Raw genomic sequence first — 72,089 nt, 5'->3', positions numbered from 1 at the left:
GGCTGGATATAAAATTAACCCAAAGAAATCAGTACTATTCCTATACTCAAAGGATAAACATTCTGAGAAAGAAATTAGTGAAACAAAAACCTTCACAATAGTCAAAAACAATATAAAATATATTGATTTGATTCTAACCAAACAAGTGAACGGACTGTATGACAAGAACTTCAAGTCTCTGAAAATAGAAATCAAAGAAGACCTCAAAGATGGAAATATCTCCCATGCTCATGGATTGGCAGGATTAATATAGTAAAAATGGCCATCTTGCCAAAAGCAATCTGAATATTCAATGCAATCCCTATTAAAATTCCAACTCAGTTCTTCATAGAGTTAGAAAGAGCAATTTTCAAATTCATTTGGAATAAAAAAAAGCAGGACAGCAAAAACGATTCTCAACAATAAAAGAACTTCTGGGGGAATCAACATCCTTGTCTCAATATACTTTAGAGCATGGATGTTAAAAAATTCATGGTATTGGTACAGTGACAGGCATTAAAATCAATGGAATAGAATTGAAAACCCAGAAATGAACCCACACATCTATGGTCACTTGATCTCTGACAAAAGAGCTAAAACTGTCAGGTGGAAAAAAAGACAGCATTTTCAACAAATGGTGCTGCTTCAACTGGCTGTCAACATGTAGAAGAACGCAAATTAATTCATTCTTATCTCCCTGTGCAAAGCTGTAGTCCAAGTGGATTAAGGTCCTTAAAAAAACCAGAGACAGTGAGTCTAACAGAAGAGAAAGTGGGGAAAAGTCTCAAACAAATAGACCCAGGGGAAAAGTTCCTGATCAAAACAACAATGGCTTATGATCTAAGATCAAGAATTGACAAATGGGACCTGATAAAATTGCAGTTTCTGTAAGGCAAAAGACACTGTCAATAGGACAAAAAGGCAACCAAAAGATTAGGAAAGGATTTTTACCAATCCTACATCTGATAGAGGGCTAATACCCAATAAATAAAAAAAAAACTCAAGGAGATAGACTCAGGAGAACCAAATTACCCTACTAAAAATGGGGATCAGTGCTTAACAGAGAATTCTCAACTAAGGAAATACAAAGGGCTAGTAAACACCTAAAGAAATGTTCAGCATCCTTAATCATCAGGGAAATGCAAATCAAAAGATCTTGAGATTCCATCTCACACTAGTCAGAATGGCTAAGATAAAAAACAAGTGACAGCAGATGCTGTTGAGTATGTGGAGAAAGAGGATCACTCCTCCATTGCTGGTGGGATTGTAATCAAGTACAACCACTGTGGAAATCAGTTTGACAGTTCCTGAGAAAACTGGACATAGTACTACCTAAGGACAAGCTATAATACTCCTGGGTATATACCTAGAAGATGCCTCAACATGTAATAAGGACACATGCTCCACTATGTTCATAGCAGCCATATTTATAATAACCAGAATCTGGAAACAGTTCAGATCTTCCTCAACAGAGGAATGGATACAGAAAATGTGGTACACTACTCAGATATTAAAAACAATGGCTTCGTGAAATTCTTAGGCAAATGGATGGAACTTGAGAATATTATCCTGAGTGAGGTGACTCAGTCACAAAGGAACAAACACAGTGTGTACTCACTAATAGATAAGTGGTTATTAGCCCAGGAGTTTGGAAATCCCAAGATTCAATTCACAGACTATATGAATAAAGCCTAAGAAGAAGGAAGATCAAAATATGGATGCTTCAGTGCTTTTTAAAAAGGTGAACAAATTACTCACAGAAGGAAATATGGAGACAAAGTGTGAAACAGAGACTGAAGGAAAAGCCAATCAGAGACTGCCCCTCCTGGGGATCCATCACATATACAGCCACCAAACCTGCACATTATTGTGGATGCCTGGAAGTGCTTGCTGGTGGAAGGTTGATATGGCTGTCTCTTGAGAAGCTCTGCCAGAGCAATCAAATAATACACATGGAGCGACCCATGCTGCTGGCCACATATGGGGTACTGGATGGCCTTGTTGCACATCAGTGGGAGGAGAAGCCCTTGGAGGAGCCTTCAATGCTCCATATAGGGTAATGCCATGGAGGGGGGATGGGAGTGGGTGAGTGGGTGAGCACCCTCATTGAGGCAGGGGTAGTGGGGAGTGGATAGGGGGTCTCCAAAGGGGAGCCCTGGAAAGGGGAAAACATTTGAAATGTAAATGAAGACATAGAAGAGAAAAGAAAAGAAAAGAAAAGAAAAGAAAAGAAAAGAAAAGAAGAGAAAAGAGTAAAATAAGAAAGTTTCAAAGCCATATAGTAGTGGAATATGCTCCTCAAAACTGTGTGTGAAAGTGTGAATCACCAATGTGACCCTATCATGATGTGATATAGTTATTTATAACAGGACAGGCAGCATGTTCTCTGGACATTACAAATGACACTCAATGTTGGGTCACATGTATGTCAACATGGGCCACAGCCTCCATAACTATAAATTAATTGCCTCATGCATTCTTTACAATCAGGTGAAGTATTTATAGGTCATAGACAAATATGTCATGCTAGTTTGGGTGACATATCTCTTTGGCACTATGTATATGAGTCAGGTAAGTTCTAATATTATAGAATTCACTAGTATTTGAGATCCTACAAACTCTTGGGCATGTTCAACCAATGTGCAGTTTAATATTGAAAATTTTCAAGTATAAGTCAAAGAATCAAAGAAATAGGGATTGTCTGCAACCAGAATTTCTATGTGACCGCATCCAAAGCACAGGGAACGTTAGAGAAAAAAAAAATGTAGCACTGAAGGAGTGCCCAGGGTTAACTGCACTGTAAAAATGTCATGGCCATTGTAGTCATGAAGAGCTATATCAGTGTGACTGCCTATATGAGTTCTGAAAAAAAAAAAAAAAGGAGAGAAAAGAACAAAGGAGGGAAGGAAGGAAGGAAGGAAGGAAGGAAGGAAGGAAGGAAGGAAGGAAGGAAGGAAAGAAGGAAGGAAGGGAGAGAGAGAAAAGAAGAAGGAAAGAAAAAGAGAAAGGAAAAGAAAAGTAAGGAAAGGAAGGAAAGGAAATGAAACTAAAGAAAGGAAGAAAAGAAGGAAATAAGGGAGGAAGGGAAGAAAGAAGAAAGGGAGGGAGGGAGACAGGGAGGGAGGGAGGGAGGGATAAAAGGAACATGAAAGTAGGTGGGGACTAGTTAGGAAGAAGATTGAGGCAGGTGCAGTGTGAACAGGAGGAGAATAGGAGATGATGAAAGGGCATTGAGAGGTGAATGTGATCATGGTATATTGCAAGCAATACATTGTTAATCTTAAAAATTAATGTATGCATCAATTAAATGAAATTGAAAATGAAAAATTAATTGATAGTTACTTTCTTATTTTTAACTATGGAAGTTTGTTTTTTAAACAAAACCCCAACTTTTTTTTTAAAGATACTTTCTTTATTTACATTTCAAATGTTATTATCCCCTTTCTTGGTTTCCTCTTTGAAAGCCCCCTATCCCCTCCCCCTTCGCCCTGCTCACCAACCCACCTACTACTTCTTCCTGGCCTTGGCATTCCCCTACACTGGAGCATAGAACTTTCACAGGACCAAGGGCCTCTCCTCCCACTGATGACCTACTAGGCCATCCTCTGCTAAATATGCAGCTGTAGCCATGAGTCTTACCCTGTGTACTCTTTGGTTGGTGGTTTAGTCCCTGGGAGCTTCGAGGATACTGGTTAGTCCATATTGTTGTTCCTCCTACGGCGCTGCAAACCCCTTCATCCTTGGGTCCTTTCTCTAGATCCTTCATTAGGGACCCTGTGCTCAGTCCAATGGATAGCTGTGAGCATCTACTTCCAACTTTTTATGTTGGACTTCCTTAATATTCTACCCATACCAGAAAGCTGTTCACCATTCCTTTCAGGAAGATAAGATGGATTCTACAGATATAAGGTCAGGGATGTTTCTGGCACTTTCTGCTGCAGACAGAAATCAAAACTCACCATGTTAAATGCCCTGGAATTATATGACATACCTCTATTGTTATCAATGCATACCTACAGGCACAGTTTTGGGTGATAGACCTTAAGATAAATGAGTTTAGCTGAACTTACATTCTGGGTTTTCATATATGGGTAAAATTGTTTTATAGAGAAAAACATACAGTAAAGGGAACTCTTTTATTACATACTGTGAGTCATAGGCAGCAAAGCAGGTGAAGCTTCAGACACTTAAGGGAAAAGCTCTTAAAGTGTTTCCTATAATTACACTCACAGGAAACGTAACTATTTTAATGCCAGTAAATATAAAAAGTCAGTCATTCAATAATCAAAAAAGTGAGTCTTAAAATAATTTTTGAAAATCTTCCCAGACTTACATACTTAACCACAAATATTGAGGTCTAAGGCCAAAATTTCATCAAAATATGTATAAATACAATATCAAACTATGAGCAAAATGCTAAAGTATGAATTGTGATCATTTAGAAATGATGATTATGCCAAATAAACCTAGTGAATGTGAAGACAACTATATCAGTCCCAAAATAAATGTGCTAGACAATCAGGTAATGCTTCAGGAAGAAGTATTTGTGAAAAAGCATTCTTGATCGGGGATCCTTAGTGGGTGACTGCCACAGTAGAGGATATTAGTCAGAACTTTTCTCGTATGCTATCAGAGAAAATTTGGCCAGAGCCTAGGTTTCTACAATGTGAAATCTGAACTTGGAGTATGTAATTCAAACATGTGTGCTGAAGATCAGATATGGTCAGTATGGTGCAATCAATGCAAGCTCTACAGAGAACTGCAAGCAAAAGGAAATAGCAACGGAATAAGCATTGGAAAATGTCATTTATTTTCTAGGGCGGAATGGGACAGATGACAGACTCCAGTGTTTAGAACATGTACAGTCCACATTGTGCTCTTTAAACCAGTCCACAATGATTATTTTCTCTAAAACAAATATAGTGTGTGATTTACACTAATCTTGTAATAAACTAGTGTTAACTAAGAGATTAAGAAAACTACCTAAAATGAGAGCCAGACAACCAACCATTGCTTCTTCCAACCAAGTGCTCAGGGAAATGTAAGACAAATTTGCATATTTTTGCATTGTATAAACATGTATATGTACAAGTTTATGTATTCATATATATGTATATATGTATATATACATAGTATGAATATATATATACACACATAGTGTGTGTGCTTGTGTATGTGTGTGTGTGTGAATGTATGCAGGTATACTTAATGGGTGTTTATCCATATGTGTCCCAGCACTACATCTTCTCTGCCCCACTTAATTCTGCTCACATCCCCAGCATACTGCTTTCCTACTACATGTTCGGCTATCTATAGCAAGCTACTTTCACTTTATTTGTAGGAAGTACACTGCAAAAGATATTGCTAAAACAGCAGGTGTCTAAACTTTATTATATCAATTATCACTTTATTATAGACTCCTTTCTTTCAATTCCTACTTACATTTTGGAATTGTACATTGCGATTTAGTTCCAGACAATCTAGGTTTGAATTATGCATATAGTAGAATGTATGCATTTAAATAAGACATTGATTTGTACCATTAAGAATGTATTTCATCAACTTAGCTAATAATAGAGAAATGAATTTAATTTTATTTCCTACAATTTTGTAAAAGGAATTTCATTGGCATGGAAACTCCATAAATTCTCTGTCATGCCTGAAAATTATCATTCATTGGCATGATGGATTTAACTGAATATGAAATATTGTTAAATTAGAAACTGAAAATAATTATCTAATTATCCTATCACATATCCTATTAGAATACTCTCAAAACTGCATCATTGAATTGCTGGTGCTCATATGTAATAGATGTTGGAAAATATGCAAATAAATTTTCTGAATGTTTAAGAAGCAAAGGTAATTCACATCATAGATGCAAATATATAATTCTACAGAACATCCTGTGCCCATTTGTTCTTTCCCATCATTCAGCTTTTGTGTAAAAGACAAGAGAATGAGCCAGAAATTCTGGCATAGGAGTTTTGGAATGTCACTATTTTGGAGACTTTTAACATCTTTTTAGTTCTTTTTTTTTTTTCCATTGCTAATGAATACTGGGCATTGCTGTTGGATTAGTTGGGCTTACAGCCATCTGGTAAAAAGCTGTTTACTTTAAGAGAAGTTTCAATCTGGTCTTTCCCATAAGTAGTGACAGCAGGAATAAGCTGTCTGAATTGGTCTGTTTCAATGACTGTGTACTTACTCCTACCAGCTGATAACCTAAATTTAAGAGTTAGCAAATTCACATAGAGAGCAATTTCATTTCTTACAACTAGCGGCCCAACACGATGACTATTAACGTGTATCCTTGTAGCAAAGCAAGTGGCCGTTGAGCATGCTCGGGTATTGGTGGATTTGCATCTAGGGAGTTCACTGAATTACATTCTGCTCTCTTCTGTTCTAAGCAAAGACCTAACATGGTGTGGGAAGAGCTCCAATGTAAGGCTGCTTCTTATACAAAATCCCCGTGAAAAATGACTACGTGCTTTTAATTAGGGAAATATAGTTTTGAGAAAGATAAGTTTATTCCTCATGTAAGCAGTTAAACATATTCTTGAAAGTACATTTCTTTTTTGTTGGTGGGATTGCAAGCTTGTACAACCACTCTGGAAATCAGTCTGGCAGTTCCTTAGAAAATTGGACATAGTACTACCAGAGGATCCAGCAATACCTCTCCTGGGCATATATCCAGAAGATGTCCCAACCGGTAAGAAGGTCACATGCTCCACTATGTTCATAGCAGCCTTATTTATAATAGCCAGAAGCTGGAAAGAACTCAGATGCCCCTCAACAGAGGAATGGATACAGAAAATGTGGTACATTTACACAATGGAGTACTACTCAGCTATTAAAAAGAATGAATTTATGAAATTCATAGCCAAATGGATGGACCTGGAGGGCATCATCCTGAGTGAGGTAACACAATCACAAAGGAACTCACACAATATGTACTCACTGATAATTGGATATTAGCCCAAAACTTAGGATACCCAAGATATAAGATACAGTTTGCTAAACACATGAAACTCAAGAAGAATGAAGACTGAAGTGTGGACACTATGCCCCTCCTTAGAATTGGGAACAGAACACCCATGGAAGGAGTTACAGAGACAAAGTTTGGAGCTGTGACGAAAGGATGGACCATCTAGAGACTGCCATATCCAGAGATCCATCCCATGATCAGCATCCAAACGCTGACACCATTGCATTCACTAGCAAGATTTTGCTGAAAGGACCCAGATATAGCTGTCTCTTGTGAGACAATGCCGGGGCCTGGCAAACACAGAAGTGGATGCTCACAGTCAGCTAGTGAATGGATCACAGGGCTCCCAATGGAGGAGCTGGAGAAAGTACCGAAGGAGTTGAAGGGATCCACAACCCTATGGGTTGAACAACATTATGAACTAACCAGTAGCCCGCAGCTCTTGACTCTAGCTGCATATGTATCAAATGGCCTAGTTGGCCATCACTGGAAAGACAGGCCCATTGGACATGCAAACTTTATATGACCCAGTACAGGGGAACGCCAGGGTCAAAAAAATGGGAATGGGTGGGTAGGGAAGTAAGGGGGAGCGTATGGGGGACTTTTGGGATAGCATTGGAAATGTAATTGAGGAAAAGTTGTAATAAAAAAAAAAAGAAGAAGGTACAGTACTCTCTACCATAGGAGAATAGAAATAACCAATCCAGCAACTAGACAAATTCTTTTTTTTTTAATAAAAAAGTAAATTCAACACAAACTCGACATAATAAATATACATATTTGAATTTAAATTACAGTTGCCTCATTCTACCAGCAAATTTCTTTCTCTTGTCTGTTGACCTCTCAACTCAGGGACAACTTGGCCTGGTAATTTTAACTATTTTCTTTCTGATTTTTTTCATAATTTCAAAACAAAATCTTACAGTGCTGCTTGTTTTTAATATCAGTTTTATGTTCTAGTTTCCCAAATATGAGCATTACATGTGAGTTTTCACATACAAGTACTTGAAACATAGAATCACTTCATTTCCTCACTCAGAGATAAGCACTGAAAAATTCTCATGGCTGTTCCAAATAATATGTCATACTGTTTTCTTTCTTTTAATCTATTTGAATAAGTGAAAGCAGTTATTACAGAAATTATTAATTTGCTGAGAGCTACCTGAATCTTCATAAATCTTCTGTGATTATCAGTTGAATAGCACCCTCAGTGACACTCCTATGAAAACCCGATTTGCCTGATTCACACAGTTCAAATATTTTTTGCTTACTCCAAAGACAATGCTATTTTGTTCCCTCTCCTTAAAACATGTTTATTTAATATTATTTCTGTGCAACTTAGTGTTTCCTGCTGATGCTCTCTCTCTCTCTCTCTCTCTCTCTCTCTCTCTCTCTCTCTCTCTCTCTCACACACACACACACACATGTAAATTTAATTTCTAATTAATATTCTTATATTATTTCTTGGTTAACTTTTTTATTCTTCTTCTTTCATTATTTCTTTTATTTAGACATCTAATTTTTATCTTCATTCTTCAATTTAGGCTGTGATTGGCTCATCTATTTTCTAATTTTAGGAGACTTTATATATTTTCCTTCCAAAAGTTTAATTCTTTCTTTCATCCTGTTTTGCATTATGGGTTTATATTTTGTACTTTTGCTTTCTATTTTTCATTTTAATTGTGTCTTAACTCTTCCATTTCACCTAAGATTTCATGTGTTTTTAAGAATAATTATTGCATTATCTGTTCACTTTGGGATGTTTATGTAGTTGCTTTTTGTTTTGTTGTTGCTGCAGTTGTTTTAGACACCATATCTGTGTTAGAAGAGATTTCCTACTCTGAAAGGAAAACCTCAATTAAAGAGCTGTCTAAATTAAATTTGACTCTTGGCATTTATCGGGGATTATCTTGATTGTTAATTGTAGGAGGAATGCCTCCACTATGGGTAGCACCATTCTCTGTACTACCCATAGTGGAGGTCAAAGGTTATATTAAAAGGTCATATAATCACAGATTTGGAAATGAACCAGCCAGAAGTTTCTACCTTTGAGTTTCTGCCCTTATTTTCTTCAGTGGTAGATTTTAACTGTAAAACTTCTTTCTCTCCTAAGTTGTTTTAAAACAGAGTGTTGTATCTCAGCAACTAAAAGAACCCTATAAATGTAGCATTTTCTCTACTTCAAGCCCCGTTTCTTTCCATGTTGGTAAGCATCCTAAACATTTTAATAATGTTCTAGAGGATGAGCCAGCTCAGTTCTTGCTACTCTCTCATATAACTTTGTGACATCTTTCAACATATTATCTCCTTAGTTTTGTTGTCTTTGGGTGCCTACTATGGTCTACTATTTGTCTATGCCTCAACTCATGTTGAATCTTAACACAAGATGTAAAATATTAATGGTTTATGGAAGTGGTACATGCACTGTGATTAACAATAGGCTATATTTTAAGCTTGCATTGTTGACATAATTAGAGGAATATGAAAGTATCAAGTTTTCAAGCTTAAAATGGTCACCCATGGGATGCTCTCATTCATTTTAGAATCATCAAATGCCTACACGTGACTGACATAGGCTCTTGGACTTATAAAATCAGGATCAAAAAGATATCTTTCCTTATCAATCTGTCAAATAGAAAATAGTCAATTCTAAAGCTATAAGGTTTTTCACATGTATTTCTTTTCCATGGCCTCCTACCCCTATTAACAGAGTTCTTAGGGAAATCAGCCAACAAACAAACAAACAAAAATCATGTAAAACCAAGTTATCCATTCATTTCAGATACCAGCAGGCAACTGTCCCGTCAATTGTATTCACTCGACCTGTTCTCCTTTGGAACCTAAATGAACTATTTCTCTCCACATCTCTACATTTTTCAAAGGATTCAGAGTCTTGTGAAATGTCTCACTTTATTTTCAAATTCTATTTACTTTCATTAGTTATCAGGTGTTGGTACCCCATACTTCAGCTTTAGGATCACTCCGCAATTATTTTATATGAAAATATATGATACAGTTCATTTATCTCTTCATCATTTTTAAATATTTCCAAATAGTCACATATATTTTGAAACAACAGCTTACTATTCCCTTTAATAAAGGAATTAAATAATCAATTTTCACTCCGACTCTTGATTTTAGTTAGAATAGAAATTGCATCTACGTGAATAGTACTTTCTTCTGAATTTCTTTTTTTTCTTTTTTTTTTAATTTTTAATATTTTTATTACATATTTTCCTCAATTACATTTCCAATGTTATCCCAAAAGTCCCCCATAGCGCCCCCCACTTCCCTACCCACCCATTTCCATTCTTTTGGCCCTGGCATTCCCCTATATTGGGGCATATAAAGTTTGCAAGTCCAATGGGCCTCTCTTTCCATTGATGGCCGACTAGACCATCTTTTGATACATATGCAGCTAGAGACAAGAGCTCCGGGGTTCTGGTTAGTACATCATGTTGTTCCAACAATAGGGTTGCAGATCCCTTTAGCTCCTTGGGTACTTTCTCTAGCTTCTCCATTGGGAGCCCTGTGATACATCCAATAGCTGACTGTGAACATCCACTCCTGTGTTTGCTAGGCCCCGGCATCGTCTCACAAGAGACAGCTATATTTGGGTCCTTTCAGCAAAATCTTGCTAGTGTATGCAATGGTGTCAGCGTTTAGAAGCTGATTATGGGATGGATCCCTGGATACGGCAGTCTCTAAATGGTCCATCCTTTCATCACAGCTACGGACTTTGTCTCTGTAACTCCTTCCCTGGGTGTTTTGTTCCCAATTCTAAGAAGGGGCACAGTGTCCACACTTTGGTCTTCATTCTTCTTGAGTTTCATGCGTTTAGCAAATTGTATCTCATATCTTGGGTATCCTAAGTTTTGGGCTAATATCCACTTATCAGTGAATACATATTGTGTGAGTTCTTTTGTGATTGTGTTACTTCACTCAAGATGATGCCCTCCAGGTCCATCCATTTGGCTCGGAATTTCATAAATTCATTCTTTTTAATAGCTGAGTAGTACTCCATTGTGTAAATGTACCATAATTTCTGTATCCATTCCTCTGTTGAGGGACATCTGGGTTCTTTCCAGCTTCTGGCTATTATAAATAGGGCTGCTATGAACATAGTGGAGCATGTGTCCTTTTTACCGGTTGGGACATCTTCTGGATATATGCCCAGGAGAGGTATTGCTGGATCCTCCAGTAGTACTATGTCCAATTTTCTGAAGAACCGCCAGACTGATTTCCAGAGTGGTTGTACAAGCTTGCAATCCCAACAACAATGGAGGAGTGTTCCTCTTTCTCCACATCCTCGCCAGCATCTGCTGTCCCCTGAATTTTTGATCTTAGCCATTCTGACTGGTGTGAGGTGGAATCTCAGGGTTGTTTTGATTTGCATTTCCCTGATGATTAAGGATGTTGAACATTTTTTCAGGTGCTTCTCTGCCATTCGGTATTCCTCAGGTGAGAATTCTTTGTTCAGTTCTGAGCCCCATTTTTTAATGGGGTTATTTGACTTTCTGGAGTCCACCTTCTTGAGTTCTTTATATATATTGGATATTAGTCCCTTATCTGATTTAGGGTAGGTGAAGATCCTTTCCCAATCTGTTGGTGTTTTTTTTTGTCTTATTGATGGTGTCTTTAGCCTTGCAGAAGCTTTGCAGTTTCATGAGGTCCTGCTTGTCAATTCTCGATCTTACAGCACAAGCCATTACTGTTCTATTCAGGAATTTTTCCCCTGTGCCCATATCTTCAAGGCTTTTCCCCACTTTCTCCTCTATAAGTTTCAGTGTCTCTGGTTTTATGTGAAGTTCCTTGATCCACTTAGACTTGACCTTAGTACAAGGAGATAGGAATGGATCGATTCGCATTCTTCTACATGTTAACAACCAGTTGTGCCAGCACCATTTGTTGAAAATGCTGTCTTTCTTCCACTGGATGTTTTTAGCTCCCTTGTCGAAGATCAAGTGACCGTAGGTGTGTGGGTTCATTTCTGGGTCTTCAATTCTATTCCATTGGTCTATTTGTCTGTCACTATACCAGTACCATGCAGTTTTTATCACAATTGCTCTGTAGTAAAGCTTTAGGTCCGGCATGGTGATTCCACCAGAGGTTCTTTTATCCTTGAGAAGAGTTTTTGCTATCCTAGGTTTTTTGTTATTCCAGATCTTCTGAATTTCTAAAGTTATTCAATATTCACACTCATATATTAACTTAGTAATAAAACTGTTCAACATGTATTGAAAGTATGAAACTAGCTATTCAAGTTTTCTTGAATAAAAAGAGAAATGATAGATTCATAATAGATAATAGATAATTTGTCATTTCTGACAAATGACATAAAGACTAATTATAGTTTATATATTATAGTTTATATATATGGATAGACAGCTGATAGAAAGAGAATAAAGAATTAAGTGATAGAAAGATACACATATGAAAGATGATAGACATATGAACAGATTCTTACTGACTTACTGTCATTGTTGTAGAAGTGAGTGCTGTCATGCTACCATCTTGAACATATCTTTTTCAGGGAAGAAAATGCCAATACGTTGATCTTTCCTATTTCCTTAGCTTTTAGTATTTCTCTGTTATGATATCTCAAGTATCATGTGCTCACATATCTTTGTCTTGAGAAGTAACACAGAGATAATTTTTTTCTATATATATATTATTCGACATTCAACCTGAAGAGGAATGTAAAGAACTATATGATTAGAAATTTTTGTAAATGCTTTCTAAACTTACCTGACAATCTTTGATTATCATTCAGTGGTCAAAGAGATTGCATATTGGTATTTTAATACAGTGTTGCTTTACCAGTGAAATAATAAAGATGAGAAAGAAGTCCAGCATACTGATGGAGACCATATTAAAAAACAGGATAGAAATAAAGACCAGTATTGTGGTTTTGTGCAATTTGTATAATTTATTAAGTAAATTTATTTAAACAATTATAGAAAACAGTATGCAGATATATTTACTATTCTGTATTTAGGATGAAAGTGTCAGAATTAGATTTACAGAGATAACTGTGTTAGAAAGAGTTACTTTCTCTTCTTGCTATCCATCTATTTTTTTTCTTACACAAGGGGTACCAGTGAAAGATAATAATGTTATAAAACCTATTTTACAGTACAAGAGATAGCTGTATATCATTGGCCAAGTTTTATAGCATGTGTCAATCAACACTGTTGTTGGTTTGACTTTATATTTCATGGTGAACACATTTTAAAATTAATAAATGAAGATAGTTAGCATAAAGCAGTCATAGAAAGCTAAGCAAACAAGCTTGCTATAGTTGAAAACCAAAACACATTGTATAAAATTGCACTGTTTAAGTATCTGTAGCAAGTATATTTAGAGTGTGTGATTTTTTTTCATGGTAAAGCATGAGTTAGTGAAGTTTTGCAAGAATTTAATAACATTCAGGAGCATCTCAAGCATTGGGAAATATCATAAAACCTGAATTGGATTATAAGATCTACAGTCTATAATGTTATCACAAACCTCAGAGAGATAATGCAGCTTTTTCACTGCCAGAATAACCCTGAATGCCTGTCATTCTTATCCTTGAAACAGCAGAAACCTTTAGGTAATTGAGTACAGTAACTTTACTTGAAAATCCCTGAAATAACTTAAAGACAATATATATTCACAAGGAAAGTAAGGATACGGGTAAAAAAAGGAATATTGGACATATTGTAGAAAATCTTGAGTAAGATGATTTTTTTTTTCTGAAACCAATGCTTAAATAACACTAAAAATAGGCTTTTAAAACTTTCACACAAAATTAGCTAATTTAATTTGCATGATTGATGTGCAGTAAATTAGACATTCTACATGAGTATCTAATGTTTAGTTTTAAAATGAAGAGTAAGTTAGATGTTCTCTTGAGCAGAATTTTGTGACTTGCATGTACAAACCACAATCTATCCTTGGTTGTAGTTTACTTTATAATTATGCTATACTAGTGAGCTTACATCACTTGACAAAAAAAAAAAAAACCAAAAAACAAAAAACAAAACAAAATAAACAAACAAAAAAACCAGAAAAATCCAATTTATAAGAAACAGTTATTCATTTTGTCTCATGGTTTCAAAGGTTTAAATCTCTGGTCTACTACCTTCATTATTTTGAGCCTAAAGTAACAGTGAATATCATGGTGACTGGAGCATGTAGAAGGAAAGACAGTTACGTTTTGCTGGAAAAAAAGCAGGTAGACAGGAAGTCATCACGGAAGATGTATAATTTTCAGAACTTACCCTGAGTTAGCAGCATTCTTTTGCCAGAACACTGAACAGAGTTTCCAATTTCTCCAAAATTTATACCACCAGTTAAAGACTAAGTGCTTGTACTGTTGACTGTAGGGATCATTTCCTGTTTACAACAATTTCAACAATAAAGGTAGACATTACCTCTGAGTAAAGCACTAGAAAAAAAATTCAAGCAAACCAACAAAAGAGCAAGCTGTAATAGCCATGCTAATATCTAATTAAATAGACTTTCAACCAAAATTAATCAAAAGAAACAGGGAAGGACACTTTAAATTCATCAAAGTAAAAATCCACCAAGATGATATCACAATTCTGAACATCTATGGTCCAAACATTAGGATACATATTTGTAAAAAGAAATATTGCTAAAGCTTAAGCTACACATAAAGCTCCATACATTAATGGTGAGAAGTTTCAACACCTCACTATCACTATTTGAGAAAAAATTCAGATAAGACTAAACAAAGAAATAAGGAAAGAGTTATTATGAATCAAATGGATGTAACAGACATCTATAGAACATTTCACCCAAAGGCAAAAGATTATACCTTCTTTTCAGCGGCTCACAAATCCTTCTCCAAATTGACCATATAGGTAGTCACAAAGAAAGCCTAAACAGATACAAGAAAATCAAAATAAGTCTTATATCTTATCAGATCACGACGGATTAAGGATATTGAACATTTGTTTAGGTGCTTCTAAGCCATTCAGTATTCCACAGTTGAGAATTCTTCTTTTACCTCTGTACCCAACATTATAATAGGGTTATTGGGTTCTCTGGAGTCTAATTTCTAGAGTTCTTTGTATATATTGGATATTAGACCTCTATTGGATGTATGGTTGTTAATGATCTTTTCACAATCTGTAGGTTGCCATTTTGACCTATTGACAGTGTCCTTCTTCTTACAGAAGATTTTCAATTTTATGAGGTCCTATTTGTCAATTCTTAGTCTTAGTGCTTAGATTACTGGTTTCATGTTCAGGAAATTTTCCCCTTTGCCAATGTGTTCAAGGCTCTTCCCTACTTTCTCTTCTATTAGATTCAGTGTTTCTCGTCTTTTTTTTTTTTTTTTTTTTTTTTTGGTTTTTGGAGACAGGGTTTCTCTGTGTAGCCCTGGCTGTCCTGGCACTCACTTTGTAGACCAGGCTGGCCTCGAACTCAGAAATCCGCCTGCCTCTGCCTCCCCAGTGCTGGGATTAAAGGCGTGCGCCACCACGCCCTGCGTGTTTCTGGTCTTATGTGGATTGTAGGTCCTTAATCCATTTGCACTTGAGCTTTGTACAAAGAGATAAGAGTGGATCAATTTGTACTCTTCTACATGTTGACCACCAGTTGAACCAGCAACATTTGTTGAAAATGCTGTCTTTCATCCACTGGATGTTTTAGCTCCTTTGTCAAAGATCAAGTGACCATAGGTGTGTGGGTTCATTTCTAGGTCTTCAGTTTTATTCCATTGATCTACCTGTCTGTCACAGTACCAATACTATGAAGTTTTTATCACCATTTCTCTGTAGTGCAGCTTGAGGTCGGTCAGGGGTGGTGACTTCCCTGGAAGTTCTTATGTTGTTGAGGATAGTTTTGGCTATTCTGTTTTTGTTTTTGTTTTTTGTTTTTAATTATTTCAAATGATTTGAGAATTGCTTTTTCTAACTCTATAAAGAATTGAGTTGGAATTTTGATGGGCATTGCATTGAATCTATTTTGTTACTATATTAATCCTGCCAATCCATGAGCATAGTAAATATTCCCGTCATTGATATCTCCTTTGATTTCTTTCTTCAGAGACTTGATGTTCTTGTCATACACATGTTTCACTTGCTTGGTTAGAGTCACAACCACATGTTTTATATTATTTGTGACTGTTGCCAAGGGTATTAGTTCCCTAATTTCTTTCTCAGCCTGCTTATCCTTTGAGTAGAGGAATGCAACTGATTTGCTTGAGTTAATTTTATATTAAGCCACTTGACTGAAGTTGTTTTTCAGGTTTCATAGTTTTCTGGTGGAGTTCTTGTTATCATTTAAGAATACTATCATATCATCTGCAAATAGTGATAATTTTGACCTCTTCCTTTCCAATTTGTATCCCTTTGACCAACTTTTATTGTCTAATTTCTCTGGCTAAAACTTTGCATACTATATTGAATGGGTAGGGAAAGAATAGGCAGCCTTGTCTAGTCCCCGATTTTAGTGGGATTGCTTCAATTTCTCCCCATTTAGTTTTATGTTGGCTACTGGTTTACTATATATTGCTTTTACTATGTTTAGGTATGGGCCTTTAATTCCTCATCTTTCCAAGACTTTTACCATGGAGGGGTGTTGAATTTTGTCAAATACTTTTTCAGAACCTAATGGGATGATATGTGGTCTTTTGTTTGTTTGGGGTTTTTTTTTTGTTTATTTGTTTTGTTTGAGTTTGTTTGTATAGTGGATTATGTTGACAGATTTCCTTATATTGAACCATCCCTGCATCCTTGGGATGAAGCCTACTTGATTGTGGTGACTGATCATTTTGATGTGCTCTTGGATTTAATTTGCTGGAATCTTTTTCAGTATTTTGCATCAATTTTCATAAGGGAAATTGTTCTGAAGTTCTTGTTTTATTGGATTTTTGTGTAATTTAGGTATAAGCATAACTGTGGATTCATAAAATGACTTAGGTAGTGTTCCTTATGTTTCTCTTTTGTGGAATAGTTTGAAAAGCATTGGTATGAATTCTTATTTGGAGGTCTGATAGACTTCTTGAGTAAAAGCATCTGATCCTGGACTGTTTTTGGTTGGGAGACTTTTAATGACTGCTTCTATTTCTTTAGGGGCTATGGGACTGTTTATATGGTTTATCTGATCCTGATTTATCTTTGTGACTTGGTATCTTTCTAGAAAATTGCTCATTTAATCTGTATTTTCCAGTTTTGTTGAGTATAGGCTTTTGTAGTAGGATCTGCTGATTTTTTTGAGTTTCTTTACTTTCTGTTGTTATGTCTACCTTTTCATTTCTGATTTTTTTTTTGATTTGGATACCATCTCTGTTCTTTCTTGTTAGTCTGGCTAATGGTTTATTTATCTTGTTGTTTTTCACAACGAACCAGCTTCTGGTTTTGTTGACTTTTTATATAGTTATCGTTGTTTTTACTTGGTTAGTTTAAGCCCGAGTTCGATTATTTCCTGCCATTTACTGCTCTTTGGTGTATTTGCTTCTTCTTGTTGTAGAGCTATCAGATATGCTGTTAAGCTGCTAGTGTATTCTCTCTCCAATTTCTTTTTAGAGTCACTCCGAGGTATGAGTTTTCCTCTTACTACTGCTGTCATTGTGTCCCACTAGTTTTGTTATGTTGTGCCTTCATTTTCAGTAAATTCTAAAAATTCTTCAATTTCTTTCTTTGTTTTCCCTAACCATGTTTTCATTGAGTAGAGAGTTGTTCAGCTTCCATGTGCATGTGGGCTTTCTGTTTTTGTTGTTGTTATTAAAGACCAGCCTTAGTTTGTGGTGATCTGATAGAATGCATAGACTTATTTCAATCTTCCTGTATCTTTTGAGGCCTGTTTTGTGGCTAAGTATATAGTCATCTTGGGAAATGCACCCAGAGGCTTTGAGAAAAAAGTATATTCATTCTTTTGTTTTAGAAAGAAATGTTCTATATTTATCTGTTAAATTCATTTGGTTCATAATGTCTAGTACTTTTATTATTTTTCTCTTTGGTTTCTGTTTCCATGATCTGTCCACTGATGAGAGTGGCATGTTCAAGTCTACCCCTATTATTATTGAGTTACAATCTGTGCTATGACCTTTTGTGAAGTGTTTATGAATGTGGGTACCCTTGCATTTGGAGCATACATGTTCAGAACTGAGAGTTCATCTTGATAGATTTTTTTCTTTGATGATTATGAAGTGTCTTTTCTTATCTTTTTTTATTACTTTGGTTGAAACTTGATTTTATTCAATATTAAAATGTTTACTTTAACTTGTTTCTTGGGACCATTTGCTTGGACAATTTTTTCCAACATTTTACTCTGAGGGAGTATCTGCCTTGTAACTGAGGTGCATTTCCAGTATGGAGCAAAATGCTGGGTCCTATTTATATATCCAGTCTGTTAATTTATATCTTTCTACTGGGGAACTGAGTCCATTGATGTTATCAGATATTAAGTAGCAGTGATCGTTGCTTCTTGTTATTTTTGTTGTTAGAGATAGAATTATATTTGTGTGGCTATATTTTTTTGGTTTGTTAAAGAATATAATTTTCTTGCTTTTTCTAAAGTGTAGTTTCCCTCCTTGTGTTGGAGTTTTCCCTTTATTATCCATTGTAGTCCTGAATTTGTAGAAGGATATTTTGTAAATTTGGTTTTGTCATGAAATATCTTGATTTATCTAAGTATGGTAATTGAGAGTTTTGCTGGGTATAGTAGCATGAGCTTTCATTTGTGTTCTCTTAGTGTCTATATGGCATCTGCTCAGTATCCCAGAGGTCTTATAGTCTCTATTGAGAAGTCTGGTGTAATTATCTTAGGTCTGCCTTTGTATGTTACTTGAACTTTTCCCCTTACTGCTTTTAATATTCTTTCTTTGTTTTGTGTATTTGGTGTTTTGATTATTATGTGACAGGAGGAATTTCTTTTCTGATCCTATATTTTGGGGTTCTGTAGGCTTCTTTTATGTTTATAGGCATCTCTTTCTTTAAGATAGGGAAGTTTTCTTCTATAATTTTGTTGAAGATAGTTACTGGCCCTTTTTTTTTATTGGGAATCTTTGCTTTCTACTCCTATTATCCTTAGGCTTGGTCTTCTCATTGTGTCCTGGATTACCTGTATGTTTTGTGTTAGGTTCTTTTTGCATTTTGCTTTTCATTGACTGTTCTGTCAATATTTTCTATGGTATCTTCTAAATCTGAGATTCTCTCTTCTATCTTTTATATTCTGATGGTGATTCTTACATCTATGATTTCTGATCACTTTTCTCGGTTTTCTATCTGCAGGGTTGTCACCCAGGAGGTGTTTTTTTTTTAAATGGGGTACAGACCTAAACAAAGAATTCTCAACTGAGGAATACTGAAACGCTAGAAGCAACTGAAAAAATGTTCAACATCTTTAATCATCAAGGAAATGCAAATCAAAACAACCCTAAGATTCCATCTCACACCAGTCAGAATGGCTAAGATAAAAAATTCAGGTGACAATAGTTGCTGGCGAGGATGTGGAGAAAGAGGAACATTCCTCCATTGCTGTTGGGATTGCAAGCTGGTACAACCATTCTGGAAATCAGTTTGGCAGTTCCTTAAAAATTGGACATAGTCCTACTAGAAGATCCAGAAATACCTCTCCTAGTCATATATCCCAAAGATTTTTCTACTTGTAATAAGGACACATGCTCCACTATGTTCATAGCTGCCATAGTTATAATAGTCAGAATCTGTAAAGAGCCCAGTTATCCCTCAACAGAAGAATGGAAACAGAAAATGTGGTACATTTTCACAGTGGAGTACTACTCAGCTATTAAAAACAATGAATTTATGAAATTCTTAGGCAAATGGATGGATCTGGAGGATAGCATCCTGAGTGAAGTAACCCAATCACAAAAGAACTCACTCACTGATAATCACTCACTGATAAGTGGATATTAGCCCAGAAACTTAGAATACCCAAGACACAATTTTCAAAGCACATGAAACTCAAGAAGAAGGAAGAACAAAGTGTTGATAAGTCATTCCTTCGTAGAATGGGGAATGAAATACCCATAGAAGCAGTTACAGAGACAAAGTTCAGAGCAGAGCCTGAAGGAAAGACTACTCCACTCCTGATCTATCCCATAAACAACCAACAAACCCAGACACTAGGCAGACACCAACAAGAGCCTGCTGACAGGAGCCTGATATAGTTGTCTCCTTTGAGGATCTACCAGTACCTGGCAAATATACAAATGGATGCTCACAGTCATCCATTGGACAGAGCACAAGATCCCCAATGAATGAGCCAGAGAAAGTACCCTGTGGGCTGAAGAAGTCTAATGTCCCATAGGAGGAACAACAATATGAACTAACCAGTACCCCCAGAGCTCCTTGGAACTATTCCTCCATTCAAAGAAAACACATGGTGGAACTTGTGGCTCTAGCTATTTATGTAGCTGAGGATGGCCTAGTTGCTCATCAATGGGAAGAGAGGCCCTTGGTCCTGTGAAGGCTCTATGCCCCAGTATAGGGGAATTCCAGGACCAGGAATGTGAATGGGTGGGTTGGGGGTCAGGGGGGAAGGGGATAAGGGATTTTCAGAAGGGAAATTAGGAAATAGGATAACATTTGAAATGTAAATAAAGAAAATATCTAATAAAAAAGAAAGGAAGGAAGGAAGGAAGGAAGGAAGAGAGAGAGAAAGGAAGAGAGAAAGGAAGAAAGAGAAAGAGAAAGAAAGAAAGAAAGAAAGAAAGAAAGAAAGAAAGAAAGAAAGAAAGAAAGAAAGAAAGAAAGAAAGAAAGAAAGAAAAATTGTAGGACTCAAAGAGAGGGACAGGACCTTAGATGAAATTCCAGACAGTAGGGGGGTGGAACTTATAGAGCCCAAGTACTGCAGAAAGATAGGGCATCAAATGAGGGAAAGGGGGGCCATCCTTTAGTCAAAACTCTGACCCATAATTGTTCTTGTCTGAAAACATTACAGAAAGATAGGGCATCAAATGAGGGAAAGGGGGGCCATCCTTTAGTCAAAACTCTGACCCATAATTGTTCTTGTCTGAAAACATTACAGGGATGGAAATGGAGAGGAGCCTGAGCGATAGAGTGCTCACCAAAAGGGATCTAGCAAGTCCACAGTCTAGAAGACCCAACAAGCAGATGAAAGAGTCAGAGGCAAATATTTGCACCCAAACAATGGACAGAAACTGCTGACCACTGTTGCTGAATTAGGGAAGGCTGAAAGAAGTTGAAGAGAAGGGAAATTCTGTAGGAGAACCAGCATTCTCTATTAATCTGGACCCCCAAGATCTCTCAAACACTGAACCACCAAACAGGCAGCATACACCAGCTAATATGAGGCCCCCAATACACATACAGTAGAGACTTCCAGATCTGTGTTCATTCAGAAATGATGCACCTAACACTTAAGAGACTGAAGGCCCTTGGAAGTTTAGAGTTCAGGTGGGGTGGTGGTGGGGAAATCTACCATCCATGTGGAGACAGGGGGATGTGCAGGAGGTATGGGATGTGGAAGAGTTGGAGGTTGGATGGGGGAGGGGAGGTGGGAATAAAATATGGAGTTTAAAACATAAATAAATGAATTAATTTTTTTAAAAGTCCTAGGTTTTTACAATTTTTTTTTTTATTTTTTGGTTGTTGTTGTAGTTTTGGTTTTGTGCTGTTGTTTGTTTTTAGCAGATATTTTGGTTAATCCATCCCACCTCTTCTTTTTCCCATATCTCTACCCTTATACCCAATTAAACTTTTCTTTCTTTCTTTCTTTCTTTCTTCCTTCCTTCCTTCCTTCCTTCCTTCCTTCCTTCCTTCCTTCCTTCCTTCCTTCCTTTCTTTCTTTCTTTCTTTCTTTCTTTCTTTCTTTCTTTCTTTCTTTCTTTCTTTCTTTCTTTCTTTCTTTTTCGAGACAGGGTTTCTCTGTGTAGCCCTGGCTGTCCTTGAACTCACTCTGTAGACCAGGTGGCCTCGAACTCAGAAATCTGCCTACCTCTGCCTCCCAGGTACTGGGATTAAAGGTATGTACCACCACTGCCCGGCCTAATTAAACTTTTAACTCCTAGCATTCTTCCAACTTCTTTTCAACATACATGCATTCTGTTATCTTCTGTATATGACATGAATTCTGTTTTCCCTGTCCCTATCATGGCCTCTTCCTCTTCCATTCCCCTGCTCCCTTTCTCATTATTTTGGCTTTTAATCTCATGTAATCTTTAAAGTTACCTTTCATCCTATTTTATTATGGTTTATTTTAGGGCACAACACGTTTCTGAGAATCTTAGATAACTTTTGCTTCTTACAGAACAACAAATCTCAACCTTCACACAATTCATGTTCAAGGCGAAGTTAGTCTTCGCTATTGATGAAGTCCTGTGCATTTTGAAAAGTTTCACACTGTGACTGGCTTCTACATGCTGGAGGTCAGCATGACACATGTGCGTTCAGATGTAATATCTCTTGGAATGTGTTTAAACAGTATTGCTGTGGCTGACATTAGTCATGTATCATCTTCAACTGATATAAAAAATTGATTATACTGTTTGAAAAATCTCACAATTCCTTCAAGTGTATGTGTCCATTTCTGATCTAGATTCCAAATGAATGGTTTTAAAACAAGTATTAAACTGCCAATTATTGCAAACAATAATCAGATGAGTGAACTGTACAGGCCAAGGCATACTTTTCAAATAGTGGGTCAATTCTGGACTTAAAAGGATGTTATTCTAGAACAAAATAGCTTTGCATCTCAGTTTTTACTCCTTCCTTTAAGGTGTATGTAGATGTGTCCTAAAGCTTTGTTTTCACAGGGCCTGGCTCATCTCTCACAAGTCTGTTCATTCAGTTCTGAGATTAGTGGTTCATCCTGAAAGAACCTCTACACAGGAAATATCCATAGAATAAAGAGAAATGGAATAATGTCATTTGCCCATCTGTTGTGAATTTAGTTTTATTATGAAAAATAAAGCCCATTTGATTGTTCTCTTCTGGTACTGTGTTTGTCCATAGCATGCTGAGAAAACTCATATTTTGATCTTGAGTTCTGATTTTTTCCTAAATATTTTCAAAGCCTGTTCACTCTGTCATGTACATTTGAATATTTTCTCAAAGCTTTTGATAGTCTTCATATGCCTTTCTGTATATAGTACTATTAACAGTATGCCTCTCTTTCATATATCAGCATAATCAACAAATAATTCTAATCATACTTTTGGAGCAGTGTTAAGAAGAGAAAGCTTCAAGTAGGAGCTGTTGAAAACTTATAAAAGTATATGTAGAGGTACAAGTATAACCTCTGCTGTACGGCAGATGAACTCAACCTATCTTCTTTCCAGTGCTCCACATAGCAAAAGTGAGATGCAGAAAGATGAAGACAATAGCAGTGTTGGTGTGATCCATAACTGGCAGAAAAGTAAAAGCTCATTAATAATGCACTCAATTATCTCTAAAAGCTCAAAGCCATATTGACTTGGCTATATTGCTTAGTATTCAGGATAACTAGAGAGGCATTCTGATCCTGTTAGAAGCAAAGACTGCTTATCTGCCCCAAATCTAATTATTTCCAAACATAATGTAGGAGACATTTTTCCTCCATAATTCAGCTTCCATTTACACTGGGGTTTGTATCCTTTCCCACTAAACAGCTTCAGACTGACAACTCACAGCTTGGGAGCATTGCTCTTATCATTTGCACACTTTATTTTCAAGGCGATTTGCATGTGATTTACATAAATATGCATAATTGCATCCCTCTGAGGGTCCAGAAATGGATTTCTTTAATCAGGAAGCAGCTCTAAGTATCTCTTGTTAGTGGTACCATGTAAACTAGTACCCTCTGTAAAATTGTGTTTTTAAAGAAAAACACATTATTTGGATAATTTTGAGCAATGATCTAAAAATAAGTATTCATGGGAGGCAGGGGTATTTTAGTTCAGCACAGTACTGAGCTGCTTGGAAAAGTCTGACCTCTCTGATCTTTATCTTGGGAATATCCAGGTGGAAGTGCTTATTCATCCCTAGTTTTCTGTCATCATGGAAATGATACTAAATGAGGAGAAGTTTAGAGATTTTGTTTGACTAGTCCTGCTAAAGCTAAAGAAAGCCCACATACTCGTCCTCACAGAAAAGAACCTTTCCCTAAATCTGTACCTTCAGTGTTCCTGCTTTTGCAACTTAAACACATAGAAGGTAGAATCAGTGAAACTCATTGTCTGCATCACTGAGTGTCCAGTGACTCACAGGAGCCCTATGCTCAGGGCCACATACCTTTTAAAGATAATTTAAAGGCCTCATAGTATTTCCTTCCTGTCATTACCTGGTTGATGATGTTGAAGGAAATCTTGGGCTCTATGCATGGACAGAACAGGATTAGTGGAGGAAGTTAGAACAAAGCAAATTAATGGCCTGCCAGGTATAGTTTCAGAAAGCAGGTTTGCTACAGACACCTGCAGAATGTTTATTAGTTCCCAGGACAGCAGAGCATCCTTTTGCTCTGTCTCCTGTTTCAGCATCTCAATATAGGAAGATTCGACCTGAAAATTGCAAGGAGAAAGACAAAATCCACCTTCATCTAATTAAACAAGTTTTACTTTCAAGTGATCCCAAGACTTGAATAGGGTGGCTATTTCACCCTAAGTTGGGATTTTAGAGAGAAAGTCCAGATATGAGGAAGACAAAGTTTTTATAGCTCTGGGGTAGGGAATTTCTAAATGGGGATTTTTGCAAGCAAAATTGGTGGGGTTACAGGAACAGAGCATATGTATAACAAATTATTCATAATGGCATCCTGCACCAAATACATGATTAACATTCCTGAAACAGGCAGTACAAAACCAGGTGATAGCCCAGTCCTTGAGAAGCAGGGGTTTATTCATGAACAGGAATGAACTTAGTTTGCCTTTACTCTAAGATGGCTTTTAAGCCTAAAATGGAGGAAGGCTAGTTCTTCAAAGGCAGCCCAGGACAGGCTGCTGTTTCTGGTGGCAAGATTTCCTTTTGTTGCAGTATTCTATATCTTGTCCTAAATTACCAAGTGTGTGGATAGATGTCCCACAGTATGTGACGTTTTACTTCTCCCAGATGATTAAAGGAAGACAGTATTGTGGCTTTTATGGGAATCTTTATAAAATTCAGTTCTTTCCAAAGCACCTTTAAACTTAAGTTTGACTAAATATATTATATTCTGAATGAATGATAATTACATGATAATTTCATTGATATTTTAATTTGTATATTACAAAGTAAAGTTTAATTAACATATATTAACTTTGTGTATTAGAAACTTAGTAGGGTACAAGTTTCTAGATCCCATTCATCCTTTTTCTATCTATCTATCTATCTATCTATCTATCTATCTATCTATCTATCTATCTACCATCTTTAAGGTTTTCCATCAGATAGTTTGTGACACTTTCTCTTCTTATAGTTTTCATCAGTTTCATGTTTTTTAAAAGGTTTATTTATTTTATGTATATGAGTACACTGTAGCTGCAGACACACCAGAAGAAGACATTAGATTCCCTTATAGATGGTTGTGAGCCACCATGTCTTTGCTGGGAGTTGAACTTAGGACCCCTGGAAGAGCAGTCACTGTTCTTAACCACTGAGCCATCTCTCCAGCCCCAAGTCTTGACTTTCAATCAGGAAGTAATGATAAAATCTTGGAGTACACAAGAACGTTTTCTTTCTATAATGGCTCTATCCGTGTTATATGAACAGATAATTCCTGACTTACCATGATATGATTGACATTTGAGCTTAGAAGCTCATAAAAAAGATTTATAATCATTAGGTTACTTTAGATTTTGAGGTTTTCGAAGTATATTTTTACTGATTCTTTGGGAATTTCACACATGCATACATATGCTTTCTTCAAATTCACCCAACTCTTCCAAATTTTGTGTTTGGTGTTCTGAGCTGGCAATGTGGATATAGTGCACTGGTAAGATGCTGAGCAGCAGCACTGATAGTCAGCCACCAGACAATCACAGGAACACTGGGAAAACAAAGCAGCACTCTCTAGTTGCTGCACCTCTGTTATAAGATACTAGGATTGGTGTGCTAAATAAAATTTGCACATTTGATATTTTTTTTTGGATTTCCTTTACACTAATTAGCTATAAAGTCATTTCACTTAAAAGAGTTGTTCTGTCTTCTATCCCTTTTAAACTGGAAGAATCAGAAGGTTCATCAATGACATGGCAAAGATGAAATTCTTCCCAACCTCAGTGCTGTAATCAAGTGTAATGCAAGTGTGTAATCACTTTGTTTTACTTTAGGTTCCTCAAACAAGGTGGAATGCTGACACTGTACCCTGTTTTTCCAAATGCACATCCCAGGAACTTTGCAAAAATGCTGCGCAGGTGGGGTACTCTTCACTGGGACATCTCTTCAGGTAGCCTTGCTTCCTACAAACCACAGTTCTTTAAATAAACAGATGGAAAAAGCTATTTTTTCTTTTCATATATTTTTGTTGCTTCTTTGAGATGAAAGCATTTATTCACTACCACTTTGCATTAACAAATGTGTATACTTTAATTTTAGAGAGAAATTACATATTGAAAACACTTGGTTTTGTCTTTTTCTTCCAAGTTCATTTTTGCAGAATTTCATTTTATAATTTTGTAACTTTAGATATAGTTACACTTATACCTTAATTTTTTTAGATCATTACTGACAATATCAAAGAAGTTAGGTGAACATTTTGATTAACATCATATAGTTGGTAAACTGTTTAAAATTATATCAAGAAAATTAATTTTTATAAATTAAAGATGAAATCATATGATTTTTAATATATTTCTTAATTAAAACTCATTTAATCATTGTCAGTTTATTCATTGCAATACCATGACTTAAGTAATAATATAGCCATTTTTAATGATTTCACCAGTTTTCACTTTTAAAATTTTGTATCTTAGGAGATATTACTGAATTTTGTTCATCAAGTAGTATTTTGATGAAAAAGATTATAGGACATATCTTATTTTTTCAGATATAATTTGAACTTACAGAAAACTTTAGCATGTTATGGGTGTGTGCTTTATTCAGATTCCAGTTCAATGAATAAAAAATCACATGGATTTGAAGTAAATGAAAAATGCATAAATATTACACAAAATGTCCAATCTGAGTTCTTACGTGCTCTGCAGCAGGCCATAGGACCCCTTTTGGATTCCAGCCATTATGACTTCTCAAGTGATGAAATTAGAGATCTCTAAGGACCTTCTTTTGAAATGAATTCATTGTTTTCATAAGGATTGAACACCTTAGAATTAATCACCTATCAAAGACTCAACTTCTTAACATGTCTCGGCAGACAGGTGATTTGAAAACTCCTTAGCAGCATTATACATGACAGAATGCCTAAAATCTGAACAATATTGAGTTAGCTGCAGTTGAGTGGCTGGTAGTATCAAGGCAAATATTAGTCCCTAACACTTCCTCTGGAACTCCTGCTGTTTTGTCCAAGCACAAAAGTGTGGAACATATAGGATTATATGATCTGCAAATAGGGATAATTTGATTTCTTCCTTTCCTGTTTGTATTTCTTTAATTCTTTTCTTATGTGGTTGTTATAGGTAAGAATTTTGGTACTGTATTGCATAAAGATAAAGGACTGAGAACTCTTGTTTCTGTGAAGTCTCTAGAGAAACTATTCTCAATTTTTTCTCATTTGCTACGATGTTACTTATTTCTTCTTCAATAGCCTTTACTGGGTTGAGTCATCTTATTACTATATTTGGATTTTAGGAGGAATGATAAACTATAGTAAATGATTTTTCTGTATCTGCACAGAAAATTGTGTGGTTTCTGTGTCAATTTTATTTTCACATCCTAATGCCTTTATAAGTTGCATATGGTAAACCAGTCTTATATCTGGTGATGAAACTTGGTTTGATGTAGAATTTTTCTTAAAGAATTCTTGAATTTGATTTGCAAATAGTTTTGAATCTACATTCACCAGAGAAATTAGTCTAAGCTTATTTGTTTATTTATTTATTTACTTTTATTTATTTATTTTTGGTTTTTTGAGACAGGGTTTCCCTGTCTGTCTTGAAACTTACTCTGTAGACCAGGCTGGCCTCAAACTCAGAAATTCACCTTCCTCTGTCTCCCAAGTGCTGGGATTAAAGGCTTGTGCCACACACCTGGCTAGTCTAAGCTTTTTTATCTCTATTGGTATTCTTTTTTTCATTTAGTTTGCCCAACATGATTGAGCCTAGTAACTCTACACTGATGTCTCTGAAAAAATAAGCTAAAATAAAACTTTAATCATTTAACTTGATACACTTAAAATATTTGTCATAGTGACAGAAAACTGACTAATATATAAAATCACCCTTTATTGCCTTATGTTTGCTAGTCATAGAAGACAAGTTGCATGAAATAAATAAAACTTTAAGCAGAGAATTGTTTGATTTCACTCAAAATATTAGCAGTAATAGGCGAGTGATCAGGTTTACTTGAATGAATACCAGAAATTAGAAAAACTCCTCCTGTACTAAGAATCTTAACATTTTGGAAATTTCCATCTAGGAGACGTGTGCAAATTAAAGGAGACGTGAAATTATCCAGTGCCGGATCATTGACAAGAAACTTCAAGAAGAGCTGAAGAATGATGTCATAGAGCTTGTGAGAATGGTAAACAATGTTTGGTTTAACTTGAGGCCCACACTATGAGAGGGAGCCCATGCCCTACACTATCTACATTGGCAGGAACTGAATAGTCCTGAGACCTAGAATAGAATGGAATATTATAGGCAAAGAACAAGTAAAAGAAACTTCAAAAACTCAGACTATCAAAACTATGCTGTGCTATGCTAGGATTTCAAGGAAGAGCAATAAGTTGGACTTGTGTCATTAATGGTCCTTTTTACTTGGGATATAAAATTTAATTTGAAACAATTCCAATTATCTGACAGACTCTGCAATCTCTGCTTGCAAAAATGAAGTATGTTGCCATGTCAAGAAGATTGTTCATCATTCCAGTAACTGTTTGAGTTGAATTAAACATTCATAAATCATAGCTTTTAATGAAGAGTTATACCTGTGTGCTGAGAACACAGCTGAATTTACATAAATTTTATACTTTATATTTTAGAAGTTATGACTTATTATTTTAAAGAAATTATGTAGAGAAGAATGATTGCCACTAGTGTTGGATATATACCATCCAAATGGTGAATTCTGACAAGGAATTGTTTTTTCCTTTCCTTTTTGACAGCTGCAAAATTAGACTACTTTCTTGTTTTGCTTCATTTTAATTTTAAGTTATTCTGAGACACTGGAACAGCTGGATTACAGCTACTTTACGTTTGTGAAGCCTGTAATTTGCTCCATCACATGACATGTTCTGACAAATTTATGGAATAAATGGCACCACTGTAGTGCTGTTAATGAAAAAAAGCAAAGCAAAGGATACTTAAAGCAAGTGATTAGTAGCATATCAGAATTAAGAGAAAAGGGGGAAATTGAATTTTTCGATCTGAGAATTCTAGTGTTTGGGTCTCCTCTACTCTTACCCCCAACTCTTCAGGGGGGACAGCCATTTGGTCAACCCAGTGATTTGAATCACTTTACTCTGAAGAACATACTGCTTTACTGAGCAACATATTTTACTTATTCAAAGAATATGGTATTAGTGGAACCCGATTCTCAATGGCCTCATTTTGGAAACTCTGTAAAAGGCCAAAGTAAGAACTAACCCTGGAGTGTATGTAGTAGTGAAAATGGGAAATAATAAATTCCTAAGATACCTTTTCTGTGATTTGTTTTATCTTACAAAAAGTCTTATTATTTACTGTATAAAGCATAAAGATGATTGATTTATCCTGAGCCACAAGACTGCTTCCCTGGCATACGATTTAAAGTCCTGAGAGAAGACGAAGGAGTGGAAAGAGAGCTCAGTGCTGGAACATTTTCATTCTATGAACCACTGGTTGTTTTGATCCTTAAATGCTTGCCTATTATTCCCAAGACTTTTGCCTTGATTTCAAGCACCAGAACTATCTACACACACACACACACACATCAAAAGACCACCAGGTATAAGCCCGAAGTCTTTTCTTTGAGAGATGTATGCTTGAATAGGTTTCTTGGCCTGCCAACAGACATACTGTCTGATTTCTGAAGAAAGCCTCCTTCAGAAGAATATGGGAAACTAATCACCCAATGAAAAGATAACAAACAGTGTGTGGAGATGAGTTTAAGGAGCGTTATCTCTAAGGATTTTGTTTCTAAGTACATGATTGGGGTTTTAAGTAATTTTATTTCAAGTACTAGATTGTGGTGATATACCTGATTTCTGTTTGCTTATATGAGGTGGAGTTGTTGATACCAATTTGAAAATAAGGCTGAAAAATATAAGTACATTTATTAATTGAAGTAACTTTTAATCATAATACCCAATAAATAAAATTTATTATTAGAAAGCATATTGTTAAGTACCCTAAAATGACAATGGTCAGTTCAGAGCCTCTCTGTGTATTGAGATATTAAAAGGCCCTCATAAAACACAGACCTGTAAAGCGAAAATCGTCTAAACTTTAGATTATATATCACCAAAAAATAAAATAGAACTACTTTGGTACATTGGGCAATAAGAAACATAAATTCAACTTTCCAGAATGCATTTTAGTAAAATTGGATAATTTGTTCTTACACACTTCATTTATTTGTCTCACTCTAAATCATTTTCCTTTTCTTGTTTTAGAACTCGACAAGTATTTACAATCCAGGATTACTGCTGCTCAGAAAGATTGCTATGGAAATGTTTATGTGGATGCTGTCTTAGTCAAGGTTTCTATTCCTGCACAAACATCATTACCAAGAAGCAAGTTGGGGAGGAAAGGGTTTATCCAGCTTACACTTCCACACTGCTGTTCATCACTGAAGGAAGTCAGGACTGGAACTCAAGCAGGTCAGGAAGCAGGAAATGATGCAGAGGCCATGGAGAGATGTTACTTACTGGCTTGCTTCCACTGGCTTGCTCAGCTTGCTTTCTTATAGAACCCAAGACTACCAGCCCACAAAGGGACCTCCCCTCTTGATCACTACCTGAGAAAATGCCCCACAACTGGATCTCATGGAGGCACTTCCCCAGCTGAAGCTCCTTTCTTGGTGATAACTCCAGCCTGTGTCAAGTTGACACATAAAACCAGCCAGTACAGATGCCTATGAATCTGCCTGAAAGAATATGGAGGAAATAGCTTTTTACCATAGTAGGAAGTGAGCACCAGTAGAACAAAGAAGAGCAGCTCAAAGCCTATGGAATATGGGTAGAAGCAGGAAGAAATGTGTAATGTTAGAAAAAACTTAGCAGGTTTAACTTGGGGTATCTTCAGGAGAAACAAATATAAAATTTGGAGTCCATGATATTGAGCCTCCAAACTTCTTGTATTAGTTTAAAATTTAAAAGTTTATAAAGCACAATGAAGGAGTGAGCATAGGGCTGAACTTTAGAAACTGCTTTTCCTGAAAATCAGTGACTACTTACTTGGGCCAACAAATAACTAAATGCAGAATACATGCAAGAATGTTTTACTAAGCATACACCTTTATGTTTCACCCCAAGTCTTACTCTGCTTACATCTAGCACTGAAATCAATGCTCAAAAGTTAAAATGGATCTGTGAATCTTACTTGTGCTTCCTAGAGTAGGCCCTGATTAAATCTATTTTCTCTACTTCTGTTACTATTCACTTTTTAAAAATGATAAATTTTCAAAGTTCTTGGAAAGGGGCTTTTGCCATACATTTTGGTATTTTGAGATGTTTGTTTTAAGAGTAGAATTCACTGTGTAATTTTGGATGCCCTGGAACTTGCTTTGTAGACTAAGATAGCCTGAACTCACAAACAACCACCTAGCTCTCCCTCCCATGTGATAGGGCTAAACAATGCACTTCTATGCCTTTCTGGTATTGGAAACAAAAGCAAAAACAAAAACAAATCTGTTGATGACATTCATTTTAAAATGTATTATGGGTTGCTAAAAGAAATAAAATGTAGGATATAGTATTTTTAATGAGTAGTTTCAAGTTCAACATTGAGAAGGCCTTAAATCATCTTGGGGAAGAGACTTGGTGATGCTGATAGATTTTCTTCAGTAGATTTGTCGAGTAGTAAAATTGACCCATTTGAGCTTCACCATTCTCCAAGCCTGAGTCATGAACTAAAAAGAAAGACAAGGCTGGATGAGTACAGAGTTTTATGTTCCTCTGCTTCCTAACTGTAGATGAAATATGTGCAGCTAGATTTAGCTCCAACTTCCATGAATTTCCTGCCTTCTGAACTATGTAGTTGACCTGTAAGCCCGTTGTCTTAGTCAGCGTTTCTATTACTGCACAAACATCATGACCAAGAAACAAGTTGGGGAGGAAAGGGTTTATTCAGCTTACACTTCCATACTGCTGTTCATCACCAAGGAAGTCAGGACTGGAACTCAAGCAGGTCAGAAAGCAGGAGCTGATGCAGAGGCCATGGAGGGATGTTCTTTACTGGCTTGCTTCCCCTGGCTTGCTCAGCCTGCTCTCTTATAGAACCAAGACTACCAGCCCAGACATGGCACCACCCACAAGGGGCCTGAAACCCTTGATCACTAATTGAGGAAATGCCTTACAGTTGGATCTCATGGGGGCATTTCCTCAACTGAAGCTCCGTTCTCTGTGATAACTCCAGCTTTGTCAAGTTGACACAAAACTAGCCAGGACACCCATATAAAAACCCCTTTCTTTAAATTGTTTTGGCATGCAATTTCTTAACCTTCTGAGAGAAAAGTAACATGCACACATGTGCATGCACACACACACACACACACACACACACAAAGACAGAAAGACCGAGACAGAGAGAGAGATTTGGTATCATAAGCAGGGTTTTGCTATGATAATATGTTTTTCATAGGCATTTGAAAGTAATATGTCCCATGTTCTTAGAACTAAAATTGTAGAGCTAGATAAGAACAGTGAATAGTAACTGTTCCACAGTCTAATTGTTATACTGTCTTGAAATTTTTTTATACCGAACAATTAGCACATCACATTTACATTGAATTCTACTTAAGATTTCAGTGCCTGGGCAAAGTGAAACCACACTCTTTGTCAGAGTATCACAGAGTTTCTCCCCAAGCCCAATTTAGGCATGATTCCTGTTTCTGTCTGAAACTGTATTTCTTTCATATTGTGTCTTCACAGGTCCTGCCAATCTGGGCCATTAAACTCTCCTTACAAATGAGGGTTTTTCTTGCCCAATATCCCAAATTCCTGTGCATTTTCTCCAACAAGTTAAAATGATCGTAGAATCACATGCTCAGGGGTTTTACTGTTATAAGACCAATTCTGCTACAAATTTTGTGAATTAGTTACTTTGCTGTTATCATGATAAAAATTCTTACAAAATTACTTTAGGGAGAAATTATGTTTTGTTTTGCACACATTTTGAGGATATAGTTCTTCATGACAATGGAGTCACAGAGGAAGGAAATTGAAGCAGCTGGTCCCAACTCATCTGCACTCAAAAAGCAGACAGTAATGAATGATATTTGTCAGGCAGCTTTATTCTTTTTATGGAGCCATGATCTCAGTACAGGTAATATTACCACCCAAATATAGGATGAATCTTCCTACCTCAAAAGACCTATAAGTATGCTAAAGGGCAATTTTAGTCTGGATAATGCACCAGAGGCATCCCCAGAAGTTAACCTTCTAGAAGATTCTAGAACTGGTGAAGTTGATAATCAATATTAACCATTACAATAAATAGAATAATTAGTAATACCAATTGGTATGCTTTGAAGTTTAAATTAGATTTTCAGATACAGTAAATGATCAAATGAGATACACAATGTCTTAAGGGATATAATGAAATTATATTATACATTGATCACAAAAAATGATGGAATATATATTCACAGTGGTATTCAAATAACCACTGTCTATAAGATAAATTTGTGATTTTCATAACAGAGAGAGAAATGTAAACTGGTTCCCAAATATAGTATTATTTACCAATACATATCAGGAAAAAATAGCATTATACAATGCCACAGTCATAATATTGAGTGAAACAAGAAAATACAAAATATTCCACATTTTTGATTCTATTTGTATAAGTTTCAATTGCAGTTGGTGTGTAAAAATCTGAAGTAAGAACTAGCTCTGGAGTGTATGTAGTAATGAAAATAAGAATTAAAAAATTCCTATGGTGGTGACACCAATTCTGTGATGTTTGGAACATGGATGAATTGAGTTTGCATTAATATTTTCAGTTTGTTTATGTGAATGTGATATTTCAATGATATATTTATGAAGAACACAAAAGAATTATAAGTAAAAGAGAAAGTCTTCAAATGATGCCCACATTAATGTGAGGACAATGCTATGTTAGCATCAATTGATAAGTATTTAAATCAAATGCATTGTGAAAAGATAAGTGCACCAAAACTGTGCAAGGTCAGAGGCCACTACCATACCCAACTGCCCATAATCTTAAGATCTCTTCCCTAGTCCAACTTGATTGTCAGATCTGAGGCGATACTGTATCAGCCCTTTACTACATTTTAATCCACAGAAAAATAACAGCAGGAAAAAGAATCCATTCTTCTCCCTATCTGAACAAGAATCTCTTCAGTTATATAATTCATGAATCAGCAAAGTATACACAAAAGTGAACTTCAACCAATACCTCCTTGTTTCAACCCCACCCATATCAGGATAACACCAAATAAGGTCCTGTATATCCACTCAACTCAGGGGAGCTAGAAACTCATTTTGGCAGCTAACCCAGTGACCTAACTAGAAAAGAAATCCCTTGTGTTATCACAGATATATAAGCAATAGTACACAAAAAGATGATCAACAACATAGCAATGGTCAACAATGAAAATAACTTGAGGAAATAATTTGATAGAAATAAATTACTGATCAAAGTTCAAGAAAACACAAATAGGTGAAATAACAGAAAATATTTAAGATAATAAAAATTGCAATTAATAAAAAGAGAGGAGCACACCTTTAATTACAGCACTTGGAAAGCAAAGGCAGGTGGATTTCTGAGTTCAAGGCTAGCCTGATCTACAAAGTGAGTTCCAGTACAGCCAGGGCTACACAGAGAAACCCTGTCTCGAAAAAATAAATAAATAAAAGAGAAGGAAAGAAAGAAAGAAAGAAAGAAAGAAAGAAAGAAAGAAAGAAAGAAAGAAAGAGAGAAAGAAAGAAAGAAAGGAAAGAAGGAAGGAAGGAAGAAAGAAGTGTGTGAGAGAGAAACACTAAATAAATCGCCAAATGAAATGTAACAAGATAAAAAAAAATAATTGAGTCCAAAACCAAATCTCAGTGAAAAGCCTCACTAATGCAACTGATCATAGGGAAGACATTATCAAAGCTTGAAAACAAATTATAGGAATTGAGCGATTCATTCAATACAAGAACAGAACACACAGGATTCTCGGTATTCCATGTAAAGTACAAATATAACAATTATGATTATAAAAGGGGAAAAATTCCATACCAAAAACTGGAAGGAGAAACACATCTAAGATGATATAGAAGAGTCGATACTCTTTTATATTTAATATTTGTTATTTGTTATATGAAGTAGGAGTATAAAAAAGTAGCAATATGACAACAGTTCATGAAAACTTTTCCAGAAAATTTTTAAATATTGGTGGCCTTAGTTTTGCTAACAAATGACATTGATTTGATTCACAAAGAACATCGATTCTATTTTTCCTTAATATCTCTTTTTTATTACATATTTTCTTTATTTGCATTTCAAATGTTATTCCCTTTCCTGGTTTCCCTTCCAAAAAGTACCCTCGCCCCCTCTCCCTGCTCGCCAACCCACCCACTCCAGCTTCCTGGCCCCGGCCTTCCCCTATACTGAGGCATAGAACCTTCATGGGACCAAGGGCCTCTAGAAAATACTTTACCTCTAAAGACAGAGACTATATTAGGTAACATGATAATTTGAGTTTTCAACTAGGTAATATCTGGAATCATCTGGGAAATGAATAGGTACTAAGGAGGGAGTGCCTAGATTTGTTTTTTTTTTCTGTGATCATGCCTATGAAATATTGTTTTTATTATGTTAACTGATGTGGCTATTCCCATTTGAATCATAGGCAGGTTCTCTGCTATATGAATAGAGGAAGCAGGCTGAGCACTAGCATGCAGATATTCTTTTCTCTCTGCTTAATATATATTAATAACATATTCCTGTTTTTATTATAGTATATTAATTAATGTAATAATTACAATAATTATCTATTCATATAATGTATCATGCCATTGTGACTTGTACATACTAATGAAATATAACTTAAAATGGTCAGCTAATATAAACATGTTCTTTCATAACTTGTTTTGTCTAAGCATTTAATCATATTAAACAAAGACAAGCAAAACATGTAAACTAAGACAAGTAAAAAGATGAAAAGGAAGTGTTACAAGTAAAAAAAAAAAACTAAGACAAGTAAAAAATGAAAAGGAAGTGTTAAAATTAAAAGAAATAGGAAAAAAGCAGACATTCCTTTTCAAATATCTGAAAAAAGAAAATACTCCTCAAGCCAAGGCTAATCAGAAAAAAATAAGTTCTTTATTCTGATCAAACTAACAATTTGCTTCAGTGACATCATAATTGCAAAAATACAGAAATTGTACTTGAATATCCCAAATCCTATAAACAAATACTATCTAGTAAAAAAAAAAAAAAAAATAGATGTACCTAACAACTGTAGTTGTGAGTAACTTCAGTACCAAATTTTTACCAGTGGGCATGCCATTTACATACATTTAAATAAGAAAGAAAGAAAGAAAGAAAGAAAGAAAGAAAGAAAGAAAGAAAGAAAGAAAGAAAGAAAGAAAGGAAGGAAGGAAGGAAGGAAGGAAGGAAGGAAGGAAGGAAGGAAGGAAGGAAGGAAGGAAGGAAAAATTATACCATTGGTCAAATGGACCTAAAAATACATAAAGTATATTTTTACTACAGAATATATATTCTTCTTAGTAGCCAATAAAAATTTCTGAAAAATTACCATATATTTGGACACAAAGAAAATCACTACAGACAAACAAACAACAAGTAAATAGAAACAATTTCGGGCAATGTATCTGACAGCATGGAAATAACAATTGAAAAAGAACCTATTGAAAATATACAAACACATGGAGATAAAACGATGAGTAATGAATGAGTCATTGAAAAAATTAAGATGATAGGGGGAAAACGCGTTCTGAACTAAATATAAATGACAACTAGGATTTCTGCACTTCTAGGATGCAATCAATGCAATAATTGAATAAAGTTTAGAGCTCTTAGTTCTTACTCTTAAAAACAAAGTCAGAATAAACTCAAAAGCTTATTGATGTACCTTAAGGTCTTAAAAAAATGAAGTAATCTTCAAGATGTAGATGGAAGAGAACACTAAAATAAGAACAAAAATAATAAAATGAAACAAACAAAAATCATAAAGTGTCAATGAAACCCGGACCTGTTTTCTTCAGAAGATAAACAAGATTGATAAACTCAGACAAGACTCAAATTAAGAAGTTAATGATGAAAAGAGCCAACATAGCATATATCGAAGAAGTTCAGAAAACATAAGGGTACATTTTAAAAAGCATATTCCACTAGCTTGGAAAAACTAAGATAAATGAGTTACTTTCTATGTTTTTCACCCACCGAAGTTAAACCAGGATGAGACAAATAAATTTCAAAGACCTATACAAAGAAAGGAGATTGAAGTAATAATAAAAATATCTCACAACTAAAAAAGCACAGGTCATAATATATTCACAACAAAATTCTAATGTACCTTTAAGCAAGAACTACAATCAGTGCTCCTCAAGCTACTCCATAAAAGAGAAATAAAATGTGTGCTTCCACACTTATTATGAAACCAATAAAACACATTGGTAATGATAAAGACATTTCAAAAGAAGACAAAGACCAAAATTCCAAATAAAAACAGATGAAATTACTCTCAAAGAAATGCACCATAAATTTAATACACCAACATACCAAAAAGTTACTTCTTCTTAACAAGTGCTATATATCAGTAATCTTGTAGTAAAGATCATTATGTAAATTGAAAAAACATACCCCAAATATATCGCCTTAAAGTTGAGAATAAAACAATCCTGTCTACTGTATTAATTTATTAATTTCCCACTAAATATAGTGTTTGAAACTTTTGTTTGAGACAGGGCTTCTCTGTGTAGCCCTGGCTGTACTGGAACTCACTATATAGACCAGGCTGGCCTCGAACTCAGAAATGCACCTGCCTCTGCCTCCCAAGTTCTGGGATTAAAGGCGTGTGCCACCTCTGCCTGACTTAGTGTTTGAAATCTTAGTTTAGCAATAAAATAAGAAAACCAAACAAAAGAGATATAAATTGGCTTAGTAGTCAATGATGTCTTGTTTATAAATTATATACTGCTACACATATGAGACCTTATCGAGTGCCTCAGAAAACTGTTTATCAGAACTGATAAACACCTAATAGCAAAGTGACATAACATAAAATTAATATATTTAAATCAAAATATAGCTTTGTATATAATGTTAAACAGATTGTAAGAAATTAGGAATATAATCATATTGATAATAGGCTCCAACATTAAAATACCTTGCAATAAACAAACAGGTGAAGAATCCATAATAAAACAATCACCCATGGAAGGAGTTACAAAGTTTGGAGCTGAGACAAAAGGATGGACCATCTAGAGACTGCCATATCCAGGGATCCATCCCATAATCAGCCTCCAAACACTGACACGATTGCATAAACTAGCAAGCGTTTGCTGAAAGGATCCTGATATAGCTGTCTCTTGTGAGACTATGCCGGGGCCTAGCAAACACAGAAGTGGATGCTCACAGTCAGCTATTGGATCGATCACAGGGCCCCCAATGGAGGAGCTAGAGAAAGTATCCAAGGAGTTAAAGAGATCTGCAACCCTTTAGGTGCAACATTATGAACTAACCAGTACCCCGGAGCTCTTGACTCTAGATGCATATGTATCAAAAGATGGCCTAGTTGGCCATCACTGGAAAGAGAAGCCGATTGGACAAGCAAACTTTATATGCCCCAGTACAGGGGAACGCCAGGGCCAAAAAAAATGGGAATGGGTGGGTAGGGAAGTGGGGGGGAGGGTGTGGGGGACTTTTGGGAGAGCATTGGAAATGTAATTGAGGAAAATATGTAATAATAATAATAAAAGAATAATTTCCCATTATTCTTTAGCTAAACATTAAGTAGCATTGTTACTAATGAGAAAATATCAAAATAATAATTTGTTTTCTCATAATTTATAATGCCACTAAAGGTATGGAGACTCATAACAAAATTTTGTTAGGTTCTGTGTGAAAGTCATAGCAATCAAAGCTAATAAACCACAGAAAATAACTGAAGTTAGCAACAAGCATTACTATTGTTAAGAAATAATAGAGAGAGAGAGAGAGAGAGAGAGAGAGAGCACAGAAGTAATAAGAAATTTAATGACTGTTAAATTCTTTCTATATATTTTTCAGAAACTTGCTAAATGAAAGTTCAAACTCTTACATACTATGTCAAAAATATATAATAATTGATGCTAATTTAAAAATACTTCAAGGAATAATACTATTGCATTCTTTGACAATTGATGTTTCTTAAAGAATTACATAAGGGATACATTATTCTATCTAGAAAAATTGTAGTTAAATAATTAGTACTGGGTATAAAACCAAAGAACCCACTTAAACTATGAAGTTCCCTTTATGTATTTATGAAATAGAGAAAATATTAATGCAAAACAAATATGTCATAGGCAATTAAAATTAACAGAGAACTTGTAAGTTCTTAAACCCTAGAGACACATATTTGAGCAGATACAGTTTTGCTCTGTGAGTGAAAATGGGGAGAATGTGGAAAGCATGCTTATTGTTTGTTTATTGGGTTGGTTCGGTTTTGTTTTGATTTTATGTTTTCTTTTGTTTTTGTTTGTTTTAAAATGCCGGCCACTGTTTACTATGAACTCTAAACTTTTATTTGGCTAATAGATTTGATTAAATGGAGCTCTAGATATGAAAAAAAAAGAATCCATAATAAAAAGTTTAAAACTCTGAAGAAAGAAATCAAGAAAATTATTATGATTAAAGTTCTACCCATCTATAGGCTTAAAAAAAATAGTAGCATGAGAATACTACCTCAAATAGTTACAGTATCATTGCAGTTTCAATCAAAAATTCATTATTTTCTTCAAATAGTGAAACAATCTTAAAGTTCATATTGGAAGACAAAATGAGCCAAATATACAATGCAATCTAGAGGAAAATGAATAATATTAGCATTACCTAATGTCAAGTTATACTGTAAAACCACAAAAATGACAGTATGCTAGGTGTCACAGAATAAAATAGAAGACCAGTACATAAGTCCAGGAATTATAATCACCTGATAGTTGGAAAAGATACCTAAAATATACACTGATGGTAGTATCTACATGCAGAAGAATGAAAGTGAGATCCTATGAACCATATTAACTACAAAAGAACATGATAGTAAGATGTACCTAATATGTCAAAATTAGTGCAACTATTATGGAATCAACCAATTTTATTATTGGATTTGAAACTCCATCCATAAGAGTGAATTCATGCTTAAAACTGTTAATCCAACTAAATATGTATGACTAGAGAAGTAACAAGTTTTAAGTCGGGTGAGAAAAGGACTTACTATTGTTGTTTAAATAAATATACAGAGTTAAGCTGCCTTCTAAATATCTATGTTTCTATGCATATGGAAATATTGTGTTCACTATTAACTAGACAAACTCCTCTGTGTAATCAATGACATTGGATGATCAAGGAACTAAGAATAGGGGTGGTTGAATGTTCCTCTGTAAATAAGTTAATTATGTCCCTCTCCCTAAGAGTTAATAATATTCCTGGAAATGGGGAAGCAAGAAAGGAAATCTGGACAGTAGGAAGGTCTTGAAATACTTCTTCTAGGCATGATACAATCATCCCAATCATAAATTCACAGCAACTATGGTTGGATGCACTTGACTAGACCTATCCATACCCAGTCAGTTTGGGGGAAGTGTTCATAAGGCTAAAATATTGGGTAATGATGGATTTGGGGGGAGTGGGTCTCATTATCTTCAGATGTGTTACCTGGTCAGAGTCAATGGAATGATACATGATGAACTATGCCTTGGGAACCTCTGAGAGCAGCTTCAGGGAAAAGGCAGAGGTCATTTTACCTCAGGTGCATTTTGTGCTATGGATGGATTTGGGGTATGATTCCGTGCCTCCTGTGTTAAACATTTACATTCAGTTTATAAGATGTCTATTCTCATTGGATGAAAGCTCACAGATATAGAACCCAAAATAGTCAATGTACCCTGAATCTGGATATGACCTTTTGGTTTGCTTTCTTGCTTTTCCAGATATAATTTACAATATGTGCCAGGCGATTGTGTTTACACTAGTCTGTCCCGAGAAAGTTCTGAGACATATTCTTACTAATATTTATTTACATGTTTTTCTGATCACATTTTTTCTGAACTCAGAAACCTTTCTCATATCATTGCTTTCTTTGCTACGTTAATGTATAAAAGTACACTGAAACTGAAGTAAGATTTGTCTATGACATTAGACTGTATTCTGCCCCTTTCTTTTACATCCTCAGATCCCAAGTCAAGGAGACAAGATCTGTTTAAACTGGCCAAAAAGTTGACAAGTGTAACAATGGTGAATTAATTCACTCCATTGCCTAATTCTATACTTGTCTCTACATAGATGATCTTGATTAAACTCAGTGAGTCTCAAAACATTAAAACAAACAAAAGAGAATCACAAGAAAAAGAGCTATAATCTGTGACAGAGATAGGACCAAGACAAGGAAAGTTGGGTTAACAATAATTAAAATGTACTTTATACATGCATACATCAAATTGTGAAAACATAATTAATAAAGACACACATATGTAATTTCTCCCACCATGCACACAAAAGGTTAAAAAAAAAAGGTGGGGTGAGATTCCCTATTTTAAAGTGAGGAACGTACGTAATGCAACATACAAAATTGAAACAAGCTGATCCTGCAATCTTTACTTTTAACAGTTAAGGAAATATAAGAACATTTCTACAGAAACAACAGAGAGCTAAGAAAATTAGACCTACATTAACAGAAATATATAGAGAACTCTTCAAGTTAAAATGAATAATACAAGAACAAATGATGTAAAAGGCTTGGTGGTTTGTAATGATAAATATATATTTAAATTATAATACCATAATGCTGTTATGGAGATATAAAATGAATTTATTTTAAATCTCATATAAAATACAAACAAAAGTCTTGGGGTATAAGAGAGTTGTGGACTGCATATTAATAATTGTGAGGTACAGGATTCAGTGCTTAGTAGTCTCAAAAATAACCAGTCTATACACCAATTTGTTGATAGGTATAGAAAATAAAATAGTACAAAATATGACATCAGATGAATAAAGTTTGAGGAGGGACATGAAGACACTGTGTATATGATTGAAGTTGCATTGGTATTAGCTTCAAAATAAAAGGTAAAGATTTTGATTAAATTATGGGGGGGATGGTGTGAAGAACTCCGAGAGAGGAAACAGAAAGTGGGCAAATCTTGAAATGTAAATAAATAAAATAATTTAATACAAAAAACTTAAAGATGTCCATGAACAACAAAGAATATACAAAAAAGGTGGTAAAGAGAAAGTTATCAGTATATGATACCAAAAAATTCTATAAATGTTAGTGCAAAACCGTAAGATTTTAGAAGGAAATGATAGACTGTAGACAATAAAAAATTAGCATGTTGCAAATAGTAAGTCCTTATGTGAATAATTACTTTAAATGTAAGTCAATTAACACATCTCTGGTAAAAAGACAGCGAGCAACTAAAAGATTTTTTTCCTTCCAATATGTTGTCTCTTAAAGCTTATCTTATTCCAAATGATGTAGACTGAAAGTGAATGGATAGAAAAGTCAATCCAATGAACTGGTGAGCAAGGAGAAGCATCATAGTCAAAATATCAGACAGCATAGAATTTTAGTCAATATTGTACAAGTAACAAAGTCAGTTTCTTATTGTAAATGGTCAGCACTTTAAGGTGATGTATCCAACTTTGGGATGCCAAAATAAAACATACAGATACCAGAACTACATAGTCAGCAATACAGCAGGCATCAGTGATATTTGTTTTGCTATACTCAACAATGGATAGATAATTCTCTGAATCAAATCAATAAAGAAGCAGCAGACCCAACTAACACTATAAATCAACTGAACTTATACATAGGACACTGTATTTAACAGCATAAGAATGAATATTCTCTGGAGTGTCATGAAATATTCTCACCTAGAGATCCAGTGTTACACTGGGAAGTTTATCTTGTTAAGAAGACTAAATTTATTTGAGGCTTTCTTCTTGATAGCAATGGTATAAAAATAGAAATATGGCCATATCTATGACTTTAGAAATATATATAGATTAAATAAATGCACACTATTAAAAAAGAGGGTAAGAGAAAAAAATCAGAAGTGGAATCAAGATATATTTTAAGGAGCAGGGCACATAATGAAAGCAATTCTAATCCTAGTACTGAGGAGGCCCAAGTAGGTGGTTATCATCTTCAGAGTCAGCTTGGACTGCTTTGGAAAATCCTATTTAAAACCAAGTCTATTTTGAGATTTTTAAAAAAAAGTGAAAATACAACAATCTAAAGACTGTATGATGCAACTAAAGTATTTCAAAGAAGAAAATTTGTAAGTACCCACATGATCATAAGTTAAGATCTCAAAGATGATAATTTTAGAATTCAAGGAAGTAGAAGTGAGAGAAGAGATACAGTGCATTGTTGTTGGAGGTCAATTGTTGCTACAATCTTATGAAAGAATTATTGAAGACTGTACACAATTTGTTCAAAAAGTTAAAAATTGAGTTATAGACAACTTTACTTCTGGTTGCATAGACACATTACAAAAGAAATAAGTCTCTTGCTAGTGTATGCAATGGTGTCAGCGTTTGGAAGCTGATTATGGGATGGATCCCTGGATATGGCAGTTTCTAGATAGTCCATCATTTCGTCACAGCTCCAAACTTTGTGTCTGTAACTCCTTCCATGGGTGTTTTGTTCCCAATTCTAAGAAGGGGAACAGTGTCCACACTTTGGTCTTCATTCTTCTTGAGTTTCATGCATTTAGCAAATTGTATCTTATATCTTGGGTATCCTAAGTTTTGGGCTAATATCCAATTATCAGTGAGTACATATTGTGTGAGTTCCTTTGTGATTAGGTTACCTCACTCAGAATGATGCCCTCCAGGTCCATCCATTTGACTAGGAATTTCATAAATTCATTCTTTTTAATAGCTGAGTAGTACTCCATTGTGTAAATGTACCACATTTTCTGTATCCATTCCTCTGTTGAGGGGCATCTGGGTTCTTTCCAGCTTCTGGCTATTATAAATAAGGCTGCTATGAACATATTGGAGCATGTGTCCTTCTTACCAGTTGGGACATCTTCTGGATATATGCCCGGACCCAGGTATAGCTGTCTCTTGTGAGACTATGCCAGGGCCTAACAAATACAGAAGTTGATGCTCACAGTCAGCTATTGGATGGATTAGAGGGCTTCCAATGGAGGAGCTAGAGAAAGTACCCAAGGAGCTAAAGGGATCTGCAACCCTATAGGTGGGACAACATTATGAACTAACCAGTACCCTGGAGCTCTTGACTCTAGCTGAATATGTATCAAAAGATGGCCTAGTAGGCCATCACTGGAAAGAGAGGCCCATTGGACTTGCAAACTTTATATGCCCCAGTACAGGGGAACGCCAGGGCCAAAAAAAAAAAAAAATGGGAATGGGTGGATAGGGAACTGGGGGGGATGATATGGGGGACTTTTGGGATAGCATTGGAAATGTAATTGAGGGAAATACGTAATAAAAATATTAAAAATTAAAAAAAGAAATAAGTCTCTTGACACATCTTTGCCTCCAAGTTCATTACAACATTGTAGACAGTACGCAGAGAATGAAACCAAGTAGACTGTGTTCATAGTTGAATCTGTGAATAAGGGCACTATAACACATTTATATAATTATCACTCCATTTTCTGTGCAGTCCTGGCTTCTGACCTATGTCAGTGGTCAGTACATAGAACACTGTTTATTTTCTTTCCAACTGAATGAAATAACACATTAAAATGCAGATGAAAGGGGCCATAGATCTATATAATGTTTCTAAGATTCTCTAAAAAGTGTATCAAAAAAAAACCAAACCAAACCAAAACAAAACAAAAAAAAAAACACGCCATGTAGCTTGTGATGTGCTGCTCAAACAATGCTCTCCTTTGACAGTTGTCTAGATGAGATTTTAGAAACCTGGTGTATAGTGTGAATACCCATACAGTGTCTTTGTGTTGTCTAAAGCTCTCCATCAACAACCGCCAGCTCAAACAAGAACATTAGAAACACCTCTGTCCCAAATCTCCTTTACAAGAAAAGTAGAAAGACCTGAAAACATAAAAAATGGGAAATTCAGAAAGTTGTCATTAAATAAACTTGACTGATAGTAAGGGAAAAAAAATCTTACAGTTGAAAATTATCCAAAGTAATATCATGTGAAATGTAGCACTCAGTTCAAATATCTTGAAGATAAAGATAAAATCTCACCCCTCAAGTCTCATATTAAATATTTTCTGTCTCCTATATCCCATATGCTAAATACAGGTGGAAAAATCCTCTTTAAGTACTCTAGTTTATTATATTTATTATAATGGAGGAAAATATTGTTATTCATTTGTTAAAAGGTATTTAGCACATAGTAAATAATAGCCACTGCTGATTAATAGCTTACGGCCTAGTGAGAAGCACACATAGTTAAGGAAGAGAGCCATGTAATTAGGACCTTAAATATATTTAAAGCATTGTGTCTTAAAACTTATGTTACTGGCAGGCACTGCTGCTCTCAGGACTATTCAGAGGTACTGTTGATTTCAGGACTATTGGGAGATACTGGAGATTTCAAGATCAGTGATAGAATCGGAGTTCTTCCAGTTCTGGAAGTCATATCCTTGAGAACTGCTGGATTTTCTCTCTCTCTGTCTCTCTGTCTCTCTCTGTCTCTGTCTGTCTCTCTCTCTCTCTCTGTCTCTCTGTCTCTCTGTCTCTGTCTCTCTCTCTCTCATTTTTATTAGGTATTTTATTTATTTACATTTCAACTGTTATCCTTTTTTCTAGTTTCCTCTCCAGAAATCCCCTATCCCATTGCATCTCTCCCTGCTTCCATGAGATTGCTTCCCCAACCACCTACTCACTCCTGTCTCCCCATCCTGGCATTCCAGGGCATTGAGCTTCTTTTACTGCTTTGTTTTTCTTTCTCTACATTCCACTTTCCCACTGGGAGGAAGGAGCTTTGTTCTGCCATGCACTTCCTGTTGTGATGGGAAGCTTCACCACAAGCCCCCAGTCAAATGTGAACTGAGGCCTCCAAAGCTGTGAAGCAACCCAAACTTTTTTCTCTCCATCAGCCTACTTATCTTTGGCATTTGTTATTGACTAATACAATGACTACTGAATGGTACCATACCAAGGAAGTGATAGGCTCCTTGATTGCTTAAGTTGAAGATAAATACAAAAGAAAAAAAATAGAGGAGACATTGTGAAAAGCTTTGAGAACCTTTTGAAAAATGAAGGTATCAACTGGATGAACAAACTTCCACGTCCCCAGTCCCCACTCCCATCCACAGATGACAGACACATCTGGAAGGCTGCAAGGAAAAGAATATACTATTTGCAAGTAACCTAATGGACTCAAAATCGATGCAGGACCTGAGGCCAGCAGAGGATTTTATCTCATAGACTTCCAACTGTGTTTAAGCATCATGTCTTAAAAGATTACATCATTACTGAGTCTTTAGGAAATTATTCACTATGTGAGTGTTTGCAAGAAGAGAAGAAGAGACAAAAGACTGTGGTTCCGAACAGAATAACGAGTTACAAGACAACGGAAGTAATTCATAAGCTCCAGTCCTGGATAGGGATGGAAGGTGTGTAACTGTTAAACTTGCAAAGGAAAACCATAGAAAGGAAACTGACACAAAGTGAACTGGTGGAAGATCTTTATTAGAAGAGTTACAGGCTCACAGCTACAGATGGGTGAGAACTAGGAATGGGAGAGCACTGTGTCATAAAAGAGATAAAACCAATAAACAACATAAGAGACTCATTAAGAGAGATATTCATCAATCCCATAGCACAAAAGAAATTTCTGACTCTTCCTGGTTATTACTGTGTATGGGCATGCTCTTGACCAGGTTACCTAGCTGGGCCTAGAAGAGGTAGCAGCAGTCACAAGGCACGAGGCAGTTGCCAAGGTCAAGATTTAACTGAGGGTCAGATTTAACGTTTTTGTAGCTGCAAAGAGAAAAGAAATCACAAGGCTTCATCATGATGTGTGTATGTGTGTGTGTGTGTGTGTGTGAGAGAGAGAGAGAGAGAGAGAGAGAGAGAGAGATTTATAGACAGAGACACACAGAGAGACATAATGAAACAGAGAGAGACAGAGAACATTGAGAATGCTGGCCACTTCATCATCTAACATGTACTGAATTAGTAAAATGAAGTTCATGTACCTGATAGACCCCCTGACTCTCGTTACTGCTTTTGTTTGGTTATTTGAATTATGGGGCTAAAGAGAGATTTCTGTCTTTCTGTCCCTGAACAAACTCTTATAGAACGTTATAGTCTACTGAAAGTGACTCCTTAAGAGCTTCACCACAAACAATTTCTGGGTAATTGTTAAAAGTACAGGTTCTTCCAGACTGATAAATAAGATATATATGCCTATAAAACTGCCTGAATAGATTTGTGTGGCACTTAACATTTGAAAATCACTAAACTAGTTTGTGACTATAAGGAATGCATCTTCTAGGAGCAGTGAGATTTCTTAAGGACCCATGTAAAAGTGAAAGGAAACAACTGACTCCTCAAAATTGTCCTCTGGCATCTCCATTTTCCATGAGATAGATGAGATAGATATATGTACCACACACAACATATTAATAAATAATATTGAAATATTTTAAAACAACACATGTTCTGATCTCCACTCAAAGCTCAATATACCCAAGCAACAGATTACAATGAAAAAAAATAAAAATTTAAATGAGTCTAACTGCTGTTAAGATTAGGAATGGCTTATACAGGTGTGTTACCAATTTTGATGAGAAAGTAATTGAAGAGAATGCCTTACTGTCTGACATAGTCACTGCTTTTTTTTTTTTTCCTCAACCAAAAACAAGTACAATTCATCTGTTCTCAGATACATTCTGTGTGGATGAATGAGAAATGACTAGGCAACAGTGTGCAATAACTATACAGAAAACAAACAACAACAAAAACAACAAAAAAAAAACCAGAACTCAACTCTGTTCTACAGATATTCAGAATGCTGTCATGAGTTCCCATAAACTTCAGTTCATACTGCACTAGGGAGAAAGATAGGTTATTTAAGTCAAAACTGCCATAAAAGAAAAGACTTTACAGTTTTAAAATTCATATACGTGCATTCAAAATTAAATTACCACAGAGATTCATGTTCCATTAAAAAGATTATATTATGTTCCATTAACCATTTATTAAGATTAAATGGCTGTACTTATTTTTTCTTTTCTCACCATATAGGGTTCTGAAGTAGAGGTAATCTCTTCTTATGCTTGTGAATTATTTGAAATTTAACTCTGAACCCAAATCCACGTTCGCAGCACGATCTCCATCCACATGAATATTATTCTTTATTCTGTTTTATGCAGTGATGTAACTTATTTATTGATCTTGATTTATGTCCAGAGAACATTGAGAAGAGGATCCTTAAGCAAATGTTTTTAGCATGAGCATTTCAATAGCTCAATATCCCTCCTATCTGGACTGATAGAAATACCCTCACCCACTAAGATGTACAAAGTTTTATTTTTCTCCTTTTGTCAGTGACCATAAATGACAGATGTGATGACAGGCACACAGCTTCTTTGCTACTGAAAACTATAATGCATAACAACAACTATCCTTTCTTTTAGGTATTTCTCTAGTAGATGTCTACTATCAGAGCAAAAGCCCACTTTAAGAAGTCTATGTGAAACTAGATTAGGTAAATCAATCCAGGTCAATCCAGTTGTTTACATTAAACTTGCAAACCTATTAACCTATTTGCCTGGAAAAACCCTTGTAATCTAATTTTAAATTGTATCACATTTATTTAGGTGTAAACGTTTAACATTTGTACTGTTTTCACCATTTTTTATGGTTTGAATATGACATTAAACCTGCAAAAGGACTTGTGTTGAAAAGCTCCCTTTCTATGTATGGAGGCTATTGTGAATGATTAATACTATCTTACCCACTAGAGTACTGACTTCATTAACTGTCTGGTGTGCCCACACTGAGTGGGTTGTCAGGCTAGAGGCCTATCTGGAGGAAGTTTATCATGACACTGAAGGGTTTATTTTGGATAGTGGCTTTTCTTTTCTGCCCCTAACTTACCACGAACTAAACAGTTTTCCTCTGCCATGTATTTGGTCCATAGCCTCCACCATGGTCTTCTGCCATTCTCTAGGCTCATTGTCTACAGAGCCAACTTAACACAGACTGAAACATCTGAATCCAGGAGGCAAAATTACTCTTTGCTCTCTTGAGTGTTTTTTATACTTTCTTACAGCAATAAAACGTTGGTCTTAAATTTAAAAAATGAAGTCATCTTTTCCATTCTACTGCTTGAATGTCATACTACAATTTGCTTGACAGTACAAAGAAAGATGACTGATAAAGACCTTGATGGAAATAAAGTTTACACTTACCCTTCACTGACTAAGTGAAGTTTTTTTTTTTTTTTTTTTTTTTTTTTTTTTTTTTTTCCAGAAACACTTTTTCCTTTTATTTCAGAAGAAAGGAGATAAAGGCAGCCACTTGGCCCATGCCACCTGCTTGGCTCCTGCCGCACCATCACCGTGGAGTGGAGGAAAGGGGACAGGGTCAGTGTCCCAGAAGGCAGGCCTCTCCCCCAACCTCCCCTTCCCTCCAAGTAGCAAGGTTAGAAAAACATGAACTCTCTGACTCCTTCCCTGGCTCTGGCTGGACACTGGAGCCCAGGAGGAAGTGGGGGCTGGAGAGGACAAAGCCCCTCCCAGGCAGAGAAGCTGCCCTGGTCCCAGGCAGAGAAGCTGCCCTGGCTGGTTACGGGGAGGCGTGGAGGTAGGTTTTGGGGCAGAGGAGAGAAAAGAGCCCTGGAAACCTTTTCCCTTTAACCTGACGTATTTATATATTTACAGCCACACAGGACACAGGGAGAGCGAGGGATGGCTGGGGTCAACATTGCTTCTTCAAAGGAAGGGAAATGGAAGCCACTGTGCACCCCCATCCAGGTCACGCTTTTCCTCCCTTCTAGATCCTAAAGCCTTCGCTGGGAAAGGTAGAGGGTGGAGGGAAGGGAGATTTGGAAGGAGGGAATGTTTGTACGAAGGGCCGAAGGGCTGGAGCCACAGCTCCTTCTAAAGTAGGTAAGGTGGCCGAGGAAAAGCAGCCGAGTCCCTCCAAGAGAAGGGGTCTAGGGGAGAGGTGAGAGAAACAGCCCCCGAGTGCTGTCTCTTGTCTTGGCTTCCCCCGGTCCACAGGGCCCCCCGCTGGCTGACGGGGCTATGCCAGGCCCATCTCCTCCAGGACACTGCGCGGCGACTCATCCTCCTCCTGCAGCAGGTCAGCCTGTTCAATGGCTTTGAGCACACTCTTCTTGGAGGTGTCCTGGACATCCCCGCCCATCAGAAACTCATCCAGGATAAAGTAGGCTTTCTCAAAGTTGAAGATGATGTCCAACTCACATACGCTGCCGAAGTACTTGTCCAAGAGCTCTACGTATCGGTGGATCAGCTCCAGTGTGATCAGCTCGTTGTCTTGGCCTTCGATGGCGCAGCAGAAATAGAGACTGGCGTATCTCTTATAGACAACTTTGAGGTCCCTCCACTCCAGGAAGCTGCACATTTTGGGCTTTTGAGCCAGGACGACTTGCATGAGCTCTCGGACCATCTTCTTCCTCTCCTTGTCTGAGGTGGCCAGGTACCATTTTTGTAGCCGAAGTTTTCCCTGTCGGCTGAACAGTAGCATGAATCGCATCATCCTGCAGCCTCCAGCCCGGTGCGTCCCTCTCCGGCCACCGTAGAAGCCAGCCCTAAGTGAAGTTTTATGTTCAAGCTTCCTGTCAGCTGGTCATACTAGTGTAATATGTGACAGCAGCTATGACATCACATTGTCATGAAACAATAGAGCCTGAGTCACATTTGTCATTTAATAATCAAAATTGCTTTGATTCTTGTTAAAATAAAGGGCACTAAAATGGTGAAAGATGTAGGGGAATGCATGTCATTAGCAAATCCTGGGTTTGCATGTGGGCAGCTAGAAAAGCAAGAAAAATACAGGTTTTTTGTTTGTTTGTTTGTTTGTTTGTTTTGTATATAATAGGAAAGCAAGGAAAACAAAGGTTGCATAAGATTTAGGAAGCCACTGGGGAGCTGCAGAAGCTGTTGTGCAAGACTAAATGGATCTCCATTTGACTTTTGACCTTTATCTAGAGACTTAATGAAAAATGTGCTTACAATATATCACCAGAACACTAACATTTTAGTTCTGAGAGTAGTATGTACCAGTAAAATTCATGAAATTATAGATATTTTAATATTGTTTTTAGAATTTGAAAATTCTATGGGGGTTGTTAACATCAGAGCCTGACTTCAAACAGTTCTAACAGCCTTGAGATGTTCAGGTTTAAACAGAAGGAAGAGGTATTGGTAATTAATCAGTTCTGGCCAAGGCATAGACCACTATTATCTTCTCATATTCAGTCTCTTCTATTGGGTGGACTGAAATGTTGATGAACTTGTGTGGAATCTCTTTCTTGAGGGGATACAAGCTCCTCCAGGAGGCTGCCATCAGGTTATAGGCTTTTTCTTCTCCCAACAGGAGACTTCTGAAGAAATTCCAATTCCTTGAGGACTATTGTTTAAATACTCAGACAGTCAAAATGAGAAGCATAAGCAACTCTGTATAATGTCTTCATTGTGGCAAATAAAATGTTGAGAGAGAAAGAGAGAGAGAAAGACAGAGACAGAGAGAGAGACAGAAAGAGACAGAGTTACAGAAAGAGACAGTGACAGAGAGAGACAGAAAGAGAAAGAGACAGACAGACAGAGACATACAGACAGAAAGAGAGAAGAAAAAGAAAGGAAGGAGCATATTAGGAGAAATTTTCCTAAGTCCAGCTATCTCAGAAATATGTTCCATCTTGTTGGCAAAGCCAAAACAGTTCATGTTTTCACACCCCAGAATCATCTCCTACCCTGCTTCTTCAGATGTTTCATATTTGTCTGTTAACCAGTAAAAAATGAAAAGAGGGAAGATGGCAATTATTTAAACTAAATAAGTAATAAATGTCACCTGTTGGGACTTAAATTGACTACTTGGAACTTGCCTACCATTTTGTTTCTTATTCTAAATTATGAACCAGAGTACAGGTGTGGGAGACTTGACTCAAAAACTTAATCAAGGACCCTAAAATCAGTTGACCAGGTGACCCAGTAACCAACATTAACTTCCTTGCTCAAAACATCCCTTTCATCAAAACATGGTTAGTAAATTCAACAGCCCACACTGCACCCCCTTGCTTTATGTTACCATTCTATAAAAATGTACAATTTCCCTTCTGGGATATGGTTCAGATCTCAAACTGGCAGCCTTCCTATCTGTGCAGAAAACAAAGCTTTCATTTTTTATCTTGTGTCTCATTTGAGATTCCTAGACTTCCACCCTGAACCCAACATTTGGTGCATTTGCCAGGAAATGAACCTGAGCCTCCTGCATGATAGTTGAAAATTCTACCACTGGCACACTATGCATCATGATGGCAGCCAAAATGTTGGGCTTTATTCAAGTCATCTGGTTTCTGGGTCACTGATTCAGCTTTTGAGGTCAGGTCTCCTCTTGAACTCTGGTTCATAACTGAGAATGATAAGGGAACGAAAGAGTGAGCAAACTCCAAGTAGTCAACTTAAGTCATGACAGTCAATAAATTCACCACTTGTGTGCCTGAATTTAAACAATCGGCATCTTCCCACTTTATGTTCTTTACTGGTTAACAGACCAACATGAAACATCTGAAGAAGCAGGATAGGAATTGATTCTAGGGCCTGGGAGCATGAACTTAGTTTTGTAACTGCCAGCAAGATGAAACTTGTTCCTGAGATGCCTAGACTGAGGAACCTGTCTCCTCTCTCTCTCTCTCTCTCTCTCTCTCTCTTATTTTTTATTAGGTATTTTCCTCATTTACATTGCCAATGCTATCCCAAAAGTCTCTCATACCCTCCCCCCCCCCACTCCCTACCCACCCCCTCCCACTTCTTGGCCCTGGAGTTCCCCTGTTCTGAAGCATCTAAAGTTTGCAAGACCAATAGACCTCTCTTTTCAATGATGGCCGACTAGGCCATGTTCTGATACATATGCAGCTAGAGACACGAGCTCTGGGGGGGAGGGGTACTGGTTAGTTCATATAGGGTTGCAGAGCCCTTTAGCTCCTTGGGTACTTTCTCTAGCTCCTCCATTTGGGGCCCTGTGATCCATCCAATAGCTGACTGTGAGCATCCACTTCTGTATTTGCTAGGCCCCGGCCTACCCTCACAAGAGAGAGCTATAGAACCTGTCTCTTAACAAAAGGAAGAAAAGTCATCCAGGAACAGAATGTATCTGAGTCCGAAAAAACAGCCTTGTGCAAAGCAAGACAGTGGAGCAAAAAATCCAAGATAAGAGCAATCTTAGCAGTGTTCCCGGGCAGTCCCAGGAGCACATGCATTCCAAAATAGCATTTCCAGGTACACATATTGTCTCAAGATTATCTCTACTGATATCTTTTGTAGAAAGTTACTTTTATGATGATTTCTCCTCAAAAGAGAACATGTGTTAACACTAGGGGATAGCTCAGTGCCATCCTACTTTGTTATGCTGTTCCTGCAAACAAAGGACATAGTGAATGACATACAGATGAAGCAGTCTTCTCTGAGTTTCATTTCTTTGCCTAGAAACAGATCCTCTAAAAAGAACACAGTATTATCAAGGACCTCCCTGGAATTATGCAATATCAGCCTGTCACGTGTTCCGGTGAGAACCCATTCATCTTTCCCCAAAGCTATTTCCATTTGTTCTTCCCCCAAAGCACATGTATCCTTCCCTGTTCTTAGAATGCAGTTATGTATAAATTGTTACATCCTTCAGGATTGTCTGGATTTATCACCTTTCTTTCCTAAGAGATACATACTTAAGTCATCAAATGTGCATACCAGTTCCATTCATCTGGCAGATGACACTGTGGTGCATGGACATTACTGGAAGGCTGAGAACAATTTTCCCTCCCTTCCCTACAGTAGAAAAACTGAACCATCTAGAAATGGAGAGATTAAGAGAGGTAATAACACAAGAATCCCAGGAGAACAGCACAAAGAAAAATGGGGGAGGGGTAGAAAGCAACAATATACCAGACATAGAGGACAGGGAATTTATAAGCATTGCTATGCAAGAGGAAGATGAGATGTAGCATCACAACTTCAATTCTCAAGACATTTTTGTAACTGGATGGGATTGTAGAATGATACAGAAAGATATGTTCTACTGATATGAATGAAATGAGCCAAGGAAGAAGACTTGGCATTAAGAAATGAAGCTCCCCACTTATGAAGATGATCAAGGGAGTTCAAATGCAATTGGCTAGGCGTAAGCTACACAGCATAGGAGAAGAACCCCATTAGAAAGACTTGTGAAGAAAATATGAAATTAGGGATTTGAACTTATTTTGTCAAATTGCACAAAATGCAATAGAAGATGAACAAATGAGAATGGCATGTAGGAAGATATCTAAGCAAAAATAAAACACCACAGGATCCTTTAATTTTAGAGTAAATGGGAAAAGGTCAATGAAATCTTATTATGATATGGCAGCAACATTATGTCAGCATAATTCCTAAATGCTATTTTAACCCTAGATTTTAATTGGTTGTTGTCTTAGTTAGAGATTTATTGCTCTGAAAAGACACTATGACCAATGCAACTCTTAAAAGACATAAATTTAGTTGGGACTGCCTAACTAGATGTTCAAAGATTTAGTCCATTATCATCAAGGAGGGAAGCATGGCAGCATCCTGCCAGGTAAGATGCTGGAGGAGTATGAGTTCTATATCTTGATCCAAAGTTAGTAGTAGGAGACTGTCTACTTCAGCAGCCAGAAGGAGGATCACTTTAGTACCAGGTGGATCCTGAGCATAGGAGGCCTCACAGTCCATCTACACAGTGACACACTTTATACAAGGCCATACCTCCTCCAATACAGTCATGTCTTCCAATAGTGCCATTTCATATGGTCATGGATTTAAATACATAAGTACATGGGTACCATACCTATTCAAAACACCACAGTTATACTAGGTGAATAAAGAAAGATATGAATATTAAAAAAGAATGCTTAATATTCTTGTTACAAACAGAAGCCAATTAATAACTTTCAAATTTATGAAACTGATGTTACCAGTTTATTTATATAAGTCAGCATTCTAAAGGCTACCTAATGAGGTAAGAATCTTTGTGTCTCTAGAGGAAGGTTTCAGGAGGAGCTGAAATTTGTCCCATTTAATCCTTTTAATTTAATACTTAAGGTTTTAAGCTATTGTTGTTGAATTGGTTTGATAAAATAGAATTTAATTAAAATCTTCATGATTCAGTTTAAGCCTCTGTGCTGGTATCAGAGTCACTTCTCTGGGTGTCACTCATCAGTTTCCATTATGCCCAGGTGTCTTCACCTTTTGTCTCATGTAGCTATTGCTAGAAATGTGTTCATGGTGTTACTGCCTCTCAGAGAGCCCCGTTCCATCATACAAGGTCAGTGGAAATATATAGGGTAAAGTAGGCTTGACAAAGTCTGTCCATAAAGAATCTCTCCTTTCTCTGAGAACAGGATGCTGCCTAGCAACCATTATTCTATACAGGGAAGAGAAATCAGACCACAGATTACCTTTCTTATGCTTCTTATAAATGGGATTCAACTTGACAAAATGAAAGCTCACATTTTTTAGCTTGGAACACTAATATTTTTCTCAAGTCTTTCTTATAGATACATTTTAGGAGAAACAAGTGACAGAAATTGCCTTTAGCCTGTAAATGTTGTTTTGCACTCTAATTCTGCTAATAATTTTTCAACTAATGTGCAACATCAAGGCCAAACAAAAAGCTAACAATGGGAAGCACTCCCTGAATGTTAAGGCCAAGCCGGTCTTATTACGTTTCCATGTTGCATGCTTCTTGTGTTATCCTTTCTGCTTGGGTAAATGGATTGTGCTCAGTTTGGATTTAGTCATGCTACAGTTTTCTTGTCTGAAATTTGACATCTCTGTGATCGAAATGAAAGACATGTTTGAGATTGATTGGGGAAGTGGGTGTATGAAAGGCTTTCAGTGCTTTATTTCTCTTTTGTGATGATTTGTAAAGAGCTTGGGAAACAGTGCAAATCTTGTAGGAGTGTCAGGATTAAAGCTCCTGTTGTGGTGGGTGCAGAATCCAGGCTCAATGATTATACTCCATTAACTCCTTAGAAAGAATAGCCCAGGACTGTTTTTCTACCTTATGAAAACAAGAAATGAATGTTTTTTATTTCTCTGCTCCTGTCTGAATTTTAGACATCTGATAACTAATAAAAATACATTAAACATTATAAATTAATGTCTCTTTATCTACAAAGTCAGTTGTAGTTTAATCAATTCAACCCACATCCCTCCCCACAACTGGGCTAAGTCAGATCTGTGTATATTCATAGAAAAAAAAAAAACTACTTCGGAGCATACTTGTTCTAAGGCTGTGGACACATAATTTCCTAAAGATAACAGGCTTCTTTCCTTTATTAACAGTTCTGTAATAATGCAGTATTTTCTTGGTGACACAGATAAGTGCATTCAATGAATCACCACTCTGACATGTCATGGGTCTCTGGGGAAAAAAAAAAAATCTGATTAAAGCAGAAGTTAATTCCTGGGTTAAATTTTGAAAAATGAAACCTCTCACCATAACATCAAGGTATAATGTGAACCTATAGTGGAAACTGTATATAAAATGAAATATAATAGCCTACACAACATGAGAACTGTGAATAGCCAGGGTTAATGACAAGATGTATTCTCCAAGCCCCAATTCTTCCTTTTGATTCTTAAGGGCAATTATGAGATCAGTAGCTAAGGGTTCCCATAGCCAAGAAGCTGCCAGAAGAAGTAAGCATGTGACCTTTTATCAGGACAAGAATGGATAGGCAACTCAGCTTCCCTGTAACTCGTTGGCTATTCAGTGTTTGGTGGAAGTTGGCACCTGGGAGCAAGGAAAATGAGCACCAGCTGGAACATTTAAGACTTGTCCCAGCTTTTCATTTCCAATAAAGGATACAATTACTTTCCCCTTGGCAGAAACGGCATCTCTAAGCTAGTCATTACAGAAGGTTTTGCCTCCTGGGACTCCTCCTCGCTATTGTACAGCAAGCAGCGGGTTCCTTATTAAACTGTGACCCTCAGTTTGAGAGAGTGAACGCACCCCCAGCAGTCATTCCTTTTCCCTACATTCTCCTCGCCTCAGTGGGGATCCCCAATAATAAATCAGTCTATGCACTGGACTGCCGAGGTGAAGAATAAACCACAATAACTCTTCTATAATATAAGGCGCTCTCGATTCATAGGAGACTTTTAATCACAGTGGAAAGGCAAGGGTGTTAATGAGGTCTATAAATTAAGTTAAAGGAGGATTATTATATTCTGTGTTGTAATAAAGGCTGGGGTGGCCAATATCATTAAGGCACATTAAACACTTTTTAAATTATGGAAATAAATTGCATAAAAATATTACTATAAACAAGGGGCTCATTTATTGTTGTTCATATTAATTATGGCAATGAGGCTACAATTGCAACCAGTCGGTACTCTAAGCCAATGCCTTGCAGTTTGGATATGACTGAGAGTTAACAGGTAGTATTGTATCATAGATTCATGAGCTGCTTCTGCCAGAATCTTGGATCACAGTCTATGAAATTATCGTGAATTCTTTTTGCTTTGTTAATGTCTCTACTTTTCATTGTTTGATTTTATTTTTTAATTTTATATATCTATATATATATTAATTTCAATGTAAAGGATAGTTCCTCACACCTACCCTACCCTACCATTCTTGTACCTAGCCCCTAGCCCTTTGCTCTAGAAGTTATCACTTCTACTTTCCTGTAATATAGACATATTACAGGATATACAAATACATAAATATATTTAAATAATCATGCCTAATATACAGTAATACAAACAGATATTTAAATCAAATAAGAATGTCCCAGGAATGAAATTCTTCAGTCATAGGTCATAGGGGAGATATGATTTTATCTTTTGGGGGGAAAATACCCACTGACATTTATAGTAGCTGGATGAGTGCATATATTTCCATCAAAATGCATATGAATTCTTTTTTTTTTTGTAAATCACTTGTGCCCACCCTTCCTACTTCTGTGACCTTTTCTCACAGCTCCTCACCTTGATCTCCCCACCATAAAATTCTTTCATTGCTACTTTATAACTATAATTTTGCTAAAGTTATAAACCTTAATGTATATATCTGTGATGCAATATATCTGATATGACCTCTGTGAAAGGGTCATTCCACTCCCAAAGGGTTCAAGACCCAAAGATTGAGATATGTTGGTCAAAATCCTCTCCACAATTTGTTATGTGGTGTTTTAATGACTGTCATTCTGAATGAAATGAGCCCAAATTTAAATTTAGTTTTGAATTTTATTTCTCTGTTGGCTAATTAACTTGAACATTGGACATTTCTATTTCTTCTTTAGAGAACTGTCTTGTCTGTTCATTTCATTATTCCCTTTACTATTTTGCTTACTTGATTTTTTTTTCTTTCTGTTTTATTCGAGAAAGGGTTTCTCTGTATAGCCCTGGCTGTCCTGGAACTCACTTTGTAGACCAGGCTGGCCTTGAACTCAGAAATCTGCCTGCCTCTGCCTCCCAAGTTCTGGGACTAAAGGCATGCGCCACCACCACCCAGTGCTTACTTGATTCTTTATTTAATTTTTGAATGATTTATATATTCCAGATGTAAATCTTCTATCAGATGTATAGCTAGCAGAGACTTTCCCCAATTTTGAAATTTGTCTCTTTGATTCATTATTTCTCCTGTTTTCTGTAGAGAAGTATTTGGTTTCATAAAGTCCTGATGATTGGCATTGTATCCTGAACTACTGGATTCCCTTTAGGGAAGTCCTTCCCTATTCCTTTTTCACACACTGTTTTGCCTAAACCTTGTCCTAACACTATCAGGGTTTCAGGCATTATATTAAGGTCTGGTATACATTTAAAATGTAATCATTTTTAATAATAATTCTTTGACCATTTTGCATTCATGTGTCTTCTAATATTTCTACTTACCACCCAATATTAAGATCTATTACTCCTGTTTTTTTCTTTTTCATCCACTGAGTCCAGTTTTTGTTTCTGAGCTAGTATTAGGATTGGGTCTTGCTCTAGAGTGTAGTCAGTCCACCAAGGTCACACTACTAAAAATACACAACAAAAAGACTCCCATCAGCCAATAAATGCTAATAGCTCCTCAGCTGTGGTGGGATATATATCCATCTCCTACAAGTGCCTCTATGTTGACATTTTGTCTGGTTGGGGTCTGGACAGGTCTTTCCACGCTGTCAAAATCATCATGTGCTTTTTTATGGTGGGGTCTGGAAACAACCACTGTTCCCTTGAAATTATCCACTGCCCCTGACTTTGAAGTTTATTTTAGTGCAGGGCAAGAGAGACTGAAGTGGTAGTTTCTTAATGCCTCAGTGTGTCCGGTGATGTTTTACTGTAAGCTGACTTGTGGGAAGACCTGTGATGTATTAGTGTGAACAGACACTTGAGAGGGTGCATGATGTTTACAAATAGTACGAACAGAACCCCACAAAGAGTGAGAGGATACTCTTGCATTGCTATGCAGTGCAATACTTCAGTGGTCTTCATTTGTCTTGACTTCATACAAAGAAATTCGCTAAAGAACTTCTAGTGGTATTTTGGCTTATTCCAGCCACTTCTGCTGACTCTTCCTGATTGGTGGAGCCTTGCTGTTTCTGTTGTATCCATGACTGAACCACTATTACTGATTCATGTTTGGTGTTTGCTATTGAGCTGGACTGCTGGTATCCTGACCACAAATAGTAGAAATCCCCAAGGAACTACATCTAATCATATCCACAACACACTTTTCCTACTTACCTTCTTCCCTACATCTCATTAGTGGGTTAGAAGGGGGATTGATGAGTTTAAAAGCCTTAAATGAAGTAGGTTTAGAGAAACTCTAAGCTGACAAGAGACAAATCATGAAAGAATGTATTCAATAAAGTAAAGGCTAAATATGTCAAATCCACAAACCTATATTGGACATTGTAGTGAGTTTTATAATTCTGTTGCACTATTTGTAGCAATGAGGGAACACAGTATGGGAGACTGGAATATAGTTCTTTAATGAGTATTTGTGATTACTGATATTTCTTTATTATTTGCTTTGCCTTCTAACATAAGTTTTCAATATATAATTTTTGCTTCAAATTTTTATTTTAGAGCCCTAGATTTCAGCAAAGCCTGATTATTTTCTAATTGTAAACATCAGGGTTTTTTTTTTTGAATGTTTTCCTGAAACAATTGAGCTCAAGATACATTTTCATAGTTAGTCCTATGACAGAAACTTGAAACAACTTTTCAAACTCTTTCTTATTAGTTCCTTCTATTCATAGAATTAGCAAAAAGACTTTTCAGCCAAAATATTTCCATAGAAATTACATGACTCTAAATAAACTGAAAGACTGCTAAAAATCAATATAGCCTATGTTTCTTGAATATTTCTTTCTTTGTGCTGATGATATTTTGCTTTTGTTTGGCTTTTAAATAAAATCTTCCTCGCAGAATTGGTCATCAATATTAGCACCTGGAAGAAATTGCTCTTTTTTTTTTTTTAATAGGAAGCACCCACTTCTACTTAATCTTTGATTTAATCAGGGTGAATGTTTGAGTCTGTGTCCCATCACTTTTTTATATGTTCAACCACAGATGTCATCATGAATATCAAAATTAGAGAACGCTAGTACTTTTAGGATAAAAATAGGAAAGATTTCGGAGCAAGACATCTATACCAGACTGATTAAAAACAATAATGAATATTACTAACAACTATCCTTTACTTCAGGATAAGAGTAATATGTTTAAAATATTGTGAATACTCTGTTTTATTGATACTTTGTCTTGCCCATTGGCTGAGAGGGAAATGAATAATAGAATCCAAATAGGATCTTGTGACTTTCAGAGACTTAGGAGCTACACAAGCTATGAAGAAAATAATACAATGCTTTGTATGTGCTTCAGTGTCCCCGTTTAGGAGTAGAGGCTGAAAGACAGCTGGTGCTACTCAGAAATCAAGAATATTATAGCACAACAGTAACACATCAGTAGAGACTATCAACACTGCTCCTGTAGCCTATATGAAAGAAAAACAGATGCTGAGTTAAACAAAAATGAAACAAAACAAACATTATCTCCAGAGAAGAAGCTGTCCTGCTCAAACTGCCCATATACTTTTCCCACTCCAGGCTGTCCTGGTGAAGAATGGACCATTGTCACATAGGATCCAGGTTTCATAGGACAGAAGAGTAAGAAGAGTAACAGCGTTGAACAAGGCAGAGAGGGGATGCTCAACTTGCTTGGAAAATGACCAACATAAACAGCTCCCTAATGTGATTTATATATATATATATATCACATATATGAAGCCCTTAAATGCACTGTATTAAACTGATATTATTTGGATATGATTTCTTCGTGCTTTCACCAAAATATCAGTGGAAGGGACAAGCCCTCATCTCCTTGTGTGTCTTGGTATCATAGTGGTTTATCCTGCACTCATTTCTATCTCATTATAACACCAGAAAGTGGAAGGAAGTATATTTCCTTTTAGGAATTCTTATAGGATGTAATGTACCACCACAACCACATCAAGATTTACTGTTTATAAAGTACCTACAGTTTCTTCAGTGGTGTAACCACTTGCTGAGAGGACAAATCTTGAAGATCATTCTTCATCCAGGATCCTATAGAACTCTTCTAAACTACAATGGATCACACACATGAACATAGTAAGAGCAATGCTCAGTGTGAGAAGACAAAGAAAGTAATCAGGATGAACATGAGGACAATATTGTATATACAAAATACTTGTACAAAAATTCCATAATGAAAACCAGTATTATTTATAACTAATATATGCCTATTAAAGTAGTCTCTAAAATTTTAAGAAAAATAGAACAAAAAATGAAGAATTAACCAATAACAGCTGGTCACCTCTTAGATAATATAAATGTTGTGGGTTTTTTTTTTTTTTAATTTTTGGTTTGTTTGTTTGTTCATTTGTTTGCTTGTTTTGTTTCTTCCCTTTACATCCTGCACACTGTCCCCTCCTGGTTACCCCCTCCTACAATACTTTCCACTTCTCTTTCTGGAGAGTGGTGGTCCCTGTGGCTATCCCCAATTCTGACATATCTTGTCTCTGTAAGGTTAGGCCCCTCCTCTCCTTTTGATGCCAGACAAGGCAGCCCAGTTAGAAGAACAAATTTTAGAAACAGGCAACAGCTTTTGGGAAAACCACTGCTCCAGATGTTTGGGACAAAAGCAGACATCAGCTACTTATGTGCAGAGAGGTCTAGGTTCATCCCCTGTATATTATTTGGTTGCTGGCTCAGTCTCTGAGAGTCTAAAGGGTCCAGCTTAGTTGACTCTGTTAGTCTTCCTGCATAGTTCTTATTCCCTTCCTGGCCTTCAATCCTCCTGTTCCTCCACAAGATTCCCCAAGCTCCATCCAGTTTGGCTGTGGGTGTCTGTATCTGTCTGAGTCACCTGCTGGGTGGAGCTTCTCATAGTACAGTTATGCTAGGCTCCTGTCTGCAAGCATAAAAGAGCATCGCTAATTGTGTCTGCAATTGATGCTTACACATGGGATGGGACTCAAGTTGGGCCAGTTATTGGTTGGCCATTCCCTCACTCTCTGTTCCATCCATTATCCCTGCTTTTCTTGTAGACAGAATAAATTTTGGATCAAAAGATTTGTTGGTGGAGGGTGGTGTCCCTGTTGTTTCATTGGCATTCATGACTGGATACAGGAGGTAATCTCTTCAGGTTCCACACCTGCAATGTTGTGTGAGTCAGAGCTAAGTAAACCCCCATTGAGTCTTGGGTACACCCTGGATCCCAGGTCTCTGTCTCATCCTGGAGATGCTCCCTACCTCCCTACCCCCAACAATTGCTCATTTCCATTCATTCTCATGGTCATCTGGCCATCCCTCCTGATTCATTTTAAGGACTGTTATAATATTAACCATCCTTACCCAACAATGTCTTCTTTCATAAAAACTCAACACGTTATATACATAGGCAAACACAAATGCACAAGTTTGCGTTCAGATGCTAAAAACATAAAATTCCAAAGATAAAAGAAACATAAAATACACACACCAAAAACAAACAAACAAACAAAATAAACCCCAATAGAATATAAAATAAAAATTCTCTCACAAAATCAGAATTATAGACCCAAATCAAAAGCAAACACTCATATAATCATGGGGAAAGCCATACTTGTAATACACAGGGAAAGGGGATTTACTGCCTTCAGAATAACCCCATTTGTTCAGTAAGCTTCAGTCTTAGTAACTCACTTAGCACTGTTTCTTACTTCATGATGAAACTGAGTGGAAGGTGAGCAGTTTCTATCTGACTCCTTCCCCAGAATAGTGATGGTCCTTGTAATTTGTCACATAACTGGGCATTTGTCAGAGTCTCTTATCTGTGTTTTCTTGTGATTCAGCCAATACTGTTTCAAAGCTGGCTATAGATGTGATATGGCGAACATCAGAAGAGAAAGTAGGAAATATGTATAATATGTATTTAGGAATGTGTAGCATAAATTTGACTTAACCTTTCCTACACATTTTAACTGGAGATACCTATAACTATAGAAGACTCATTCTTTTCCATTCATTCTTCATTTTTTTCTAGATTTGTTAAGTATAAAATTTGTCAATGATATTCACAAGCTAATTTTAACTTGTCTGTATTGCAAAACCCTATCTTGAATGCTTTAAGAGTCTGTCTTTAGTTTAAGCCTTATTTTGCTCTTATTTTGATGATTTGTAAATCAAACATTGTGTTCTTTGTCTGAGTTGACTTGAATACTTCAAAAAAAAAAAAAACAATGTGGGTCTCACTGCACACATTTAATGTCTAGCAACATAAGAGCATCTGCTTAATTTCCATTTTAAAAAGCCAACTAGCTTTTTAATTCCCCAAGGGCCTAGATTTATCACTTCAGGAATCCTGGCAATCTTTCTTACTAGTGGAGTTACATGCTGGACTCAAGTCAGAGATTCCCCCAACAATTCATTTTCACTATAAAAACAAATGAAGCTCCAGACAGCACCCAGCTCTTCTTACACAGGACTCAAAATGAACACATCACACACTGGTCTCTTATTGCCTCTTATAGGAATTTTATTTGTTACTAGCCTGAGGCATCACTCTCACTCATGTTTTTATTGCTAACTTCAATCAACAACCTGTTTCAATGCATGCTATGTGGATCTCAAATAGCACCCCAGCTTCTGTGCATTGCATATAACCTCTCCAGACTGAGATTCAGGAGTCACTCCAGGGGAGACTCTTTTGGCAATGCCTCCTACCAGGAGCCATTAGAGGTAGTTTAGGATTGTGTGAATCTCTTGTGTTCTCCAAGTTTTCTTGGGAAGTTTCAAACGTTTTCCTGAGCTAACAAAGGTTCCATAGAAGCACCGTGATAATTATACATGAAACTGGGCTGAGCATACTTTTCTTCTCACTTTTAGGCAGAAAAAGTTGAAATTCAGAGTGCTTTTTGCACTCTCAATCTGTCTAAATTCACATGTGTCTTCTATATTCTGCAGCCGTGCCCATAGCCAGTTCACAAGGAGAGTCTTGAAGTACATAGTGCATGCTTCAAAGGCATTTTACACAACAACAACACATTTCACTTTTATTGGCTCAAACCCAATGATTACATTTGCAATTTAATTAAGACAGGTCTATTTTTAGAGTTTGTTTTGAAGGACTGGTAGGAAAGAGGCCGGTTGTTCCACTTATTATCCAGGAGGAACACACATACACACACACACACACACACACACACACACACACACACAGAGAGAGAGAGAGAGAGAGAGAGAGAGAGAGAGAGAGAGAGAGAGAGAGAGAGAGAGAGAGACACCAAATCAAAGCTGGGAAATTATCAGGAGAAAGCGGAGCAGCCGATTATCCTAGAATTAAGCCAGTCTCTGACTTTACACTGAATGCACTTATCTGGAAGAAGTTCAAGGGTATTTTTGATTGTTTGTTTGTTTGTTTGTTTTCTCATTTTAACCATAACTTTTCTTGAGAATAATTTATGCAGGCAAAAGAAAAGATTAGAGAGGTGGCTTGTTTGTTACTATCAGTTGCTCTTCTCACAGAGGACCTGGATTCAGTTTTTAGTTCCTATGTGGCAGTTTACAACCTCCTGTTATCCCAGATCTGTAGAATCCAATGCCCTCTTCTACCTTCCAGAAGCATTGACTGTATGTGGCCCATTTACATATATGCAAGCAAAACACTCATACACATAAAATAAAGATATATATATATATATATATGTGTGTGTGTGTGTGTGTGTGTGTGTGTGTGTAACAACAATGATTAAAGAAGTGGCAATGAACTGAAAAGGGCATGAAGTAGTCACTGGAAGAGTTAGAAAAGAGAGATGGGGGTGATTTAAATATATTACTTGTGTATGAAATTTAAAAATATTGGAAACTTGGTAGAAAGGATGATTTGAGCATGAAATGCAGCATGGGGCATAGTTTTGCTGCTACTGCAAACTTTTATTTCTTTCTCTTTTCATCTAATTAAAACACTTTCCTACGATCTGCATGGTGTTCCTTTCAAATGAGATTCATTTCATTGTATCTACTACTCTATAAATTACAAGCCTTTTCCTTTTAACAAAGGCAATTTAACAAATCACAGAAAAGACTTGCTGAGATATTTTTTGGCAGTCTTGAAATTAAAACAATTAGGCAGCACCCACTTCTGATTAATGGTGAGTATAGATATTTGGGCTGGCCTAAGAGAAAACCAATTAAGTGTCTAGTAGAGGTGATAATGAATCTCTTCCCCTGAATTCATCTATGCCCTTCCATAGATGCTCAGCCTCTGCTTTAATGGCATACTGTCATTTGAAATTAACTGCTATGTGTATGGGGTTTCCATATACTATGAGCCTCTTCTAGACTCTGGGAAATTTCTTGGGTCAATTGCACTCTTTATTTCTAGTGTGCTATACTAGCAATGTAAGGCTCAATGAGACACCTTTTCTGAAAAGCTAGGAGTATCACAATTCTCACTTTTACCATAGGAGGCAAAGGAACTACTGCTATCAGGACACAGTTTTTTACGGTAGAGCTAGTGGCTACTCCATGCGAGCAGTGCCTACCATACACCTCTACTCAAGCAGAGTTTATTTAGTTTTACTATCCTATTATAAGTTATACCAAGTTGGAAGTTTAAAGACAATTTCAAAGCAACTTGTTATTATTGCATAGAGTGTGCATCCAAACAGGTAGGAAGTCAACACAATACCAAACAACACCAAAAATTACAAATGATACCAAATATTTTTTAAATTCAATAGTTTTTACAAACAGAAATGTTAGTAGGAAGTGGATCTGAAATCACTAAGATGTCAACAGTCCTACAAATGTATGACTCCTATGAATCACAATGACTAGCATGGTGTGATAATTCTAAGGATGCCAAGGAGGCATACATATATGGGCAATAGACAAAAAGGTCTCTAATTGTATTAAAACCTGGTAACCAGGAAGGAAATCAAGCCTGGTACTTGAAATATAACCAAATGCCCAGAGGTAATAAACTCATGGATTTTAGGGAAAAACCCAGAGTGATACTTTAGTAAGCCTGCATCTGCTAAAAACATATTCTTTATAGCTATAGAGAAGTACAGTTCTAACTTCCCAAAAAGAAAATGTCTTTTTACAACAGACAAAGTCTATTATAAAATAATCATAACAAATAAAATTGCAGCTCTATGGGACCTAGTCCTAAAAGATGCATTGACAATATAGCCTCCATATCTAAGGCTCAAAATCACTGCAGAAACAGGGGTAGAAAGACTGTAAGAGAGCCAAAGATCAGGGAGTTTGCTATGAGGTTGTGTCTCCTAGAATGGTGACAAACTACACTCATAAATTCCCCAAATATGACTGCCTAACCATGAAATGACCAAGGACAACAACAATCATTATCCTAAGTGGACAGGGAAAACTTGACAGGCAACTAAGTAATGGTTAGGAGAGTAGTCTTCCTTACAGAAGAGTATGCTAACTGGTGATGCAATAACAAAATGTCAGTCCTGAAAACATATATACAAGTAACATTGTACAGACTGAGTGAGTTGTATTTATTCATTAAGGGACTAAATATCCATATCTCTCTATCTCTATCTCTATCTATCTATATATATACACATAATAATAGTATATATAAGATATATGCATTATATATTTGGAAATACATATTTAGGAATATATCAACCAATTGATAGATAGACAGATAGATAGTAGATAAAACAAAATTATTGAATAAAAGAGGCCATGAATATGAAAGAGAATAAGAAGTGGAAAGTGGTTTTGAGGAAGACAGGAGATGATAGAAAATTATATAATTATACTATGGTCTAAAAATTTTTAAACAGTAATTCCAAATGAAAATACAAAAATTACAAAAGCTGATTAATTTAAAAATTAATTTGTTGAAATTGGCTAGGAGTGAAGAAGTAATGCTAAATTTTGATAATCTCATATTAGTTACCTTAATAGTAATCCTCATCTTGTTGTGGTTTTATTTTGTTTTATTTTTTGAGACAGGGTTTTTTTGTAGAACAGTCTTATTCTTGAGCTTGCTTTGTAGACCAAGCTGGTCTTCTACTCAAAGAGATGTGCTTGCCTGTACTTCCTGAGTGCTGGGATTAAAGGCATGTGCCTCCACACCTAACGGTGATTATATTTATCTGTAGTTGATTTTTATTTGCTAAATTTACTTTGATGAGAAATCAGTTTTTTTAAAAAAGATTCATTTATTTATTATATTTAAGTACACTGTAGCTGCCTTCAGACACTCCAGAAGAGGGCACCAGATCTCGTTACGGATGGTAGTTAGCCACCATGTGGTTGCTGGGATTTGAACTCTGGACCTTTGGAAGAGCAGTCGGGTGCTCTTACCCACTGAGCCATCTCACCAGCCCCTCAGTTTCTTATTAAATTGAAATATGTTGTAGCCAGCCAGCCAGCTAGTTCATCAGAAACACTGAGCAAGCATTATAATCACAACAGATATCAGGAATTCCTAGTAAGAAATCCCTAAACCCCAAAGTTTTTCTTTCACACATATATTGTGGGACATATACACAAACACAAACAAGTAAATTTTATTAAATACAGTGCAAGAATCATTTATATTCCTAGTATTGCTTAAGAAGAGTATTACCATCCAAGCAGAGGCAATCAATCTAAGCAAAAAGGAGCCATTGACTCATTATTTTAGATGTTAACCATTTCATGTGTATATTCTTCATCAAGATGTAACTCATTCGAACAACCTGTGGTCCACTGTCTATGTTTGCCAACACCAGCAAAACAGTGTCTTTGTATTGTCAAGATAATTTTACTTTTTAAAAATATAACATCATGTAAATTAAGTGACACTTATTTGTAGAAACAATAAAATTACTGTTTCAATAAGCAATGTTTAAGATTCACTCATGGGAGGGTTAAGGGAAGTTAAAGGTATTTGACTCCAAGCCTGCTGACCTAAGTTAATCTCCAGAATTCAAATGGAGATAACTCATATCTACAAGTTGTCCTCTGACCTATAAATATAGACAGACAGACACACAAATATTAAATAAAATATTTAAAATTACCTATTAATTGGTTATCATATACCAAGTGACCAGCCCTGATAAAATATATGTACAGATAACATTATAAGAAAATATTTCTATGTTTATAACACACATATACATCTGAATAATTAGAAATATCTTTCATAAATTTGAAAATATCTGCAGGGTGGAATTGGGGCAGGTGGGGTTGAGAAAGGAGGGAGGATGTTGGGGAAGAAGGGATAGAAGGAGAGAGCACCTGGAGGAACAATTGGTATAAGGGGATATTTAAAGGGTAATATTAAAGCCTAGTACAGTGAGAACTTCTTGGGATGTAGTGAGAACTTTCAGTAATGGAGCCCGAATTGAACATTTTCTATAACTAGGCAAGGTTTCTAATGCTGGCAGTGGGGCACAAACCCAGCCAAACAACCCTCAATACACACCTATTCTGCCTGCAAGTTGTGCTACGGGAATAGTGAATTAGATCTTATCAGAGTGGCCATCAAATGCTGATCTAATTTGTGGCCCATGCCAGACACTGACTCAGAAGTGGAATGGCTCAGAGACCTAGTGTAGATCCAAGCTTGACAAAAACCAAACAAAAAAAGTAAATGAAAAACAAACACCAATGAAATTATTCCTTCTGATATTCTACTATACTCATAACTCAATCATCATCAGAGAGGCTTCATCCAGCAAATGATGAGAGCAGTTGTAGAGACCTATGACCAAATATTAAGCAGAGCTTGAAGAACCCTGTGGAAAAGGGGTAGGAATCATTGTAGGAGACAGAGTGACTAAGAGTAACTGGAGAGCACAGCCCACAATAAATAAATAAATAAATAAATAAATAAATAAATAAATAAATAAATAAATAAAAAGCAGGGCTTATAGGGGCTCAATGAAACTGAAGCAGCATTCATCAGTATGCATGAGTCTGTGAGGTCCTCTCCATTCATGCTCTGGTCATTTAGATTGGGTCATTTGTGGGATTCCTAATAGTGGGAATAGGGATATCTCTGACCTTTATTGCCTTGTTCTTGTGACTGTTTTTCTCCTACTGGGATACCTCATCCACCCTTGGTAAGAGGGTTTGTGCCTCATCTTCTTACAATTTGTTATGCCACATTCAATTGATATCCTTGGAAGGTGTGATGTTTTCTGTAGAGAAATGGAGGAGCAGTAAATGGGTGAGAGGGGAGGTGGGAGAGAAGCTGAGAGAAGTGGAGGGGGGAGGCTGAGATCAGGATGTATTGTATATAAGAAGAATAAACAAAATGAAAACAAAAAAATTCTGAAAACCAAAGGGGAATGAGTGAGGGGTTGGAGGGTGGAAAAAGGAAGAAGAATAAATTTGTAATTATATCTTAATTTCAAAACATAGAGATATCCCAGATTAAAATTTTGAGCCAGGTTTTCACTATGTAACATTGGCCTGGAAATATTTATGTAGACCATTGAAAGTATGTTAGGATTAAATGTATTTGTTATCATGCCTGGCCATAAAATATATGTTTTTAAAAGAGTATACTCATGTTTAGTTAATGTCTTGAGTCATACTTTGCTGCCACAATAGAATGTCAAAGGCTTGGTAAATATATATATATATATATATATATATATATTTTTTTTTTCTGACAATTAGAAGGCCCATGAGCCTGGTATGCATTCAGGGATTTCATGCTGCCTCAATTGTGACAACAAAGAACATGTGAGAGGTAATGCTTAGGACAAAACCACTCATATCACAACTAACCCAGTTCCTCAGCATAGCTGTAACTTATTTCTTTATTTTTCTTTTAAATTTATTTATTTATTTACACTCCATATTTTATCCCCCTACCCCGTGTTCACACTCCAACTGTTCCACATCACACACCTCCTCCCCAGGCCCCCTGTATCCACATGGATGTTCCAACCCCACCTGACCTCTAAATTCCCTGAGGAGAAGGGCAATCCTATAGGTGAATCAACAGTCTCAATTAATGTTAACCCCCAAGATCTCTCAAACACTGGATCACCAAACAGGCAGCATACACCAGCTGATATAAGGTCCCCAATACACATAGAGTAGAGGACTGCTAGGGCTGTGTTCATTCAGAGATAATGTACCTGACCCTTTCCTCAGCTTCTTTCAGTCTTCCCTAATTAAACAACAGGGTTCAGCTATTTCTGTCCATTGGTTGGGTGCAAGTACCTGCCTCTGACTCTTCCAGCTGCTTGTTGGGTCTTCCAAAGGGCAGTCATGCTAGGTTCCTTTTTGTTTGAGCTCCATAGCCTCAGTTATAGTGTAAGTCCTTGGATATCACTTTGGGCCTGTTGCTGGAACTTCTTTTCTTAGGGCTTATCTCCTATTCCATCCCAGGGATTCTTTCAGACAGAAAAAATTATGGGTCACATTTGTGTCTGTGGGATGGTAACCCCATCCCTCATTGATGTCCTGTCTTCCTGCTGGAGGTAGGCTCTATAAGTTCCCTCTCGATACTGCCAGGCATTTCATCTAAGGTTCCTCCCTTTGAGTCCTGAGAGTCTCTCACCTCTGAGGTCTCTGGAACATTTGGGAGGTTCCCCCCCAACCTCCTACCTCCTGAGGTTGCCTGTTTCCATTCTTTCTGTTGGTCCTCAGGGCTTCAGTTCTTTTCCCTCACCCAATACAAGATTAGGTTCCCCTCCCCACTCCCTTCCCCCAAGTCCCTTCCTTCATCCCATTTGTGACTGCTTTCTTCTCCCTCCCAAATGGGACTGAGTCGTCCTCAACTAGGGCATTTCAGCTTGTTCACCTTTTTTAGTTCTGTGGACTGGATCTTGGGTATTCTGTACTTGTTTGTTTGTTTTGGCTAGCATATATTTATTAGTGAGTACATACCATGCATGTCCTTTTGGGTCTTAGTTACCTCACTCAGGATTATATTTTCTAGTTCCATCCATTTGCCTGCTAAATTCTTCTTAATACCTGAATAGTATCCCATTGTATAAATTAACCACATTTTCT

The 72,089-nt window shown here is 36.5% G+C and overlaps 1 protein-coding gene across 1 annotated transcript; it reads right to left on the bottom strand.

The window, feature by feature from the left end:
• Nucleotides 1-49,821: 49,821 nt before the first annotated feature.
• Nucleotides 49,822-51,136, bottom strand: LOC110305364 (adaptor related protein complex 1 subunit sigma 1). The gene has a single exon (XM_021177310.2). The coding sequence runs from the start codon at nucleotides 51,089-51,091 to the stop codon at nucleotides 50,615-50,617; it is 477 nt and encodes a 158-aa protein (XP_021032969.1). The 5' UTR covers nucleotides 51,092-51,136; the 3' UTR covers nucleotides 49,822-50,614.
• Nucleotides 51,137-72,089: the final 20,953 nt, after the last annotated feature.

This window comes from Mus caroli, unplaced genomic scaffold (assembly GCF_978045245.1).
Source record: "Mus caroli unplaced genomic scaffold, Mus_caroli_1 scaffold_13, whole genome shotgun sequence".
Classification (NCBI taxonomy): domain Eukaryota; kingdom Metazoa; phylum Chordata; class Mammalia; order Rodentia; family Muridae; genus Mus; species Mus caroli.
Note: the sequence above shows the minus strand (reverse complement) of the source record. Positions and strands in the feature narration are given on the sequence as shown.

Excerpts from the sequence above, each read along its gene's own strand:
- LOC110305364 (XM_021177310.2), bottom strand. The coding sequence starts at position 51,091 with ATGATGCGATTCATGCTACTGTTCAGCCGACAGGGAAAACTTCGGCTA.